Here is a 72,089-nt window from a genome sequence, read left to right as displayed (position 1 = left end):
GGGCAGCCAAATCACAAACGACGCCAGACAAGTAGGAGGCTGCAGGAGCCATCTGGGTGAATAAACTAAGTAATCACTGCGCTCCACCTCTCACGTTGAAAACTAAGGCTTTTACTACTAGAGTAATGATAATATGTGACGGGCAGTAGGTCCAAAGCTCTAGCAGTGACACCCACGTTGCTTTCATGATCTCATCAGGTGGCTGGTTGCAATGGCCGATGCTGGGCCACTGACACCTCTGCACCCGCACACAGATGGTGTATTCATTTTGAGTAGTGTGGAGCGATGCTGCAGCAGGGTAAAAACGTATTCTGCACTTCTGAAGAGCTTAAAACCCACTTGCTTAAACTACCCTCGCTATGCAACCTCTCCGAGCCGCAGAGGTGTCCTTCTGCTACACCAGTTCCCCAAGCATCTACACGTGACGCTCTGTGATTTACGCCTTCACTTTCGCATCCCTTCGGCCTCGGGTGCCCCTGTATCTGTCATGAACTCAGTCTAGTCCCACGATCTCTTCAGTTCTGTGGGTCCCGAGGTGCCAGGTGACATCCTCAGACCAATGTTGCGAGTTCAACATAAACAGGCTATACCACCACCCCACCGTTCACTACCGAGGTTCGGCCCCATACCTCGCTGCTGGTGCTACAGAACGAATGCCGGCAGCGATCACAAGGAGCAGAATTTATGCGATGGGGGAAGGCTCCACAAGACCACAAGTCAGGCAAAAAACGATTGAACGTGAGCCGGGACGGAAAATGCGACAGGAGACGGCACAATGGGCCAGCTCACGCACACTGCACATGCGCACTGGGGTACTGAGCAACGTGTGCCTCAACAGGCTTGCGCAAGGAATAGACGTGCCCCGAAGATGGCGCATGCGCGCCTGATGGTCGCACAGTCGCACGCTGTCTCAGAAGCGATAAGGAAAGAAGCAGTGGCAGACCCAGACTGTGGTTGACTCCACCCCACACAGCGTCTGGGAGTAGCAACCACTATCCACACTGAGTGGCGGGCTAGGTGCCATGCCAGCAGCATTCGGTAACTTCAGGCCATGGATGCAGGGGCGGAACTTCTTGCCTTTCTTAAAACAAGAAAAGAGCCCGGTGAGTGGGGAGGGGAGTGGGGGGGGGTGCGTGTGTGGGTGTAGCTGTGTGTGTGCGCGTGTGTAGCTGTGCGTGTGTATGTATATGTGTGACTGTGTGTCTGTTAGCTGTGCATGTTTACATGTGGGGCTGTGTGTCTGTGTAAGTGCGTCCTGATGTGCCTGCGTGGATGTATGTGTGTGTGTGTGTGCATGCGTGAGTGTGGCTCTGTCTGCGCTCGATTGAGAGAGGCTGTGAATGTGGGACAGGAGATATGCACGGCTCCGGGCTGGGCGTGCGCGCCCACGAGGTCAAATCGCCAAGGAAAAGCGCGTAACCATCCCCTGTCCGCCATTCCCGGCAAACCCACAACAATAGGTATTTCGCATGGAGCAGCGCTATGCGCTGCTAACACCAGCGAGACCTAATAACACCAGCGAGACCTAAAAATTAGTGCCTGTGGGCCCCACCTGCAACTGCCGACTCTAAATAAGCACTCCTTGCGGAGCTGTACCAAGCAGTGAAATCCCAGTATTGAGAACTTGGGGGAAATTGGTGATAGCGATATGACCTGTTCATGTTGTGAATAACTGTTCACCTGTAGTTTACTAGTTAAATCCCAATACAGTAGTATAAGGGGTTTAATATCCAGGGAAAGAGATGTAGGTAAACCTGCATGCGAGAGGCTGCATTAAAAAGTAAAACAGATTGTGCAGTTAATGTGTGTACTGCTGAAATGCTTGTGGCCACAGCGTACAGACGCATACACAAGGAACTTTATGTTGCCCTCTCACAAGAGTCACTCAAACCCGTTAAAGCAGATCGGAAAACATGGCAGCCTGCGAGTAGGGGGTCGCAGGAGAGTCCCCACAGCGTTGATGGTTTACAACGAAAATGAGTGAAGGAACTCTTATTTTCTAAATATATCGTCTAAAGGCGCAGACACGAGGATAGAAATTGAACTGCTGTGCCCCAGTAGTTCAGTTTGCCAACTCTTTTTGTTCGTGGTGTGGAGGCATTCAGAGCAGGCTTGGAGCAAAGCGTCCCTGGAGCTCCGCAGGTGGAGAGGTGTGGCCGCAAGAATTCCCTTTTGGGGGAAAGAGGACGTGGAAGCTGCAGTGGTGGGATTGCTGCCGAGAGCATTTCCAGGAAGGAGGAGTAGCTGGACGAGATCAGGAACCAGCTAGAAGACAGGCAAAGTCCAGTCTTCCGCCTGAAAGGAAAGAAAGGAGAGCTTGGTCAAGTGGACAGCCCCGATTTGGAAACCAGCGGTGAGACTGATAAAGGTAGGAGGAAGGTGGCTAGTGGGAGTGCTTTAGCAGAGGGGATTTCGAAATACGCGCTTCGGAGCTTGGGGAAGGGAAAAAATTGGGTGGCCCTGGAACCTTCAACCCCTTGGGAGTTTGTTTTGAAAGGAGAGAATAGGGTGAAGGAGGAGGAAGAGGATGGGGTGTCTGAGGGTCCAGGCACTACTTTTGAAAAATTAAACAAAATGGTGAAGAGATTATCACCTTTTCAGCCTAAAGTCAAGCAAAATAAAAAGATATTGATAAAAAAGCATACTCCGGAGCTAAAGGTTAAAATTACTCAACCTCTTAAGACTTATTTCAAAGTATTACCTAAAACGCTGATTTTGGGTGATCGTAAAATGGCAGGGACAAATAGTCGCCAAGAGAAAGATATGAAACAGGTGATAACTCCCGACGGATCAGATGTGTTGGACAAGACGGATTGGGGAAAGATATGTCCCCAAATAGGTATCAAATTTTAACTACACTCCCCCTGATGATTGTGCGGGTAAGCAACAAACTCTAGGAAAGTCAAAAGGCCTAGATCCCAACACAAAGGACCCAGAGCAGAACTTAAAGCATTTTGAGAAGGAGAACCCATCAGTCGGATCACTCCTAGTAGCCTTAACCGCTGAAATTTAAAATAGATTTGAAGTGCTGGAAAGGAAGATGAACAATCTCAGTAATAGAACAACAAGGTTAGAAAGCGAGGTTAAAGAGCTTCGGGAAACAGTACAGGCAAATTGCGCTGAAATAGACAAATTAAAATCAGTAGAAAGGGAGCAGCAAGACAGAGTCGAAAGATTGGAAAACTTCCGGAGATGGAACAATTTGAAAATCTTGAAAGTTCCGGAAGGCAGAGAGGGGGACAACATAAAAGCTTACGTAGTCACACTGATCAAGAATGAGCTACAGATGGAAGAGTCAGAAGAAGAGATTGAGAAAGACATATAGCGGCTTCATAGAGATACTTTCAGACTCAATACTAATAGGTCGAAGCCCAGGAAAATCATACTCAATTTTCTAACATATGTGCTAAAAGAGAAAATTCTGTCCAAAGCTTTGGGTATGAAATCAATTGAGGTAGATGGAATTAAATATGAGTTCAGGCCAGGTGTCTCTATTGCTACCTCCAACAGTCAATGGGAGCTGGGGCAAAGGATTGATACACTGAAAAGATTGGGCGCACCAGTCGAGCTGAGATTTCCGGTATTTCTGAAAGTGATGTTAAATAACGAGATGCACATCTTCCACTCAGGTGAAAAGGTAGATGACTTTATCAAGAGCCTGCAACCTCGAGGCTAGTCACTTGTTAATAGGATTGAGGGCATTCCTTCTTTACTATTACTATCACAATTACTACTACATTACTACTGATTGGACATTGAAAAGCTACCCTAATTTTAGGGTGTTTAATAAAAGTAAACAATTGTGTTAAAAACATTTCTTAGAGCATTTCACTCATGTACAAATACACATTAGGTTTACACATTTCCTCTGGGGGACACACCATTATGGCCTTGAGCCATGAAGAGTTAGGGAAGAGTTTTTCGTGGGAGGGGGGCAGTGGGAGAGAAAAAAGAAAAAAAAGATCCTCTAAAACCTCTAAAGCCTCAGTAATGCAGTTGTGGAGCCTAAAGGGGATGGGTAAGAAGTGAGAGAATATAATAAAAATCCTCTCGGGGAATGTTAATGGCCTTAGGGTATGTGGAAGACGGATAAGAATATTACAATATTTAAAGGACTGTACGGCCCAGATTATCATTGGGCAGGAAACGCACTTGACAGAGAAGGAAGGTTTCGAACTATTTCAGGCCAAAAAGTAGATTGCCCAAGCAGTATGCACAACCCAATCAGCCGTAACAAAGGGGGTGGAGATTTTAGTGAAGAGAAGGACACAAATTAGTATAGAAGACTATGTCTCAGATAAAGCTGGAAGATGGCTAGTGGCTAAACTAAAGCTATTAGGTCGTGGTTTTACTTTAGCTGGATATTATGCATGGGATTGAGCAAGCTTTTCACAGTCATTACAGTAAAGTCTACCAAGAAGAGCTGAAACCTACTGAAGAAGAGGTGGGAGTATGGCTAGGGCAAGGCTGCACTAACCCCCTTTCATCAGATAAGAGTAGGCAGCTGAACGGGGAGATTAACGCAAAGGAAGTAGATCTAGCTATAAGAGAGGCTAAGAGGGGGAAGGCTCCCGGACCCGATGGCTTGCCCCATGAAGTATACAAAGCTTTGGCAAATGTACTAATACCTAATATAGTAAACATTTTAACAGCTTGTATTTTGAAGGGGCCAAGATGCGGGTCTCTTGGATGCATGCTACTATCTCGCTAATTTTGAAGCCAGAAAAGTGCCCCAGAAGTTGCGATTCCTATCGGCCAATATCGCTTTTAAATTGCGACAACAAGATCTTCGTAAAAATCTTCGCTGATAGGTTAAATGGGTGAATGACTGAGCTGGTGCATGAAGACCAAAAAGGGTTTATACTCGGTAGATCCCTGAAAGAACTGACCTATACATTGATAGGCTCCATAGACCTGGTGACTGTTTATGAGCTCCCGCTTGCCATGGTGGCACTGGATGCCACTAAGGCATTTGACTGGGTTAACTGGGTCTCCCTACAAGGAGTGGCAAAGTCTCTAAATCTTGGGCTAGATTTCTTTAGGGCTTTGGCGGGTTTCTATGCGGCACCAGAAGCTACAGTCCTGGTCAATGGCTCTTTGACTGATCCTGTCCTTATCATTAGGGGAACGAGACAGTGTTGTCCCTTATCACCGCTCTTATTCAATCTTTATATTGAGCCCCTAGCTAGAAAAATTAGGGAGGATCCGGACATTGTACCTTTTCAATATGATGGCTGGAGTAAGAAGTTGGGCCTATACACTGATGACATCCTCATTTACACAACCAACCTACAAAAGACCTTGAGTCGTATCATGACCTTGACGGCGGACTTTGGGAAGATTTCGGGTTATGGTATTAATAATAATAAGACGGAGACTATGTCTTGGAATTTGGAGGTAGGAGATGCCGCTAGCAGAAGTAAATGAGATATCTAGGAGTCATGATATCACAGGATATTACCAAAACAACTAAAGTAAACTTTGAAAAAGTAAAGAAAGAAGTCAGTGGACTTTTAAAAATCTGGTCTCATCTTCAGCTCACTCTGTTGGGTCGTGTAAATTTAGTGAAAATGATAATCCTTCCAAAACTCACTTTTTTATTTGACGCAATTCCCCTCCCCTTTGAAAAGGAATGGCTTAAAAAAGATGCAAAGCCAGATTAGTAGTTTTATTTGGTCAAGTAAAGGCCCTAGAATGGGAAAATGTTGTTAAAAATACCCACACCATCCAAGATTGGGAGACTATTGGGAGTAATGTTGAGGCAGGAGTCAAGGGGAAAATGTGGCTTTTTGTTTAAATACAAAAACAACAGTTGATGGACAGAATGCAGAACAATGCCATACATTCACCCCAGTACAGAGATCTGGGCCTAAATCCATCGTTTTTTTGCACTCCACACCACCCCAGTTCAGACATGGCCATATGCAAATCAGCCTTGACCCTGTGCCTCATGTGAACAGTCCAGCCCGAACTGCCAAGCCATGTCTTTCCTGGACCGGAATCAAGCATCCTAGGACCGGTTTCTGGCTATCAGCCGTCTTTAGCCAGGATAGCTTGACTCCAGTGGTTGGAGAGCATGTGACTCACGTCTGAGCATACCCATTCCACTCGGGGTGACAAATGCAAAGACAACAATTGATGGACAGAATGCAGAAGAATGTCATACATTCACCCCAGTACAGAGATCTGGGCCTAAATCCATCGTTTTTTTGCACTCCACACCACCCCAGTTCAGACATGGCCATATGCAAATCAGCCTTGACCCTGTGCCTCATGGGAACAGTCCAGCCCCAACTGTCAAACCATGTCTTTCCTGGACCGGAATCAAGCATCCTAGGACCAGTTTCTGGCTATCAGCCGTCTTCAGCCAGGATAGCTTGACTCCAGTGTATGACATTGTTCTGCATTCTGTCCATCACCTGTTGTTAGGTCTCGTCCTATTAATCCCGCAAGGGATAATAGGACGAGAGTATTGAGGGCAAACCAAGCTGTGAAACCACCAGGCGGATTACGTCGAGTGCATGTGCTCGTGCACGCGCTTGCCATTTGCCGCGCCGAGCCGCCTGCCTCCGAGAGCTTCACTTCAAAGGCCAACGCAATGCCGAGAGCCAGCGCTTCCCTCCCACTCGCTCACTCCCCTTCTCCCCCGCCCCCCACCCCATCCGACTTGTCTTCCCTCAAGCTCCTCTTGCTTCCTCCAGCTTGTCCTTATTTTCCCTTCCTCCCCACCAGCTACTCCCACACCCATGTCTATTGCCCTCTCCCTCTCCCACTCCCCCAGCTGTGTTACTCTCGCTTCCGTCGTCCACCTAATTCTTGATGGCTTTCTAGCATTATGGTACCATATGTCATTTTATGGTGCTTTTATTTACACCTAAATACACTCCGATTCTCCTAATAAGCATCTGCGGGATCACAATGTTTTTACGTTTTTGTGTAAATAGTGCGTAAGCTGGTGTGGCAAAGCGATTTTTCTGCCTTTTACAAAATAAGCGCTAGCGTTTGCCCCTTTGTGTCCTACAAGTTGTTTTCCACCACTTGCCCTTCTCCATTCTTTTTCGTGTGCGTCTTCCCTTGAGCTCGTCCTTATTTTCCCTTCCTCCCCACCCGCTACTCCCACACCCGTCTGTTGCCCCCTCCTGCTCCCACTCCCTCTAGTTGTGCTACTCTCGCTTCCGTCGTCCACCTAATTCTTGTTGTGCCTTTCTGCCCCCTGTTAGACTCGTTTTTTGTGCCCTCTGTTATTTTCCCTTGTTTTTCTGCCTTTCTGCCCTCTGTTAGACTTGTTTTTTGTGCCTTTCTGCCCTCTACATCACCACATCATCACTCAGCGCTACCCCAGCATCAATCAGCACCACCACAGTATCACTCAGCACCACCACATTATCACTCGGCACCACCACATTATCACTCAGCACCACCACATTATCACTCAGCACCACTACAGCATCACCCAGCGCCACCCCAGCATCACTCAGCGCCACCCCAGTATCACTCAAGGCCACCACAGCATCACACAGCACCACCACAGCATCACTCAGCGCCACCCCAGCATCACTCAGCGCCACCACAGCATCACTCAGCGCCACCACAGCATCACTCGGCACCACCACAGCACCACTCGGCACCACCACATTATCACTCAGCACCACCACAGCACCACTCAGCACCACCACAGCACCATTCAGCACCACTACAGCATCACTCAGTGCAACCCCAGGTTATAGGTGTCACATTTGCGAAACTATTGGCATTGTAAATGACAAAGCTATTTTCAAAACCAACACATAAATATAAAAAATGTCATTTACAAGACCAATAGCTCAAACTTTCCTAATGCGAGACCTATTGCATTGCAAATGCTTGTTTTGCGTTTATGTTTAAATATGCAGACCCCAAGTACTTTAAAAAAGTCAAGTTAAAGATCTTGAAGGGGCTGGCCGAGACTTGGTATAAGGTTAAAAAAGCTCTGAAAATATCATATTATATCCTACTGGCCTCTATTTGAGATTCTCCTGGTTCACCAGAATGGACAAAAGATATATTAGCAGTACCATTGAAAGAGGCAGGTTTAACAAGATGGGAGCATATAATTCAAGATGGACACTTGGGGCCCAATTCACAGAAATAACTTAAGACAAAATCCTAAACGTACTACTTTTGGTATTCACAGAATGTACTTACTACTTTTGGTATTCACAGAATAGTTTTACAACTATAACTTTACGTCCGCGCTCGGGCCGGGAATTCCGGCCCAGAGGCGGAGCTTCCGGCTCAGAGGCGGAGCTTCCAGACTGGAGGCGGAGCTTTTGGCTCAGAGGTGGGGCTTCCGGCCCAGAGGTGGGGATTTAGCCATGGCCGAAATCTCTACCTCTGGGCCGGAAGTCCTACCGCTGGGCTGGAAACTCCGCCTCTGGGCCGGAAGCTCCGCCTCTGGGACAGAAGCTCTGCCTTCGGACCGGAATTTCCAGCCCGAGTGCAGACGTAAAGTTAGTAGTTGTAAATCCATTCTGTGAATACCAAAAGTAGTAAGTTTAGGATTTTGTCTTAAGTTAGTTCTGTGAATCGGGCCCTTGATAACTTGGGAACTATGTAAACAACAATCAGATCACAAGGTATCCAGGTTCAAATATCTACAAATGCAGAGCTGGTTCCCAGGCAACAGGAGAATCTAATGAACTTGAAGGCAGACTAATGCATAAAACAGTACTTAAGAATGAGCTTGCAGTAATCTACTGGTTGATGGTTGAACTGGAGGATGGAGCCTTCATTTTGGCAACCGAATTGTGGGGAAGATGCTTGCCAGAGTCATCGCTGGAACATCAATGGCAAGCATCTATGGGCCCGATGTAGGTGCCCTAATACCGGTCGGAAACGGACGAATTTGGCCGTTTCCGACCGGTATTAAGTTTTTCAGATGTAGGGCATGCATTTACAGAATCGGTATTTTACCGATTCTGTATTTACCGATTCGGTAATAAAGACTCAGTAAAATACCGAGTCTGTAAATGCAGATGTAGCTGGCACAAGTCAGAGTGCCACAGGGCTTTAAGAATCGATATTTTACCACCCAATCCTATTGGGTGGTAAAATACCGAATACAGGTGTGCATGCACATCTGTGCATGCACACCTGTGCAATGTGACACACAGACATGCCCTTAGAGCATGTCTGTGTGCCACATGGCACACAAGTCCGGAATTGGGGTGCTAGAGGGTGTCAAAGTGACACCCCCTGCACCCTTGCAACAATCGGAATTTACTGAATCGGTAAATACCAATTCGGTAATCCACATTGATTCCTATGGGCTTCAAGGCCCATAGGAATCAATGGGGGATACCGATTCGGTATTTACAGAATCGGTAAATACCTACATTTCCCCCCCTCTAATTTACCACTTCTTAAATACCGAATCGGTATGAAGTGGTAAATTAGATTTACCTACATCGGGCCCTATGTCCATGTTGTTTAAAATAGTTAAACCTGCATACCTGAGAAGAAATCTTCTTGTCTCCATTCACAGAGCTTACTGGACTCCTCAGAGATTATCAAAGTTTGGGAGAAGAGGCGAAGTAGTTTGCCCAAAGTGTGGCAGTATGGGAGAGGACGATGTACACATGTTCGTGGTTTGCCCAGAGATCCAGACATTTTTGAAAGATGTGAATAGGGCCTTGTCTAGCATGTTGAAGATCAACATTAAGGTTAGCGTCTTACTTGTTATCTTTGGATGTGTGGATTCTCTGGTAAAAACTACAAAAAAACAGGGAAGGTTGATTTTTTACTCTATACTGCTGGCAACAAATGGTGGCCGTGGTCCTTCCCAGTTTTGATGATTGGATACGTTCTGTCAAGTATGTCGCCAGGCTGGATATGATGCGGTGTAGAAAGCATGACTTTTGGTTTCCCATGCTGAATTGGTGCGAGCAACAAACAAATGAAGTCCAATGATTAAGCCTTCCCTGCCTCGTCTAGCACTTCTATTCTCTTTTCCTCCTCTCTAAGTAAGGAGAAAGACTGGAGAGATAGAAAGAGAATTTCGAAGAAGAGGGAGTTTTCAAAAAAACGAGGGCGGCAAAGTGTAAAAATCCCAATATTTTCTTCTTCCTTGTTTCCAGCAAATAAGGGCACAATACTCCATTCGAAGGTGCAAGTGGAATGGTGTTTTTAGAGGCAAATGAGGACGAAAGAAGAAAAAAAAAAAGGAACTTTATGTTGCAGTTGCATTAACCTTTCCAACAGTATTACTGGTATTATAGCCTTAGTGCTGCAAGTCAAACATAGTAGCTTTGTACTGTGGGACAGCTCTATGAATGTTTCAATACTAGCATATCGGACAACCTATAAGTTGAGTTTGACGTGCTTTATAAAAATGTTGGGATACTGTGGTGTTCTTCAAATCAAGACAGATCTGTGTCATAAGAGCTCTGTGGGTGTTTCTGTCCTGACATATTTGTGTAGGATGGAATCAGGATTGAGGTGTTTTTTAGGAGCCATCTGCTACATTTCATACTATGACACCAGGGTGCCCCAAAAATTCAGAATGCAGCTGCACTGAGAGAGCCCTAATAAGATCTAAATATTTTACTAGAAATATGTACTCTGGGCCACAATACAGATGTTAAGACTCATCAGGTGTCAGCATTTTGAAACCAGAGCACAGCGCAAAGCCAGATGGATGCATTACAAGAGTTCTGCAGAAGTCTTGCACTGTTGAACTAATCTGTCATGCATGTCAGGATTGAGGTGCATTGCAAGAACTCTCTGATGCTTCCATTGTAGGAAAGTTTCAACTAGCTGTGCATTATATATAATAGGTCGAATCAGTGGAAATGAATGCATGATGCAAGTCAAAGTGTGTTGAGTGTGTCTGGGCATGATTGTTGTGCTTGGGCATACCGAGCGTGTCTGGAAACCGTAATTGGGCATGCTTGAACACCTGAGGCTGTAACTAGGCATATGATTGTTCATCCTGGACATTTGAGAATTAATGTATGCATGTCTGGTTCTAATTAACCATTTAAGTTGTGACTTGTGCATTTGATCATTGTGAAGAATTTTACCTATAAACATTGCTATGTTAATGATTAACCCATAGCACATCTTTGCATCTCCCTGTGTAATGTTTAAGTGACAACTTAAGTACTCCTTTGTCTGTTTTAGTTTCCTTTTTTGTTATTAAATATTTCATTGATGTGGAATGTATTGTACTTTGCGTCCGTTATGTAGCTTCCTATGTTGCCTTCACAGACAAACGGCATATAATGTCATCAGAGTAAAAAATGTGTGAGGTCATTCTGTGATATCATCAGGTTTAAAGGGCATGTGATTTTACTTTGCCTACCCCTGGTATATTGGTGAATTGACATCTATGAAGGAGTTCAGGAAAGACACAACAACACTGGCAAGCAACACCAAGTCAAAGACTGCCTTGCATCAATTGACCGTGCTCTACAAAGTTAAACTATTCCTTTAAAAAAAATTAGTTCAGAATATTCTTGCCACCATTGTTGAGAAAAAATTCTGGCTTTTGATTACTGTTATAGCCGTTGCGAAATTTCTTAGCTGGGCATGGGCACTGCAAAGGAAAAAATCCCTCCTCCAGGAATCATCATTATAAAACAAGTTGGCCAGTGGTTCCTTCTTGTAGATTTCTGCAGGGCCGTTTCTAGGTGTTTTGCCACCCTAGGCGAGAATTGAAAAATGCCGCCCCCTCCCTTCAACTACCATCACTCTCTCTTCTGAAGTTTATGGACTCCTCTCTCGTGTGTCGAGCCCTCCCTTTAGAGCTCCCTACTCTGCACCTCTCACCCCTCCACTGGTTCATAACTCTCCCTGAGTCTATCACCTACTGTTCCAGTGTTCCTCGTTCCCTTGCGTTTCTCCTCTGTCTCTCCCCACTACTCTCTCTGTAGTTCTCTCAATTGTCCCTCTTCTCCAGCACTCCGTGTTGTTCTAACCACGCGCTACCCCTGCCCTGCCCTGGCACTATTCAAAAGGTCCTGTCATTCCTGTTTCACCAGCTTGAATCTGTTCACAGGCCCCACACACCTGATACTTCCTATCATACCACCTTCTCACTCAATGATTCCCGCATCGCCTCTTTCATCTCTGCTCTTGGTGTCTTATCTCCACTGACCGTATAGTACTCAATATTCCCCCTTTTTTAACCCATGCCTCCCCTTCACCTTTCATCACTTCCTGATATCAGTGGTCCTCACCTTTCGCCTTAATTCAACACTTACCCCTTCTCCTGCTTCTCTAATATACTCCTTTCTGCAGAGCTCACTGCTTCTCTCAGCTGTGCCCCCAGTGGCATGGGGAACCCCCCACTCCAGCAGCTTAAGGAGAAGCAGCACTGACCCCATGGAATAGCGAACTGGTCCCCACTTAAAAGTGAATACGTTGTTTGTGGGCCTCTTCTGCCTGCAAGTCGAAATACCAGCTTTAGGGAATATTAAGTAAGAAGGGCGGATGTGTGAAAGGACGGATGTACACATGCAATGACAGATGGATAAATGGAAACAGTATGGTTGAATGGGGCAAGAGGTTAGTGCATGGAAAGGTGAAGGGGGTGGATGGATGAGTAGAAGGGAGGGGGAATGGATGGACCCTCCGAAGGAAGATGAAAAGCTGAAACTAACTCTTTTAAGCAGAGTTGGATCTGCGCGCTTTGCAAGCTCGGTGTGAATACAGGTAAGTTACAAGTGAGGGATCTTTTAATTGTGTGTCTCTTCCTTCAGCACCCCTGCCCTCCATTCACCAGGTCCTGCTCACCCTTCTTTCTTGCCTGCCATCCCCCACTAGCTTCTCTTCTCCCTGCTTCTGTGCGTGCCTTCCCTCCCTTCAGTGTTTCCTGTTCACACCCTGCTTCTTTCAGGTTGCATTGCCCTTCCTTGCTTCCCTAATACACAAGATGTGTCCCTGGTTCTTGCGTGGTCTGCTCTCTTCCACTCAATCCTCTTTAGCAGTTCCTGATTTCTCGTATTTCTCCTCAGCTCAGCTCTCTCACCCCCTTTCTCATCTGCTACTGCCTCGAGCCCTGCTGCCTCTCCCACATGCACCTGCAAACCATTCTCTACTTGCTGCTGTCCCAGTCCTCTCATTTAGATCCCCCCCCCCCTCCTGCCTACTAGTGCCTTAGCAAGGGTGCCAAGGGCCCTACTGTGATCAAGGAAAACAGCCCCAGTGGAGTAAAAAAGGAGCTATATTTGGACCCTTCCGTGTCTCGGTGCAACACTGCACCATTAACAGCTAGGCCTCTGCTGCCCATTTCAGCACCCCTTCCGGCTCCCTCTGTCACTGAGACGCTGTGCTTTCTCTGCATTCTTGGCCTCCAAAGGAAAAGGAGCTCCGTGGCTGGAAGGGCTGGGGTGGTAGACCTGTCGCCTTGTGGACTGCCGGGGCAGAGAAAGACAGGGCTGGTCGGGCGGGTCACAGGAACAGCAGGCCATGGTGGAGCTGTGATCCTGGGGGCGCAGCGGAATAGCTATGCAGGCGCTTCTGGTGGAGGTGGAGGGGGGAGAGGGTTGTGAGTGTGTGAAAGTGTGGGGAGCAGTGTGGGGATCAGTGAGAGAAGAGTGAGCAGCAGATTCTGCGTGAACATTAGGAGGAAGTTGCGACTAGCAGAGAGCAGAGTGAGAAGGTGTGTATACACTGGTACCGCCGGCCACTCCACACACCACCGTGCTAGGGTGCGCTGCGCAGCATGTACAAGCAGGTGCGCTTGCACTCACTGCTTTCAAATAAAAAAAAAAAATTCACCCCTATTGCCGCCCTAGGCGGCTGCCTAGTCTTGCCTAATGGTAGAAACGGCCCTGGATTTCTGATGAAATGTTCTACATGAAAATGTTCTTAAAAGTTATTTTATTGAAATATTGATAGGGTCTTTCGATAATGCTTGTATTCAATTTTGTAAGATTGCATGTTTTAGGGTCTTACCCTTTTAATTACATTTTTATGATGTATTGTGTCTTTTATGATTGGAAAATGATTGAATAAAGACTGACTGAACTGATTACTGTTACTCTTATATGGTGCCATTTTCCTCTTTCTACCAATCTAACGTTGCTAGCAGTTGCTGCTGTGGTTCAGGTGAAGCCCTCAACCGCACCCGAGACTTAAATTACACCGGAAAATATCAAGAGAGAAGTTCAAGTTCAAGTTCGGAATTTGTATAGCGCACTACTCACCCAGAGGGTCTCAAGGCGCCTGAGGGAGGGTGTGTGCATTATTTATCGAATAGCCAGGTTTTTAGCTGTTTTCTGAAGGAGAGGTGGTTCTGTGTAAGGCGGAGGTGAGAGGGGAGAGAATTCCAGGTTTTGGCCGCAAAGTAGGAGAAGGATCTTCCTCCCATGGTGGATCTATGGATGCGCGGAATTGCGGCGAGGGCTTGATTGGATGAACGTAGTTGGCGGGTGGGTGTGTAGAAGGACAGTCGTGTGTTGAGGCATTCGGGTCCTTGTGTGCGTGGGTGAGGAGACGGAACGTTATTCTCTTGTTGACTGGGAGCCAGTGGAGGTCTTTCAGGTGACCAGAAATGTGAGCTTGACGGGGGATGTCCAATATGAGTCTGGCTGGGGCGTTTTGGATGCGTTGGAGGTTTTTCTGTAGTTTGGCTGTGGTACCTGCGTAGAGGGTGTTTCCATAATCCAGTCTGCTAGTGACCAGTGCGTGGGTGACTGTCTTTCTTGTTTCGGAGGGGATCCAACGGAAGATTTTTTTGAGCATGCGAAGGACGTTGAAGCATGAAGATGAGACTGCTTTGACTTGTCTGGTCATCGAGAGGGAGGAGTCTAGGATGAAGCCCAGGTTACGTGCATGATCTGTGGGTATGGGTGCTGTACCCAGGGCCGGTGGCCACCATGAGTTGTCCCAGGCAGAGGGGGATGATCCTAAGATGAGGACTTCCGTTTTGTCCGAGTTTAGTTTTAAACGGCTGTTCTTCATCCATTCGGCTACTTCTTTCATTCCTTCGTGTAGATTGGTTTTGGCGGTGTTTGGGTCTTTGGTGAGGGAGAGGATCAGTTGGGTGTCGTCTGCGTAGGAGATGATGTTGAGGTTGTGTTGTCGCGCGAGGGGACTCATGTAAACGTTGAAGAGGGTGGGGCTGAGTGAAGATCCTTGTGGTACGCCGCAGATGACTTCGGTGGCCTCTGATTTGAATGGGGGGAGGCGGACTCTTTGGGTTCTCCCGGCGAGGAACGAGATGATCCAGTCCAAGGCTTTTCCTTGTATACCGACGTTGCTGAGGCGTTGTATGAGGGTGTTATGACAGACTGTGTCGAAGGCGGCAGAGAGGTCAAGTAGGATGAGGGCAACTGTTTCTCCGTTGTCCAATAGAGTTGGAATGTCGTCTGTTGCTGCAATGAGGGCGGTCTCGGTGCTGTGTTAGGCACGGAAGCCGGACTGTGAGGGGTCGAGGGGATTGTTGGAGCTGACTATTGACGGCTTTCTCGATGACTTTGGCAGGGAAAGGGAGGAGTGAGATGGGGCGGTAGTTCTTAAGTTCAGAGGGGTCTGCTGTGGGTTTCTTCAGAAGGGCGCGGAGTTCGGCATGTTTCCACTTTTCTGGGAAGGTAGCGGAGTTGAAGGAACAGTTGATGACATCGTGGAGATGGGGTGCGATGATGGAGTCTGCTTTGTTGAAAATGTGGTGGGAACATGGGTCTGTTGGCGATCCTGAGTGGATGGAGTTCATCAGGCGGATGGTGTCTTCAGTGGTGATTGGGTTCCATGCGCAAAGGTTGTGAGAGTGCTGTTTTGGTTCGGAGGTGGGTGGAGTGGGCTGTTCTTCGGATTGGTTTTCAAAGCTGTTATGTATGTCGGCGATTTTGTTGTGGAAGAAAGAGGATAAAGAGTCGCAGAGGTCTTGGGAGGGAGTGATGTCGTTTGTGCCGGCGGTGGGGTTAGTAAATTCTTTGACGATGTTGAATAGTTCCTTGCTGTTGTGGACGTTGTTGTCGAGTCGATCCTTGAATGTTGATTTCTTGGTGGATCTGATCAATTGGTGGTGTTTGCCGGTGGCGTCCTTGAATTGGTCATGTTGTCGGTGGTTGGGTTTTTTCTCCAGGATTTCTCGAGAGTACGACATGACTTCTTGAATTTCTTAAGGTCATCGTTGAACCAGGGGGCCTTCTTGCTACCTAGTTTGATCTGTTGTTTTTTTCAGGGGTGCTAATTAGTCAGCGCTGTGGGTGATCCATTGTGTGAGTTTGGTGCAGCTTGGTTTGGGTCCGATGATATGGCAGGAGGGTTTTGGTTAAGCGATGTGAAGTGTTGGTCGGTGGTGATTTTGTTCCAGTTTCTTCGAGGAATAGGTTGTGGGGGGTTGTGGGTCGAGGTCTTTTTGTAGCTGAAGTGAACGCAGCTGTGGTCTGTCCAATGGAGAGCTGTGGTGTGGTCGAAGGAGATGTGTTTGCTGGAGGTGAAGATAGGGTCGAGCGTGTGTCCGGCGAGGTGGCTGGGGGTGTTAACAAGTTGTTTGAGTCCGAGATTGGCCAGGTTGTCCAGAAGGGTGGTGGTGTTGCTGTCGTTTTTCTTTTCCAGGTGGAAGTTGAGGTCTCCCAGTAGAATGTAGTTCTCGGAGGTGAGGGCATGTGGGCTGATGAAGTCAGTGATGTCTTCGTTGAATTGTGTGCGGGTACCTGGTGGTCTGTAGATGAGGGTGCCTCTAAGTGTGGTCCTGGGATCGGTGAGGATCTGGAAGTGAAGATGTTCGGCGGTCGCGAGGTTATCGTCGGAGCTGGTCGTAATTCGGATGGTGTTCTTATGGATGATGGCGATGCCTCCTCCTGTTTGGTTGGTGCGGTCTTTTCGGATGATCTTGTAAACGTCTGGGATGGCTATACCGATGTTGGGCGCTGATGAGGCGTTCATCCAGGTTTCTGTAAGGAAGGCGACGTCCGGAGATGTAGTGTCGAGTAGGTTCCAGAGTTCAATGGAGTGTCTGTGGACCGAGCGGGTGTTCAGCAGGATGCATTTCAGGTGGTTGGAGTCGAAGCTGTGTTTGGAGTTCGTGGAATTGGTGTGGGTCCTGATGCAGGCGAATTTGCAGGAGTGGCAGGCGAAGGGTCCATGGGTGCGTCCTGGGACAGCTTCGCAGCATTGTGGTGTGCGTCCGGGGTTAAGGGCCAAGAGGGTATCGGCGCCATACGTTATCCGGGAGGAGAGGGTTTTGCGAGGACCAGGGGGTCTGGTGCTGGGCGCGGTCCAGGCGCGGACGGGCGTAGACGGGCTTACCTTTGACGCACCTTCGGCGAGCATGGGGCGCGACCGCTGCGCGTGAACGCTGTGCGCAAAAGCATCTGTCATATGTGGAAAGAGGAGGGGGAGGGGCGAGGGAGGGTCAGCTGGGAGGCAGGATGCACTGCAGTCCCATACCACTTAGTGCACACATCTCATATGTGACATCTGAACAAGTCCTGAGATTTTGCTCAACTTTCCGTTTCCGCTTACTAGGTTTAGCAGTTTTATTGTGGGTTCAAAAATCTAAACACAGAAAGTGCTGTTGACTAAAAAGCCATGATGACATCATAGCTTTTGGCAGCAATGAGGCTGTGTTTAGTCTAGCTGTCGCTGTCACAAGTTCACTCTGAAGTGGCTGCACCGGATGTTTTATTTTATTTAGGTTGGAATGCAGGTAAAGGGTAACCCGAACCACGCCAGGCAAAAAAATAAAAACAGGTTAAATGAGGTGTGTTTTTTTTTAATATATCACACAAATTTTGAGACCATTGAGTATAGGCAGCTAGATATCATCTCCCTGTTCATATGGACACCTAAAAGAGAATCCAGTAAGAATCTGAAAATTAGGCGGTCTGATTTAATCTGAGGTACACATCTGAGAACAACTATTTTGCCTTTCTTGACGGCCCGGGGGAAATCACTTTTTAAAGTGCTACTCATAAGAAATTATCCCAGTTTCTCGATCTCATGTTGCAATTCAGCCATTTTATCAGTATCTGTAGTTTATCTCTCCTTTTCTTCACATCAAATGTGACTGGTCTGCGTTTATTAATTCTGTTTGCACGAGGTTAGAGCGATAAAAGCTCCGCTCTTTTTGGGCTCGAGCTTGCTACTCGCCAACGCAAATACATGGCACAAGTCCACCACAGCTATGTCATGAAGAGCCGTTGCTGTAGCTGGGTTTCCAGTACACAAACACACGGACGTTTCACTCCTGACGAAGCACACAGCTCCACCTCGTATAGTTGTGACGCAGAGCCAGCAGCATGACGGAGCCTAGGTCAGCCACTGCCAGGTGAACGCCTACCTCGCCCAGGCCGAACCGTGAAGGAATGTCTAAGAGTGGTGGTGCTCGCACCGTTTTCATACACAAGACGCGTTCACATGAGGTGTTTCCGTTGTGCTTTCGGCCATCTTGAAGTGGGTTATTGGTCAATGATAAACAAAGGTAACAAAACCCTAAGCCTGAAAAAAAGTTATTTTTGTAATCAATAAATACCTATATTTTGCTTAAAAGACATTGTCCCATCCTTACTAAATATGTAAAATAGTTTTTAATTGTTTAGAATATAAATAGTAAAAGTGAATGGAAATAATTGTTGTTTTTTTTGAGCTGTGATAATGTTAATACATTCATGTGATTTCTAGCTTCCTTTCAAGTAGATCTTATCTACTTGCGGCCGACGTGGGGGAGGCTTTCCCTCTTGGCCTTCTACACCCTTCTACGTAGGCTGACTCCGCCTCCTGTAAATACCTGTTACCTGCGCCCAGCCCAGGCTGAGTGCAGCGCAGACAGCTCAGGGACCCACGTAAGAAGCAACAATAACGGAGGGCTTGGATAACCTGGAGGGGCGAAGCTCCAGCCACCATGAGCATCTCATCATCAGATTACAAGTCCAGCGGCAAGCAGATCACAGTCGGAAACACGGTCAGTACTACTCATCTGAATACATAGTCTAGTGATTCCTTGTTTGTGTCCAGCATTTATATGAATATTTATTTTTTACGTTAAAGGGGGCAAGAGGCTCATTAAATATTCAAGTTCGAATGCACTATCACCGAAGTTGCATGGTAACTTTTACTGTAAACCCTATTAGGAAGAGATAAAAGCAGTTTAATCGGAGTTAAACGTCATGTTTCGCCAATTTGTATTGATTATTGTATTTTGGAAACAAAATGACATTCTCATTCATTAGGACCGAGTTTCGTACCTAGTAAAATTAGATAAAGGTACCTCTTACACTTTGGGGTATGTACAGTTTTAATCAACTGGGTGTGAGTTTAACACAATGACACCTGGCGCACTGCCATACTAACTGGATGCGAGTCTCACTCACGCCTTTGAGCACCACCTCGCTAGTTGGGTGTGGAGTCTCGTTCATAGGGTGTGAAGTTTTCATTTTGGAGCTCAGTTTTTCTATTCAAATGCGCTGAACGCTTTTGAATGAGCTATGAATAATGAGAAAGAAGGAGTTGCTGTGCCTAGTGTGAGAATGCATAACGTGAGTGTTTACTATGAGTGAACGAAATTCGGTGTGGGCGGGGATTACCTGTAATTTGCACAACCCAAAAATGTACCTCAACACTACAGAACGACCACTATTTGATGACTCTGAGACTGTGATAAACCACAATTTCATTGGGCAATGTGTCCCCGATTTAAGGCACCTCCCAATACATACGACTATCGGAAAACAGTCAATTTAATAAAAGGGTCCACATAATAACTGAGTTCTAGATCAGTGGAATGGTTAAAAGGTTTTATTACAAATTGAAAAGTAAGACAATACTCAGCACATAGTGTAGAGATAGGGTTTCAGAAGCACTGTGATGACTGCCTCACACGTCTCAAAGGAGTTCTTCTTTTTTTCATGAGGTGGTAAAGATTGCATGTAACAGTTGTGAAAGGCATCTGAAACCATTTTAATAAAACTCTCTTAAAACCCATCGGGCTAGTCTTTTCTGTGATTCTTGAGCAGTAGCTTCAGATATGTCTTGCCTTTAGATCACACATGAATTAAGCGAGTCCTTCATCAATCAATCAACTTTCTTATAAAGTGCGACTGCTCACCTGCAAGAGTCTCAAGGCGGAGGGAATCTGCTCTTCAGTTGACAAGCCAGGTCTTGAGGTCCTTCCTAAATTGCGACAGCAATGGTGATTGCCTTAGGTGCAGAGGCAGGGAGTTCCAGGTCTTCGCAGCGAGTTAGTAGGATCTTCCTCCAACCGTGGTCTTGCAGATCTGTAGGATGGTGGCCAGGGCCAGTTGGGGGGAGCGTAGAAGTCTGGTGGAAGTGTAGAAGGAGAGGTGGTGGTTGAGGTATGCAGGCCGGGCGTTGTAGAGGGCTTTGTAGGGGTGTGTGAGGAGTTTGAAAGTAATTCTTTTGTTGATAGGTGGCCAGTGAATGTCTCTCAGGTGGCCGGTGATGTGACTGCTGCGTGGAGGTTCAGAATGTATCTGGCGGAGGCGTTCTAGATGTTCTGCAGTTTCGTTTGGAGTTTCTGGGCAGGGCCGGCGTAGAGTGCATTTCCATAGTTGAGTCTGCTGCTGATGAGTGCATGGCCTAATGGAGCTGGCTTTAGGTAAAGAATCCATCAAAGGAGAGAGTTCAGCTAGAGGATTGGGTGTACTGGACCCATATAATTTTAGATAGCATGTGGCAAATTCCTGAGTTACTGCTGTCTGCTTCAACCAAGCTCCCCCATATTCAGTTTCTGCCACTCTCTCCACTAGTTTACTCTCATTCTACTTCTTACTTGGTATTTTCTCCTTTCACTCTGATAACGTTTCTTTATGTGCACTGTGAGAGATACAGAGAACATAAAGTTTACTCTTTATTTTGAATCCTCAAGGAGCCAATCGGGAAGTTACAACAAAAGCCTGCTCTATATTGATTTTCAACAGGAGAATAATCAATGATAAAGTCTTTTAAAAGGTCCATGTGGTGAATATTGTCACACGTCATCTCCAAATCCAAGCAGACCTGGTCAAACTAAGGAACATTTTAGAATGAATGATATTTATTTTAAACGTTTTATATAGCGCAAACATGACCCAACAGGGTATTGGAGCACTTTACAAAGAGTCATAAACACATAAGATGGAGAAAAGTGAGGCTAAACAACAAAGTTGTTGTGACAGGTACAGATGGTCCGCTCTGAGCTAATGGAGAAGGAACAGTAAAACGCAAAGATAAAAAATATACAATGGCATAAGTAAGCAATAGAACATGGGTGTTAAATATAGCAAAATGTTAAGGAACGATACAGGATGTAGTAATGCCAAACTGGGCGAGGAGACCCGTACAGAGCCAGACTGACAAGATAATAAACCACGGCTAATTTCTAGTTCAGAAAGTATTTATCAGTAAAACTTTCACTTCTTCTTTTTTTATTTGAAGCATTCACTTAGGTTTCCGGAGGCAGAGCTTTCCAGATTTTCGGGGCAATACTAGAGAAGACCTGAGTATATGTCTTCTTTCTTTGAATTTTTTTTGGTTTTAGCAGCAGAATGTTAGAGCTCCTAGAGTATAGTCAACCGCCAGAATGTTCCAGTTTTTGAGCGAGGTACAGAGGGGTGTTGAAATGAAGGGCTTTATGAATCATGCAGGCAATATTTTGTTGTATCCTGGGCTCGTATGGGAGCCAATTTAGGTATTTAAAATGTAGAGAGATGTGATTGCTTTTTTGGATTCTGTGATTCGCCTTGCAGCCAAGTTCATAGAGGCCATACGTGGAGCGAATTTGTTGCCAGTTAGACTGCAAAGGGTTGCACTGCCATATTCCAAACTTGAGATGACTAAGACTTGAACAGCAGACTTGAAGTCATGAGGCGGGGAGGAAGGGTTTTATTTTTCTTAGGATGCTCAGTTAGTTCGCTCCTTTGGTAGTTGAGCTGACATCCTGCATGTTCAAGTTCTTATCTAGTATTACATCCAGAGATCTTGTTGAGTCTATGATGTGTAGTATGCAGTGGAGAGCCATTAGATGTTTCAGATATTCTTCAATAGTGGGATATTGCTTGGATGGGATGATTAGGAGGAATTCTGTTTTTAGGGAGTTACGTTTGAGATGGTTGGAGGTTAGCCAGTTTTGGGTTTTGTGTAGGGTTTTGTTGAGTGACTTGATATCATCTGGGGATAGATTTCCAGGTACAATTGGGTGTCATCAGCATACATGTGAAAGTGGATGTTAGATGCTTTGAGGATTTCAGTTAGAAGCTCCATAAACAAGTTAGTGTGTGGGTGAAAGCGAGTACCCATGAGGAACCCCGAGTGAGAATGGAGTGGAATTGGAAAGGGACTGATTGACTTAAATTCTTTGTGTTACACTGTGGGAAAACGAGGCAAACCATTTTAACACTCTCCCAGATAGACCCATCCTGCATTCCATTAGGTGAAGGAGATTGTCACTTTTGTGAGTATCAAAAGCTGACTAGAGGTTGAGGAGGATTGGAAGGCAGGAAGCATTGTAAGCACATCATTGACAATGTGAGTAAGGGCTGTTTCGGTGCTGTGACTGATGAAATCCACATTGGAATTGATCAAGTAGCTGGTATTCATCTATGTGGTTACATCGTTGGACATGTTCACATTTCTCAAGGAGCTTCAATAGTTAGAATGTTAGTGATTGGTCGGAAGTTATTCAAGTCCTCTGGATCTGCAGTGTTTTTTTAAGAATGGGCGAAACCTGCCCCGACTTTAGGTAGTCCAGGATCTCACCTTGTAGTAGGAAGGCATTTACTATCTTGGTGCAGAAGGGGACTAAGGACCTCTTCATCTCAGTAAAGAAATTAGAGGGAAGGGGATCACTGAAGTGATTTGAGGGTTTCAGTGTTGAAAGAATGAGTATGAAGATTTCGTCAAAGATTGTGAATTGACTCCTATAGGCACAGTGTTTTGGGGGTGTGAACAATTGCAGGATGAGGCTGTGGAGGAAGGGGTGAGGAGGAGTTGAAAGAGGGTAGGACTGTGATACAGGACTTGGTATAGGATCCAGTTTTCTTCATTTCACTGGATGGCTACTTAAAAGTGGATTTCCCACAGAACCCTCACCTGCCCTACATAATCCTTCTGCCACACAGTTTCTCGGTCTTTATTTAATTTTCTGATATTTAGAGAGCAAGTTCTTCTCCACCTTAAATTATTGAAGAACAGCCCCTATACATCCCTGTTCAGTGCCTAAGAGGGTACTCCTCCTTTCTGAGGGTGCATCTATGATATAGGGTAGGGGACACATTTTGGAGAACTTAGGAAATTGATATGTAGCAAATTGAGTAGCCCACCAAACGAGGTCCTGCATTTTATTCAGGAGCATTGACTAATCCTCATCATAGGTTTATGTGACATGTTTTTGTTTTAGCACTGTTCATTTTTGTCCGCCTCTCCGAAGGTTAGTGGGTGATTTAGGGATCCTCCTTGTTGTCCATGCATTGGTAGTTCTAATCAGTATACCCTTCATTTTTGTTTATTTTGCAAGTTGTATAAGTTACCATGGCTACGTTGTTTGAGCTCATAGCTGAGGACATGTTCTTTTAGACAATGTATATCTGCTGTGTTTTTCTTTTTTTACAACAGCTGAATTTGGTTGATATTTGTCTTGCTCTAATATCCTTTATGCTACAGGCACTTGTGGTAATGTGGTAGAAGGTTCCTAGCAAATGTATGTTCTGGAAATGGAATCTGATGGATTTCAGGGAGGAATGGAATGGTTGGCGTGGGACAGGTGTAGCAGTTTCCAGACTGAGGGAAGAGTGGAGGTCAGTGGATGCTGTGGTGGCATTTTGTGATGAGCATATTTTCTCAGATATCACCTACACTGCGAGTTTGGAAATAAACCACTTACAAATTTGCTGCTGCCGCCTATGGTGCTTTCTTCAGCACTAAAGTTCAAGGAAAGGTTTCAGAATGAGATGTTTAATATTACATACAGTATTAAAGTAGTTTTTATTGGTGAACCGTTTTGTTTTATTAATTGGATTCTATTAATGATATTTTAATATATGAACTGTCTTTTATTATATGTAACTACTAGTGATATGTTCTGGTATTTTTTTATGGTTTGTATAACCAAATAAAGATTCTATAGCATTGAAACGAGTAGCCCAGTCTGTAAACATAAAGATAGGGCAGATAAGTGGGAGGTTTAAGGTTTGAAAAGTGAAGGATTGAATGCAAAATAGACAGTGTGTTATCAGTTTTTCCTGGTGTCTACGTTCTCGAGCATGAGTTGATTTTTGTACTATTGTGCTACAAACAGCACTTTTTTGATCCTGGGTATTGTTGCTTTTCTTGTGTTCTTGGCATGTGTGGTGTCTTTTTTTTTTCTTCATGAATTATGTCTGTTACAGCTTTTTTTTCTGGATTTCTGCCTGCTTTAACCCTCTGTTCTCCTTTTTCCATGTTGGTTGCTTCTTCTTTGCACATGATGGTCGTGTTGGAGTGTCTCTATCTTTCTCCACCCTTTTTAGGTCTCTCCTACGCAGCGCGCATGAGCTGCATAGGAAGGAGACCTTTAGCCATTGATTCTCCTTTTGAGCCAAAAACCTGCACGCGTTGCATTGCCTTCAATGGCAACGCGTGCACGTTTGGCGATTCCCTTCCGGGATCGCGCACCGGCGCCAAATGTCAGCAATTATTGGGCCTTGCTGCTTTCTCCCGCAAGGGAATCCGGCTTAGGCTCCTTCCTCTCTCCCCTCCCCCTGCTGCTGTGGGAGGCGTGCTTGTGCTTGTTCTCCCTTGTTTTTTTTTTTTACTGTTGCCTGTCCACGTGCTTGTTCGAATCTCTCAGTCTTGATGCGAGTACGCCCCTCTCTTTCTCCCATTTTGCCAACTGTCCCAATTTAATTGAGAAAAGCGCTCCTCTTTGTCGATGAGGCACAAAGCCAGACCGCGTTCAAAAGAAGCACGTAGAGCAGAGAGACAAACTGAAGAGGGAAGCGCAGATCCATCTGCGAGAGGAGACCGAGCCTGTCTCCAAATGTGTCTCTGTCACAGGGTAAACCCAGTGTCGGCTCTAACCAGCTGTCTGTGTGTGCCTCTCACAGTCTGTGACTTGCCTTGCTTGCTGTGCATGTGCACCACTCCCACAGCATGCATTTGTTCCCCTCACACAGCCTGCCTCTAGTATATTTCAGAGACTGTCGCTGCACATGCTTCTTTCATATTCTCTCACTCTACGGGCATCTCTCAGACCGTCTCTGTGCCACCCCTTGCAGAGTTTCTCTTTGTGTGTGGCTTTCGCAGTCTGTCGCTGTCTGTGCCCATCACACACTTCTGTTCCATCTTCTACAACAGTCAGAATCTAAATGCTTCGCACAGTCTGTCTCCATTACCCTTTCGCACAGTCTGTCTCTCTGCGTGGGCTTTTCCCACAATCTGTCTCAAGGCATCTTTCTACTTTAGCTTCTCAAAAATTCCGTTAGTGAAAAATTCCTAAAAGCATGGCTTTATGACTCTCTCAGAACAGTCCTGCACCTACCAGGCAGACTGTCTCTTGTGTGTGACCTTCTTGCAGCCTGTCCCTGCGCGTGCTAGCCTTGCAATCTGTTGCGAGAGCTTCACTTTGCAATCAACCCATACGACACCTTTCGCTGTCTGCACCACCTCTCGCATAGTCTATTTGCCTCTCCCACCGCCTGTCTTTCACAGTGTCACTCACACCCTATCCATGTGTGCCTATGTCAGACCGTCTGTGCCTTTCTGTCACAGTCCACTCGCAGCCAGTCCACACATGTTCCCGTTTTACACCCTGTCTATCGCTGTCTCCCTCTCTAATGCTGCCCATGTGTGCCTCCCTCACAGCCTGTATCTCGTTGTATGTCTCGCACATGCTCTCCATGTGTGAACATCTGACAGTCCAAATCAAAAATAACTTAATTCGCATTTGACGCACTGAAGCAGGCATCTTAACTTTGTTTTTTCTGGGAGACGGTATACTCCCTATTAACCAGGTCGCACAATAAACCACACATCCGCTCATCCTTGAATGTATCATCTGGTCTGCCTGGTACAAGAGACTTTTCGCACTGTCCCATCTCCACGTCTGCGACCAAATATTCCTTAATGTGCTTCACTATCGGTCTAATACAAAAAAGCATTGACATAGCCAATAGGTCTCGCCTTTGGGACCTTATAAGTGTTTAGCCATGCAACAGTTGATGTTGTTGCACCAAGGATATTGTGCTGCATAACTAAATACTTATACGGTCCCAAAAGCGAGACCTATTGGCTATGCCAATGCTTGTTAGGTCTGTTGTTAGTCATGAACAGGGCACGAGTCGGGAGTACACTGCGTCCACCCACTTTTTTCACAGGGTGTACGCCGTCCCCCCTGCCAAGAAGTTGGGCCCCACAGAAATATGCTGAACTTGTCCTGATGTAAGACACTGGGACACGTTCAGAAGCGCCTGCACGTTGTATGCTTTCCATTTCCAGCAGCATCGTGCAGGCAGCAAGGGGTGTTTTTTTTAAACCTCCAGTCAGACCGAAGTTAGGGGGCCATCAGGCCTCCTTTTGTTTGACTATCTTGACTGAAGGCGGCCTGGAAGTTGAACCTCACATAATGTAAATGCCACAGAGGGAAACAAAGGCACACCGTTTGCTATTTCCTCACAGGTACTTAAGAGACAGTGGCGGCTTCTCCATGGGGGCGTTTGGGCGCCGCCCCCCTGCTTTCTCGCTGTGCGACAAGGCAGAAACAAATGGTAGTTATTGCCGTAATAACTACCATTTGTTTCTGCCTTCTTGCACGGTGAGAAAGCAGAAGTTCCTGGTTTAAAGTGGGCGGTGTTACTCGAGGGCAGGGGGGAGCAGCTTGCCCACTGTTGTTAATACTGTCTGTTTGGGCAGCCTGAGAAGCTTCCCAAACAGACAGTATTAACAACAGTAGGAAAGCCGCTCCCCCCTGCCCTCGAGTAACACCCACTCTCCCTGTCTCTCTGTATGCTGCAGCATACAGAGAGAAATGACGCGGGTAGGGCAGCCGGCTGAACCAATCACAGCGCTGGCTGCGGTGGAGGGGATGGAGGCTGCCTTCCGCGCCGCCTTCCTGATGACGTGCTGCATGACTTGAAAACCAGGACGGCGGGAGTCGGGACGGAGTCTCCGGACGGTAGTTTACCGGCCGTGACTGGCTAGGCTATTCAGGTGTGGTTCTGAGAAGCAGTGGTTATATGGGGGTGGTTCAAGGGGTGCACAAACATTTACGGTAACAAAGATGGGGGTGATGGACTAGTATTCATGTACAAAGCAGGTATGTGAAACTAGCGGTTTGGTACTGGGCACGGCTGGTTGTAAGAGGAGTGCATTGACACAAACGAGGGGTAAATGTTGGTGGCACAGAATAAAGGAGTTGAAGGGTAAAACGAATGGTTTTGAAAGAAAGTTTGGCTTTTCATGAAAACATAAGGGGCAAAATTAACTCATGAAGGGGTTGATTGGAGGACATGAACTTGGGGATTGTAATATTAACCTTGAGATATGCGCGTGGCTGGCTGCTTCCTCCAGTGACGCACTTTCTCTCCTTGAGAAGAAGTCGGATTGTTAGCATTCATCATGCCCCGGTGTAATCATGTGAGAGACCTTTCTACCACCATTTCCGTGAGGTGTTGCTAGAAGTGAGAATGAGTGAGAGAATGTGATTTAAGAGTGAGCGAGTAAATGTGAGAGGTAGTGAATATGAGTGAGCCAAATGTTGAATAAAATGGGGTGAAAGTCTGGCAGGTATGACGCCCTACCACTTTCAAAAATCACCAGCCGCCACTGTTAAGAGATGCATGCATTTGCCTTTGTTCTGTCCCTGTATATATATAAGTGCAGACGCTGTAAAACTCAGATGGGGTGGTCTGTCCTAGTATTTACACAAATAATTTAAATAACACTTTTCTTTTATTGAGCTACGTCGTGACTACATGTGCTGTGATGGCATGCATCATGATGTCACTTGCATAGTGCCTAGCTTGGTCAGTCCCCCCACTTCTTTTTATAGGACTTGTGAAGTTGTGCCCTGGCCATGACCTTTTAATTTTGCTCAAGTTATGGATACAATATGCTTTAATATAGGGGCATTCAGCCAGCCCTCTTCATTCAGTTGTCTACTTCTGGGTCATGCACATTTCACTTCCTCCCCAACAGCATAAGGCAATGGGTCAGTCCACTCCAGCTATAATCTCTTAGCAGATTTTGTGCAATGACTGTCTGCTGATACTTTTGATCTTCAGCATTTGCGATTGTTGGGGTAATGATTCCAATTACACTTCACTGTGAGGGATGGCATTGCTCTCTCTCACAAGAGCACATCCGCGTACAAGGTAGTTCCCTTATGTACCACGGACTGCTATGGCAATGTGTGCTTATTGTGACAAACTTTTTTTGCTTTCAGCTGTTTTTTTTTTTTTTTTTTTTTTTTTTTTTACATTAAATATTGGTGAAGGTTAGGCAGCTCCCCCAAAACTAAAGTTTGATAGAAACCATGAGGACAAAACAGCCAATGACAGCCAAACGTTGGCAGCCTTCTCCAGAACTATTGACTTTGCCAGTACTTGTTTTGCATGAAAACAAGCTACAAGTAGAAGATCTTTGTGTTTGATCATGTATAATCTGAATATGTTTTCATCTTGGGTGTTTAGTTCAGGTAGGGTCATTTCTGCTTTCTTGGAGTTTTGAGAGACCGGGGTGAGAGGTGTAGGTAGAGAAGGTTCTGAGTCATAACCAAAGAAATATGGCCAATGTAAAACTATTTCAATGTAGTTACAGGTCTGCTGTTCTTTTACTGAAGGGGTTGAAATATTTCTGAAGCTTAATGCATTACAGTGGTTTATGCAAAGTCAAGATAATGACTCACTAAGAGAGTGTCTACTGAATGGCATTATGTCTTGTAGTTCCTGTTTGCATTACTTTGAAGATTTTGTAGTGCTTTATTTAGGCTCTACCAAACTGCAGCAAATACTACAGCTTCTGGCATTTTAAGGTGAGAGTTTATGCACTCTTGTGTTAAGATGAATTTCTGCACGTCCCTTTCACTGTCTAAAAGTCTAGTGGACCAGCAGATTCACACTGTTGGCAAATAATTGCTTGCTTGAATCATTTTGTAAATATTTAGTGAGTACTGTCCGTTTTTTGTTTGAAAGCTTCTAGAGACTTCATAGAGCAGCGTTTCACAATTATTAGTGTTTGCAAATATTTCTTTTGTAGTTGAAAAATTATAATTTTGGAAAACTCATACCTCCAATTCTGCTCTTACAATTGGTTACGACCTAATATTGGTTGCTCTAGGCCCACCAAAGCTATCCTGTGTTTCTCATCGCAACTTTCTGCTGACTTCGCTCGGATTCTTAGGCTCCTGTTTCTGAAATCCTGAAATGTAGCTATTTTATTGTGTAAGACCACGTTAAAAAATACCATATTTCTAAATACTTCCTCCAGTGTTTCTGCAATAAAAAAGATGTGCTTAACAACACGTATACATTTAAAAAGTGCACTCTCCCTGTTCTGTGCTAGGCCTGTCTCCGACTGTGACAGGATCTGACTCCTCCCTGTGACCTGGGGGCAGCACCACACATGCCTTCGTTACTGATAGTGGACTAATGTCCCTAGTTTGGATTTAGAACATAGAGCGGTGGTCGCAGCATTTAGTGGTTAACAGAATCAGTAGTGTGACCAGACCTTTTATCTGGCTTGCTCAGGTTGTCTCACATCTTTAAAGGTCTGCTTCTAACTTTTGCCCAGATTCTTGCGCTGACATCCAGAGTGCATGGTTGTGTGTGTGTGTGTGTGTGTGTGTATGTAGCCAGTGTAGCACATACATGGTGTGCGAATGAGCCAGAGTATGGATTCCAGCGGAATTAATTTTGGATACCCCTGGCCTGGCCTAACACAAGATGGAGGTTGAGGACTGTGCTCCTAGTCTGGAAGTGTACTACTTGCATTCCTGCAGCTGGTCGGAGGAACCCCAGACACTGAAGTGAGGGAAATGGAGACCGGGTTCCTGAGAGGCAGTTTGTTTGGAAGGAGTTTGTTTAGTCTCTCCGAGCTCTGCCATTTGGTGGTCTGTAAGAGTGAGTGGTGAACTGCAGTCTCTGTTGTGAAAGGTGACGAAGTGTCCAGGTGAAACCTGCCCTTTTTTTCTTTCACTGAATGCTCTTTTTAGCTGGTCTGGTATTGGCTAGATGCAGAAACCTCTGTGCCTTTATTGTGGATGTTCCAGGATAGAGACAACCCCAGTGGGGGTGGGACAGGGTGTGGGGCGTGTGGTGTGTGCAATCTCTCGGTACACAAAGGTTGGGTCTGGAGAACAGCTTGGAAAGGAGAATTGAGAGAAGAATCCCCTTAAACCAGTTCTACAGTGGATCCCTTGTCTGGGAGCTGTGTATAAGTGGGATACAAACCACCCCACTTGGTTCCAGTTCCACGTTCTCTAAGACTAAGGAAGGGAGTACTCTGCAGAGTGCTCACAAGACTGTTGTGCCACCACAGCTGGTGTCTACCTTACAGCCAGACTGCCAGAGATGGCTGGACAGCACTAAAATCTGGATTCCCTGCAGGAGGAGCTGTGTCCCTGCCCTTGAATGCCTAGAAGTGTGCCTGCCTGAGACTGAAGGGCCTGCTTGCCCTGGAAAAGGAGCAACTGTTTACAAAAGAGCTAGGTTCAGCCTCTCCCACGTGAATGAGTGAGAAGCGATCTACCTGAGAGCGATATTGGAGGACCCTGGTGCCTGTGGGTCTCCACAGGCTCGAATTCCTGTTCGTGGGAACGCAAATTGGCTTCCAGGAGCTTCAGGCAGGGGAAAGATAATTTTGTAAAAGTTACTTTTCATTAATATTTATTAAAAGTCCAACTTCACCATTGAATTGGATTTTTAAAAACTATTACAAATAGGTGTCCAATTATTTTTCTAACTGATACGTTTCCCGAGACACAGTATTAGTATTGTAATCTGTACTCTAGTTTTCTACATAGGACAGCTAGGCCTACCACAGTGAAAATAACTTTTGAGTGCTGTAACGACTGGTAAATCAGATATGCCAATCATGAGATCACTAATCCATAACAACAATTTACAAAGGGAGCACGTGCACTTTGTCACTGAACAGCCGTGGCAAAGTGCCCAAAGCATTTAGACCAGCAAAACGAGTCCAATACACAGCAAAAACACAGGAGGAAAGGCAAAAAATGCAGGGGAGACCCACACCAATGGTGCCAGGTCTAACACTATTTAATAAGCGGTCATAAGTGTAAAGGGTTTCATGGCACTAATCCACACTTATGGTCTATAAATCCTTTGTCGATGGTATATGCCATGTTTTCTGGTGTGTGATCACCTAACTTCCTCTTTGGTCTCTCTTGGTGAAACCTTGGCATCCAGTTTCTTTGTCTAGAACTTCCTGTTGTCTCTGCTTTGCATAAATTCTACTTATCTCCTCCCAATCCAACTTGACACGCTTGGACACTCCTTTTCTCCCACTTGTTTCCTGCTTCGAACAGATAACCACCCCTGTTCCAACCTGTCTTTTGTGCCTCTTTTGGCGAACCCATCCGAATATGCACCATGGACCACCTGCCCCATCTTGCTACGCCCTTTTCAGGCATGCTGTACAAACACACTGCCCTGCGACCTTGAAGCATATTATACCATCCAGCCCTCAGCACATTTTCTCTTGAGCGGGTTTATTTCTAACTGGAGAGCTAAGAAAGGGGTGCAACACCCACTTGGCTGAAATAGTTTTACCCCTTTCACCATTGTGCAGTGGGCTAGTGGATGCTGCAGGACATATTTCCGAGTAAAGCTTGTTTGAGCCTTCACTGTTTTCAAGTCCTTTTTTAAAATTTATATGTGCCCGCTTGCACTTAGAACATGTACTGTTTACTTTTTAAACCATCATTCTCCATGCAATAGGTCTCGCATTACTGAAAGTTTGAGTTATTGGGGTTTCAAATAATTATGCAACACCAGTAGCTCAAACTTTCAGTAATGCAAGAGCTATTGCATTGCAAATACTTGTTACTACTGAACCCTAGTGAAAGGGGTTTCTTGTTTGCACTAGCGCCCACAGCGCCCTTGCTATACCACTGGCTCAAGGCATACATTGGGTGCATGCGCATCACAGCATACACCAGCAAATCGATGAACACAGATCTGCACAGCCCAAATGTCCTTTCTTATCACCTTTCCCTTTCATTGCAACCACTGCCTGGTAAAGGAACAGGGTTCACAATACCATTTAAAGGTGCTCATTGTGAGGCTCGCATTGATGGTAATGATGGATGAAAACAAAGACAACACACCTCCAACCACACACCCTATATGGTGTAGCATGCTACCCATCAAGGCAAGTGCTTCAGCGCCCACATGGGGTAGTAAGCACTATATAAATATTGCAATACAATACTAGTACACAAAAAGATGTGGTGTTCCGTTATTGAACTGATTGCTATAATTTCCCCTCAGTAACCAGCTGTATATACATGAGACTGAAGTGTTCATGCATATACATTCTCCTGCTGTTTGAATTCTGTTACTTTTCAATGTAGTAGACAACATTCCAGTTGCTTGTCTAGACTTTTGAACTACTAATTTACAATAGAATTTCCTATCCATTCAGACAAGTGATCTGTGGCTCTTTCAAAAATGCACTTTCCCAACAACCTGCTCGGTAATAAAGCCATGCACCATTTGAAAACACAAGAGGGTGGTGGGGTCTCCCCTTTACAGAGATCAAAGAAAATCTCCTCACATGCCAATTGCAGTCTGAAACGGTTTATTGACAAAAGAAAAATTGGTGTTTTGTGATTCACAAAGTTAATCAGCCAGGTGTTCTCCGGCAAAGGTCAATAGCGGTAAACTTGTGGAAAGAAGACCGTACTCACATTTATGTTCTACTCTCCAAAAATTTCTAGTAGTAGCCTCTTTGTAATTGCTTAAAATGAACACAAGTTACCAAGTTGAGCTCATGAGAACTAGAGAGAGCGGTCTTCAAATAGTACCAAAAATGTACACAGTTTTTGGTTGAACAATCTCGTCTCAAACGTTCATACCGTAGGATCCGACATGAGGCTCCATCTCAGAGATAGGCTCTTTGCGTGGCCAATGTTAGCCCTTGCAAAAACTAGTGGCGATTGAACTAATACAGGTTAGTGCATTTTTGGTTTTCACACAGGCTATGAGCAGGTCCTACGTTATAAAAAGAAAACAGCAGAGGGACTAGGAGGTCGTGCGGTGCTAGAGTTCTAACACCGATGATGCTACTCAAGTTTTGGCAAAATACATCCCCCCGCGCCCCCCCCCCCCCCACCACCCCCCGATTTATATGCATTAACCAAAACAAATGTTCTTCTTAAAAACGGTATTTCAAAAAGAGTTACCCCTGACACCATAAATTACACAATTATCTTTCTTACAGAAGTCCCTTTTATTGACTGTGTATTCAAATCTATTTTTTCTACTTTTTTTGTATATATATTTTTGTATCACACACCAACTTTTCCATTTTTACCTTATATACAATACATTAACAATATTTACATCATATTACTCATACTGTACATATATCTACATCCATTTGTTGTCAATATTTTGATATGAAATCAACTCTTGTATATACAAACACAAAATCTTACTTAACTGAGATTTGCAAGATCGCACATTTTCTCGATCATAACTTACTTCATGTATATACAAACAAATAGTCCTACTTAATTAGTGTTGTCAAGATCACCCGCTTTCTTGATCAGATCCACATGTCTAATTCGTGGTCCTTAAACAATGCAGTCAACAACTGTATCTTATGCTTTTAGTTCATAGTACATGTTCTGGGGAATATATCTTTTTTCCACCGGATGTTCGTAACTTGTTGTAACGTTAAATTATAATTATATGACCAATATAATATCGCCGACGCGTTTCGACCTTGTCGATGTGGGACCTTCACTCTTGATTTTATTAAGGTCTTCTTCAGGGCTGTTTTTAGTGAATTGTAGGACAAATTTTCATCTATAATAAGGATAGATTATCTCTGTTAGTGGCCAGAATATATATCAAGTAGTATTACATTGCATGTATTAATGTCATTACCCTTTAGCCTCATTTGTATACATACCCGCCTTCTTGTTGATGGTGGGTATGTTTGTCTATTCTCACCTGTGTAGCAAAAGGTATTTATTTATTATTTCATAATTGCTTATTTCTTGACTTTCAGCACTTAGTTTATCTGACGTGCAATCATACATTACATACCCTCAGTGTAGCGTAGTTTACTGTGAGGGGAACCTGGTTTGTATTTCTTCTATGTGACTTTACCGTGGATGGATTGTCCCGTTTTTTTCTTTTCTGTTGAGTAAAGCAGTGGATAATGTAAGTAAGCGTGTTTGAAATATCCTGCCGATACTCTGCTTATTACGTAAACGATCTCTTATGCTCTCTAGACAAAGTATCTGCGTTGACTATTTTGTAGAGTAGATCATTATTGTTGTCTTTTTGAGGCGTTTTTGTTACAGCTTCTACAGCGGGCGCTTTGCTTTTAACTGGCTTTTAGGTCTTTTGCCTGATTTTTTTTTTTAACGTATATGTAGCTTCGTACCTTTTTCTTTGCGTCCAAACTGCTTTTTCTTATATCGTCTCACGGGACTGATCGCCTTCGTGTCTTCGGCGTCCTCGTCGCCGTTATACTTCCGAGTTTGGAGTTTACGTTCTTTGTGTTTCGGATGGCGTGGTATCCCTGCGACGATGTCGCGTACATTTTTGGGTTGCTCGTAAACAGAGACCACAATTAGGAGTTTTCAAATGAAGAATAAACATCTGAAAAGCAGGTCTTCACATCCAACGACCTACAGTCAAATAGGATAACTAAGATGACCCTAAGGAGATAAACGTTGCAAATGAAAATGAAACACAAACCTAACATACTCATATATGAAAATATAATGCTATTTAACATTTAAAAGACGATCCAACAGTATGAGTCTGCATATACATATGCCAACATTGAAAATGAATGATACAAAAACAGACGGACAGAAAATACAACTTTGAACTACAATCCCCAGCAACCCAAAAATTTACGCGACATCGTCGCAGGGATATCACGCCATCCGAAACACAAAGAACGTAAACTCCAAACTCGGAAGTATACCGGCAATGAGGACGAGGACGCCGAAGACACGAAGGCGATCAGTCCCATGAGACGATATAAGAAAAAGCAGTTTGGACGCAAAGAAAAGGTACGAAGCTACATTTACGTTAAAAAATCGGGCAAAAGACCTGAAAGCCAGTTAAAAGCGAAGCGCCCGCTGTAGAAGCTGTAACAAAAACGCCTCAAAAAGACAACAATAATGATCTACTCTACAAAATAGTCAACGCAGATACTTTGTCTAGAGAGCATAAGAGATCGTTTACGTAATAAGCAGAGTATCGGCAGGATATTTCAAACACGCTTACTTACGTTATCCACTGCTTTACTCAACAGAAAAGAAAAAAACGGGACAATCCATCCACGGCAAAGTCACATAGAAGAAATACAAACCAGGTTCCTCTCACAGTAAACTACGCTACACTGAGGGTATGTAATGTATAATTGCACGTCAGATAAACTAAGTGCTGAAAGTCAACAAAAAAGCAATTATGAAATAATAAATAAATACCTTTTGCTACACAGGTGAGAATAGACAAACATACCCACCATCAACAAGAAGGCGGGTATGTATACAAATGAGACTAAAGGGCAATGACATTAATACATGCAATGTAATACTACTTGATATATATTCTGGCCACTAAAATAGATAATCTATCGTTTTTATAGATGAACATTTGTCCTACAATACACTAAAAACAGCCCTGAAGAAGACCTTAATAAAATCAAGAGTGAAGGTCCCACATCGACAAGGTCGAAACGCGTCGGCGATATTATATTGGTCATATAATTATAATTGAACGTTACAACAAGTTACGAACATCCGGTGGAAAAAAGATATATTCCCCGATACATGTACTATGAACTAAAAGCATAAGATACAGTTGTTGACTGCATTGTTTAAGGACCACGAATTAGACATGTGGATATGATCAAGAAAGCGGGTGATCTTGACAACACTAATTAAGTAGGACTATTTGTTTGTATATACATGAAGTAAGTTATGATCTTGCAAATCTCAGTTAAGTAAGATTTTGTGTTTGTATATACAAGAGTTGATTTCATATCAAAATATTGACAACAAATGGATGTAGATATATGTACAGTATGAGTAATATGATGTAAATATTGTAAATGTATTGTATATAAGGTAAAAAAAGAAAAGTTGATGTGTGGTACAAAAATAAATATATATGCAAAAAAAGGAGAAAAAATAGATTTGAATACAGTCAATAAAAAGGACTTCTGTAAGAAAGATAATTGTGTAATTTATGGTGTCAGGGGTAACTTTTTGAAATACTTGCATATCTGATTCAAGCCCCTGTTCTCCTTAAAGAATCATCCCCTTTATATAGAACAAACTTCTTAAAAACGGTGTCATTCTTGTTTGTTCCCACTTTTCCTCCAGTAAAAAAAAGTGCACCATAGGTGTGAACTGAAATGGGTTAGGTGGGTTGGTGAAAATGCAGATTAATCGGTGTGGTTTGTTATAACAGTCCAGAAATATTACACAACCTATGTCTCTTAATTGTTTCAGCCTTTGATGCGGTTTTTGGTGCCAAAGTGCAACATTTCAAGTAACACACCTGGAGAAATCCGAGAGTGTGCTGGAGGACCAGCAAAATAAATACATCCTCAACCTCTCTCTTCTCCCGTCTTGGAACCTGCCCTTCTGTCCATGTGATGTTTAAGCACTGCCTGTCTGCTGGCGGAGCTAGTATAATAGCGGATGTTCATGTATTCTTGAAGCAACAATGCTTGTATTTAGAATTGTCCTTGTCCCAAAGATATGCAACTTATTAAGCTTTCAGATTTGCTGTGTAGAAGAAAATAAACCTTTTGTGTTTTTGTCTCTTTCCTAGACCTCAGCCATTGTGCAGCTAAATGTCGGGGGAGAAATCTTCACCACCACCATCAGCACACTGAAGAAATGCCAGGGCTCTAAACTCTATGATCTGTTCAGCGGACAGCCCAAGTTGAGAGTGGATTCAGAGGGAAGATTCTTCATAGACCGAGATGGCACATATTTTAGGTATATCCTCGAATTCCTTCGCAGCAACGTGGTTCCCACCCAGTTCGTGCAAGATGTTTATAGGGAGGCCTTGTTTTATGAGATTGATCCATTGGTGAAGCAGCTTGAGGACTCTCCGTTGATCTTTGGCGAACAGGTTGGCAGGAAGCAGTTCTTGGCTCGGGTACCCAACTATCGTGAGAACATTGAAGTGATGATCCGTATCGCCAGGGCTGAGGCAGTGGCCTCGCGACACTCCAACGTGATTGTGTGCATTGTCAGGACTGAGGAGGACGCCAACAAATGTCACGATGCCCTGAATACCCTTGACACAGACAAAGATTCTGTGGTGAAGTTTGGACCCTGGAAGGCATCCCCGTCCGTTTTAGACCTATTGGACTGTATTAAAATTGACATTGAGGCAAAGGGCTACAAAACGTTGTACCAACCTCATGTTGCTGACAAAGGCTTCCGTTTTAAATCCTATGACTTCTTTTACAAGTTTCTGTTTACATGGTGGTAACGGGCAAACAATGGACTATAAGAAGCAGCAGAAAAGCTAATTTCAAAAACATTTCCCACAGAAGAGGCACACTATATAGCAAATTTTACTGTGCATGTTTGCATTGTCAATGGAGGAAAACCTGTGACCAGCCAGTTAACGTATCACAAGGACTTTGTTCCATCACATACTTTGCAGACCAAGCAATAAGCAACAGTGGTTGTGCCTGTTGAACTAACTGAGTCCATAAGTTGTCTTTTTTTTAAATCCAAAATATCCTTTTAAAAGGCATACAGGACTTCCATAAGTTTAAGGTTCTGCTAAACTGTTGTGACTTGCAAAAGAAGGATATAGAAATTGTGCAATTCAAATATTGCAAATGATTTAGGAAATTCTATGCTGAAGGATGGAGGCTGTATTGACACGAGTAGCGTAGCCCAAAAATTAGAGCGTTATGAAATCCTAAACAAAGGTTATTCCTGTCAGGGGTTTCAAACGTTTTGTAATGGAATTATAAGTACAAGTCACCAGGACAAAGTGATCACAATGTGAGTGCTTTAACTGCCTTGTAATCAGTATTGCTTAGAAGTTTAACACAAAACCTTGTGTGTGTACATACTTTATATCCCTATGGATGTGGTATGTAGAGAAGTGCCTTGTCCACCACTATTTATACTCGGTAGCTATGAAATTAGAATTTTGCATCAATTGGACCCACTCGCAGTTCTGCAAAGCGAGTTTGGGCCAAACCTTTTACTATCAGTTGGCAAACTAGGCCACAAATAAAAATAAGCACAAGTAGGCCGAACCCTATTTTTGGTATTTTAAGCCGCACACTGGTTAAAGTTTTTAAAGTATGACCTTCTTTCAAAGATTAGATAGTCATCTATGCCCATTTACCAGGAGGATACAGGACATGCAGTTGTCCAAATGATGGACAAGATAAACTGCCAAAGATCCTTTTCTTTAAACCGGGAGAAAAGCCCCAAACATTTCTGGACTACCTACTCCTGTTACGTGGTCATGTTTTGTGAAGAAAATGACTACTAATCTCCAATGCTGGCAACTAACCTGCAAAGGAGTGCAAAAATGGACATAGGATCGTTTTTAATATCTGAGCTGCTGCTTTCTCTCTGTCATGAAAATGTGGATGTGTCATGTGTGCTCTCTACCTCTCTAGGTGCCAAAACGTAATTAGAAAAAAAATGCAGACTGTGTTGTCGTCTTTGCTAGTTGATTTCGTACTCCTACATTGTTAGGTTACCTGGAATCAAGCATTGCCTCAAACGATGACATGCATGGTTGATATTCTGTTGTAAGCGAGGGTAGAAATGGAGTTTACATTTGTTGTATGTAGTAGTAAGTGAAGCATTCTTTAAAAATAAGCCAGAGCTTTCTGTAGCAAGAAACTGTGTACATGAAAAATATTGAACTGGAAACGGAGGCACACCTTAAAAACAAATAATTGAGGAAGAGGTTTTGTTTACTCGTAGGTTCAGCTGCAGAAAAATGTACTTCTGGGAGGAAGAAATCTTTCAAAGTTTAAACGGTCTATTGATTGAAAATGTTTTTGTGTGTTAAATTAGAGAAGTCAATCTATCTATTGGTTTCTTGTTTGAGGCACACATTTGAGAAATATAATTATGTACCTTCTTAATTGTGAAAAAGGAAAGAAATTGTCCAACGCAATGCCAGCCTTTGTAGAGTGTGAGAAGTGCCTGCTCTGTCATTTGCTGCTTTATGCATTGTTGGCAAAGTATTATACCTCCTACGTGCGTTGTTTTCCCAATTGGTAATGTGTACATTTGGATGCCTTACTGTTTATTTGACCTTATCATCTGCAACCAAGGGCGTATGGCCAATGCCAAGAGGCATTGAGCCTCATTAAATACACCACACTGGCCAAAAATGTACGGCCTCCGAGTGTGAATCACAATGTATTAAGCAAGTTTTGGCCAAACTGTCATGGCAGTCCAGTGATATTACAGTACCTAATATTCAGACTACCTTTTGTTGAGAAGGAGCGATGGCTGCCAGTTTAGGCTGCTTTAGCCACAGGAGTTGGAACAATTCAATGGTGGTTAGACTGGAGGCAGCTTTCTTTCGGAATGGGTGCAACTTTTAAAATTAGCCATAAATCTGTCTCTATGTGCTCTTATAGAGCAGAGCTGGTAAGCACCGGTGAAACCAGAGGAAGAAAGACCTGGACTGCCCCATTAAATGGCATGCAGCCATGTCACACCTCACTCTTAATGTTTGTCCAGCATGTGAGTTTTTTTGGTCCAGAGTACATTTGTGACTGTTTCATATGTGTAGCACTACATTTCACCTGTTTACAGCATTGGACTTAGGCCATCTGTTAGTGGACCAAATGCATGACCCAACGATAAAAATATGGTATACCAAATAAAAGTAACACAAAGCATCTCCACCATTTACAGCAGGGTGTCTCAAACCCCTGAGAGGAGATGCCAGAGAGGCTGATAGAAGAAAACTGTGATGGGTTTGCCAATTGAGTCTAATTCTTCCTGTCAGAAATTATAATTCAATTAGTGATGTGGAAAAAGGAGGAAGCAGGCAAACATAGTTGTTACTCTTTGGTTGCAAAGAATGTGCACAGCCAGCTTGAGCGAGTTGCAGCTCATCTCTGAATTTAGCTGTATATGACGCCTTCGCTGGTAAGGAAGATCAGAAGGTTCAGGGGTCATCTAAATTTAATTTAACCAATTTGCCCTGAAAGTGTTATAGAAATAGTTTAGTACAGTACTAAACTATTTCTATAACACTTAGTACATCTACTTAATGATAAGAGGTTGATGTCTTGATGATCAATGCTGAATGAACATTGTATGGAAAACCCCATCATATGACCAGGACAAACCTCAGAGTTGGTCGGGGAGAAGAGCAGGATTCAATGTCGTATTGTAATCTGTTTGTATGGTTTACAAGTAGTGGTGGCCATGTATGGTCCAGTAAGGGTGCTCCATGCCCAATTAAAAATAAATATCCACATCAAATAAATGTGCATACTAATCCATCTAACTAGGAGTCACTTGCATAGTTGATGGTTATTCAATGAATCTGGCCTCAATTTGACCCCCCTATATCTGCAATAGATAGAAAGAATCCTGTTGGCAGCCGACATTTTGACTGTATGAACAGTGTCATTTAAAAAAGTGTCTTCTCCAAAGGATAATGTTTGTATTAATCTTAATATTAAAAGCAACTTGATGAAGTTCACTAATTAGCATGAAGATAGGCTACTTACATGTACTTACTTTGTGTTTGTACAGCTGACATGCCAAACAAGGACTGTGTCCGATATATGAAGTATACTGTTTTTGTATTAAAAAGTTGCCTTCCAACCTTGGCCAAACCTTATGGTGCTTAAAAAGTATTTGGAGCTTTTGTACAGGTTTTTGTTCAGGGAAGTGAAGCAAATAAAATAAGTAGTTTTGAACGCTCTCCACTGTTTTGGTGCTTTATATGTGATAGGTTATGTCAGATAATGCTCATGTTGTGTTACATTCCTTCCAGGCCCCGGTTCAGACCACCGATCGAATACACATAAATCAAGAGCCAACAGGCACAACTCCCTACTTTATTTTTTTTAAACATACATTTATTAGCATTTATAGTATACAATACATGAGTGAAGACACGTCCGTATATATGAAACGTCAAGAGGAGCATGGCAAGTAAGGGGAATTCAAGAATGATACAGTGTTTAAACTCCTAGAGTCAATGGAAGCATCTCCCCATGAGGGACAAGGATAAGAAATAACATAGCAGTCCCATAGTGGAAGTGAGGCCGAGCAGTGTGGACCAACACAGATGTAATACGCAAAACGAATTGCTCCATTCCCTTCCCCCGCATTGTCCCATCCAGAACATGGCCAGCACCTCTAATTATACAATGCCTCAAAAATTATGACTGTCTATTCCAGAGCACAGTTTCACACATACTAGTACTCCAGAGCAAGATAAAGGAGATTTGTAGAGGACAACTCGTAAACTAGAAGAAAAAAATAAACGTTTCGGGGATCAATTCAAATTAGCTAATACAGAGAAGGCAGAGTATCACACAGGGAGTGGTCAGATGGTCACACAGTGGACAACTGATGGTGGTTGTGGGGTGGGGGGGGCAGTGGGAACAATAGGCATGAGTCCAGAGGGAAGGCAAGTAGGCGCACACCCAACAGCTCTACAACCAAAAGAGGGTTGCATCCCAACCGGGGGCCACAGCTGTCTATCTCTCCTAGTGTATGCTCCTTCCCTCATCCGTGTCCTCTGAGTGGTTACAGTCTCTGTAGGTCTTGTCTGCCCCTTGGGGCCCTCCTCCGCGTCTACCTCCGGGAGTTCTCACAACTCTAACACCGCTGTCCACAAACCCTGCTATCTGATGCCTCCACACACATCAGGCGTCCTGCCTAAGTAGGGCCCTCTCCTCAGCCCTGGTCCACACAGTAACCTCCTTCACCCTGGTCCTACCCGCCGGCCTCACCATGGACTTCCAGGCCATGCCATCCTTCTCCTAAACAGGGCCAAGTCCAGGAACCTATAACCCACCATCCGTGCCTAAGGCCTAGGAAACCACCCCAATAAACAGACCTTCAACATGCAGGCAAGGGTGCGGGCCAGTGTGGTACTTAGTCTACGTATCACTGTCTCCCAAAATGGTTGTAAATGGGACCAGCTCCGGGTCATCTGGCTGAACTCTGCATCCAAAAGTCTAAATCTAGGTCAGCCACGCGGTTCCCCGCTGTAGATGACCTAGAGTCTGGGGCGGGGGGGGGGGGGGGGGGGGGGGGGGTGACAAGTAAGGAAGAGTGACCAAAAGTCAATCAGAAATAACAAAAGGAGCAACAGCATAAAGTAGATACACAACCCCACTCGGGTGTGTATAAAAAGCCCTCACTCACCTACCTGGTAGGTGACATGCTTCATCATCGGGCCCCACTGGAGAGGCGGAGTGCCTCCCCAGTGTGCCTCATGGCCAGAACTACTGCGGAGCAGGTATTTTGTGGATAGACGTGAAAGTGAGTGATTAAAGGTGATAGTGCTATTAAAAATGTCTACAGTGTATCAAAAAAAGGATTTAATGTTTGATCACTTGGAGATATTAAACATGTTGACTGACTACTAATATAGTGGAAATAACCAATCAATATATTTGGCCGAATTTCCCACACCTTAACTTTTAATATGTCCAAGTGATCAAACATTAAATCCTTTTTTTACACATGTATTTTTCACAACTACAAGCACATGTTTTTCCTGCAGCGAGTCCAAGAAGCATTCCAGCATATTAACGGAATCACATCTTGATTTAAATGGAGTGTTTTAGGGCTTGCAGACCTGCGTTGCAGCCCACATGCGTTGCTCGCTCTGTGAGGCTTCTTGTAATCGGGATATTTTAGAAGTGGAGTTGAAGCCCCGTCCATCAATTTGATTGGCTGGTGTCACCGTTTATGCTAAACGCTGGCTCGTGATTCAGAATGAGGCTTATTTGTTACCGCCCTGTCTCCTTCTCGGACGACCCATCCGGACTGGTTCTTTTACTTGCGGCGTTATACAGTCTCCTTTAACTAATGGGTCAGCACTATTTTTTTTTTTAATCATTTGCGTAATGGCGACCGTTCGTTTATATTTGTATTGCGCTTTCACTTAAAGTGAAATCGCGATGCAAATATAAACAAGCGGCTGTTCGCCTAATGGCGACAGCTTGTTTTTAGCTAGAGTTGCAATTGCTCCTCATTGCAATGTCTTAGCAACCACACGGGCGCCAGGCGTAGTATTTTAGCAGGTGCCCAGTTAATTTCTGACCTTGCAAATGCTCGTTTCACATTTCAGGCGTTCATTTGACATTTCCCACATTTCAAGCGTTTATTTCTCTCAGCGCAGCTCCCATTTCACAGTCGCCTCACAGGTCACAAACGCCCCCCCCCCCCCCCCCCCCCCCCCCCCCAACATTGCAGGCATTCATTTAGCTGTGCGCTCACTTGCGTAATTTAAATACCAAACTCACAAAACCGTAGCCGAACGGTGATCCAATGGCTTGTGTGCGGGTGCATAGCCAGGTGTGCCAGAAGAATCATAAGCATTTACTAAATGTGTGTGGATTTACATACAAATTAGAAATTCATCAGTTAAAAGAACGTATAATCAGAGCCCAGCTCTCGGTAGGACCCGGTGCTGCCTGACTCTCGGAGGCAGACTGAGGCCTTTGTTTTTGTGTAGCGTGTGTGATAATAGAATGCTTTCCTCTCCAGTCCTGTGTACAAACTGCAGCCATAGCAACACATATGGCACCGCACATGATGTTTGTGTCACAGTGCCTGCTTCGTGCTTTTTTGGGAGACCTTGAATTAAATGCATATTTTTATCCGTTAACAAAATAAACTTTTGGACGGAATCATGCCGTTTGCATGGCTGGGGGAGAGCAGTTTCTATCATCACCAATTGGGGGCTCACAGCCAGTTGCCGCCCGTGCAGATAATCCATCAGCTGGTGAGTTACAGCCTGTCCTGGATCTGACCTGTTCCTGTCCGTACGATGCGCCGTGATGTGGATTCATGAGTCCTGCATCTGCCGGGATCTATGAGGCATATTAAAGACCGCCCCCCCGTAGCTCAATATGGCGCACTCGTTAGGTGCATGATGTTGGACTGATGATGTAATGTCCAAGTTACTGAAAGAGGTAAAGCTAGCTTTTTTCCACTAGCCGGGCATGAATGACTCACAGCGAACGGCTTCAGGTGAATTTATTTCACTTGGTCGGAGACTGATCAAAGCTATTGATTGTGCAGTAGGTGCAGTTGCACCAGGTCCGAATCTGTTAAAACATAACAAGTAGCTTGGGGTAGTCCGTTGCCTTGTTGCTTTAGGTATCATGGCACCCTTGCTATGTCTCTGGTTCGGAGGTCTAGGAGTAGGTGATGCCTGATATCTCTAATGTAGGCTCCTTCGATGAGTTTGACAGCTCATCAGAATTTACATGTTTGACAAGGACAGAGCTGAAAGTTTGATGAAGGGGATTCAGAGGAAGCAAGGATCACTGATCCGAAGGGAAGTCTAGCTCAGGTGAGTATGAGTATGACTTGGGGTAGGATTGTTGGAGACAGATGATCCTACATCAGGCCCTATCATAATCCCGCTTCCTGTCCTATGACTCAGTTTTCATCAAGCATTTGCTTGTTTTAAAAACCAAAACCTAAATAAAAGGCATTGTCATTTATAATACCATTAGCTCAAACTCTCATAAATGCGAGACCTATTGCATTGCAAATGCTTGTTCTAAGTAGCACGTGATTCCTGCACCCTTTAATTCCTGCTCAAGACTACTTGCTCTTGTCAGCCACTTTCTCCAGCATAAAATCGGATCGCTGTTCAAATATTTTTAGGCAACGACCCCATATTTCTGTAAATGGGATAAGGCGAGATGTCCTTTGCATGTCACAGACCCTCGGGTTCTAAGGAAAGAAAGGGCTGCGCTGGAGAGAGTTATGACAGTAAATTAGCTCCAGAAAGCAGACCTAGTTTCATTTCCTGCGAACCAAGTTGTTGCTCTGAAAATTATTCTTGGCAAAAACAGATGTTTATGTCGCTGGGGCTCAGGTGGAGTACAGTAGCCCCCACCCCCAATTCACCTCGCTGTAATTTGGGGAGAAAAAACTGCTGTGCTCGTGTTTGTTACCGTACTACAGAAGCCTTTTTCCAACATCTGGTCCCTGCAGTGCCACTTTAGGTCAGAGCAGCTGATTGGTGTCCGTCCTGACTGCAATTAAGAGCCAACATGCACTACAGCACATGTGCTAATTATTCTGGAAAAAAAAGGAACTGCCAACCAGTCAGTTGACAACCACTGCACTGATTTGCTTTCAGCCAGCCCTGCCCCTTTCCCTTTATGTGAATGGCTTTCTGCTAGCCTCGCCCCGGCCATTTCATAAGCATCCCATTTCAAACCCTAACACAGCTGCTTTGTGCAGCCACTCTCATCAATCTCCTCGCTTGTGCTTCGGGGACGAGGAATTCCTCGTCCAGGCAGCACATGTGGAGGAGGACTCGACATCACAAAAACAAATGTAAATTTTCAATTGTTTCATAGAGTAGCACCTGCTTCATTCTCTCCATTTTGTCTCCTCCTCAGTGCTGGCAGGGCAACGCCCCCTTCACCCCTTCATGCCAGCCGCAACATGCCACATAACCCTGTGTGCGATGTCCCTAAGACTGCATATAATATTTGTAAGTCACCACTACAGCAGGCCTGACGGCCCTAAGGCAGGGTGCTGAAAATTGCATGTGAGGGCATACCTGCCTAAGAAGATATGCCCTTTTGCTGGTCAGTCCTATTACTACCAGTACAAGTGACCAGGAAAACCATTTTAAAACATGCTGAACACTGGTGAAAATTAGTTCCCCAGCTACATGATGGCTTCACTGATGTTAAGGATGTTTTGTATCAAACCTCTTTAAAGGTAAACCCACACTGATGCCAGTGTTAAAAGACAAAACATGCTGCACCCTAAACACCTACCAGCCTCTGGTGTTCAACCCGAGATGCTGTTCTGATGCAGCCATCGGCGACCCCAGAACACTGCCTATCCCTGCTGACGAGGGTTGATAACCCGAAACACGTGTCCAGGGATGGCGAAGACAGCGAAGATAGCAAGATCGAAAGATGATGCATCGCAAACACTCTACTACAATGACCAGAGTCCTTAGGGGCAACTTCCGCCGGTGTGTGAGTAGTGTGCGACCCCCACCCCTCTTTGTAACTTAAAGCTCCCTTGAGCAGCGGGCTGACGAGCCTGGGATCCCGCACCTACGCGCCGGAGTGGTACTATACCTGGCAGATATTGGCAGCCATCGGTGACCCCAGAACACTGCCTATCCCTGCTGACGAGGGTTGATAACCCGAAACACGTGTCCAGGGATGGCGAAGACAGCGAAGATAGCAAGATCGAAAGATGATGCATCGCGAACACTCTACTACAATGACCAGAGTCCTTAGGGGCAACTTCCGCCGGTGTGTGAGTAGTGTGCGACCCCACCCCTCTTGGTAGTATGGCCTGCAGCTCCTCCCTGTCTCTCTGGTGATCGCGATCCTTTGGAGGCCTGACTGGCCCGGCAGGTACATTGAGCCACGGTGGTAGTCAGGATCCAGCTGGGGCGTGGGCGCCTTGGATGCGGCAGGGGCTGCGGTGCGCCTCTGGCACCTGAGGGGTACGGCCTATAGTCTTGTCTTGCTGGGCCACGGCGGTGAAGGCCATCTGGCGCAGACAGGTTTGCTACATGTGATTCGCCCACTGACCCCCATTGCTTGCCTCACTGCCGAGGCTACGGTGGTCTCGGCTGTTGAAGCCGTGGCCACTTAAAGGCCCGAGATTTAGACTGCGCAACTGTGGCTGGGGGCTGTGGAGAGAGGAGGTCCCAACAGGACATATATTGAGCCGGGGCAAGACACCCGGTGATGGGCTGCTGCTGAGCCCTGGTGAGGACCTGCTGTTGGTGAGGTGGAGCTGATCCCCCCCCGCAGATACTGCTGAATGCATCACACTGGTGAGGCACCGCTTAGGGTGGTTGGGGTGTGCTTCTGCCCGCTGAGGCGGCCGGGCTAGGCCCTGTTGCGGCCTGTGGGTGGGGAGTCCCCATTCCCCCAGCCTCTACCAAGTGCGACTTGGGCCGCATCTGCCTCTTCTAAAACATCTGACTTTTTCTTTACTAAGATTTCAGACATCTAATATTCGCATTGTAGCCACCAACACCATTGTGGGGGTGCCTTATTAACATACTCTCCTCCCCAACGAGGCCTCATCCACGGAGGGATCTCCCAGTCTTCTTCCTTTTCCCCGTATGAAGGCTGAGGTGATTGACCGGTTGTTAGAACGGGTGAAATCCGGTTCCCCTTTGGATCCTTGTCCTCTCAAAGTGTTAAAAACTGGCCATGACATCATCATTCCCCATCTAACTGATGTTCTTAATCTTGCTATCTCAGAGGGAAAATACCATACCCTGTGGAAAACGGCCGTAGTGAAGCCGCTTTTGAAGAAGCCCTATTTGGATCCGCATGAATTGAACAGGCCGATCTCCTTACTTCCAGTTCCAGCTAAGATTCTGGAATCCTACCTAAACTCTCATCTCAGCACCTATCTTAAAGATCAGCATCTTCTCGAAGGCTCCCAACATGGGTTCAGAAGCCATCATAGTACAGAAACAGCATTGACGGCTGTTTTCAATAACATCCGGACTCAAGTGGACTCAGGGCACACTGCCCTGCTTGTCCTACTTGACCTCACTGCGGCATTTGATACTCTGTCTCCTCGTAGGCTGATTGATTGCCTTAGAGAGCTAGGTATCGGTGGCTCGGCCTTGGAGCTTCCTGCTTCCTTCCTCAGTGAGCGGGCTCAGATGGTGAAGCTTGGTCAATTCTTTTCAGCCCCTAAACCTTTGCTTTGCAGTGTTCCTTAGGGCTCCTCTCCGAGCCCAACCCTTTTTAATATCTATGTCGCCCCTCTTGCAAAGGTGGTGAGATCTTATGGGCTAGAGGTGCTGTCCTATGCTGACGCCGCCCAAATAATGGTGTCTATTTTACATAGTGTGAAGGATACGGCCCTTAACTTTAGGAACTGTATGCAGGCAGTCTCCTCCTGGATGGGGAAAAGTGTTCTGAGATAAAATGGAGAAAAGACGGAGGTCCTGATTTTTGGAAATAAACAGGAGACTTGGTCCAGTGACTGGTGGCCAGACGCGCTTGGCGTCTGTCCCCACCCGATTTACCATGGGAAAAACCTTGGGGTCATTCTGGACAACTCACTGTCCCTAAGATTGCACTTTGGTAGGACAGTCTCTATCTGTATCGGAATCATTAGGATCCTGAGAAAAATCTACACATTTTCTATCTTTTGAGGCACGTAAGCAGGCCGTTATTGCCCTGGTAACGTCCAGATTTGGGCACTGGAACTGGAAGAAATACTATTTTTGATTTTTAAAAAAATCATAAAAGGGTGGACTTACCACCATGCAAGCGCCGTTTACATCGTAAAAGCAACGCGAAATTAACTTTGAGTCAAGTTAAAAATTAATAACATAAAATATGCAAAATTACCGGGGAGAGGTCTAAAAGAAAAAGAATGAAAGGAATGGTGTGAGTTCGTTCTGAGTGCACGTTATTTTTGACTTGATAAAAGGGAAAGAAGTAAAAGGTATGGGAGAATAATGGTAGTTCAAACAAGGGGCACGTTATTTTTAGCTCGTAATACAAAAAGACGACCATTTGGAGAGGAGGGGAAGAGAGTAGAAAAGTCTGTGGCTGGCCAAAGCCTGGCCTATTGTCCAGAGACCTCTTTAGTTGCTGCCTTTTTTTTCCAGCTCTATGGCGGCGAGATTCAAAAATGTTATAGTTTTACATGAGAGTTCTATCCAAGATCCACTTAGGCATCTTATCACCGCCGCCCTGCAAGTTCTCACCTGGGCTTCTCTTAGAAGTGATTGAAGAGCGTTTTTCTTAGATTATGAAGTGCCGGCCATATACATATAAGGTGCAGTAAAGACTCTGCGCCGCTGCCACAGAGGCGGCAGTCTGGAGTTGCCCACAACCGTAGCCATTTAGGAGTGAGGTCTTTGGACGAGAAGCTGCCCAGCCTTAAAAGGCTTAATTTCCTTTTGTAGTGGTCACTGAAGCATTCTTTCAAATATTCCTGAGGTTTTAGGTGGGTAAATGACGGCAAAACGATCCAGGCATGGCTTTTGCCAGCCACTGCTGCTTTATCCATGAGTAATGATGCTTGTTTGACTGCTTTTGTGGTTATCATCTTGAAAGCGGAATAAGACCTGCGCAAAAGCCAAGATTCTTCCAGTTTTAATGCCTCCAACGCTTGCCTCATGGTCTTGTATGTTGAGTCTGGTAGCCCGGCCTGTTTTTCAACTTCAGTCCAGCAAAGGTGGGCCAGGGATTCGTCTACTGCGTCCCTCATGCGCCAATAATATTTGGTGAGTGCTCCTTGTCTTGCCGGGAGCTGGTTAGTAAGACCGAACTCCAAACGAATTTGAGCTTGCGAAATATGACACGGAATTGAGAAAAGATTTTTGAACAGCCTGGATTGGGCGAGATTTAACACTACGGCGTCCCGGGTTGCCAGTAATTCAGAGCCATATGTTAGTGATGGCAGAAATTTAGCGTCTGAAATCTTTAGAATGTGGCCGGTGGAATGTCCGTCTAGTTGCTTTTGAACAGTTTTAAAAGCAAATTGAAGCTGCTTAGCTTTGGATTTCCCCTGTTCCAGGTGCTGTTTGAACTTTAATCAGTGGTCCAATAAGATTCCCAGGTATTTATATTGGTCTACCTGGATTAGAGGGGTAGAATTTATCTTCCAGACGAAATTTTGTTTTTTCTTTCTGGATCCGCAGAAGCATAGGATGTTAGTTTTTTTTAGATTTATAATCAATTGTGCGTTCGAGAGGTACTGCGACAGTTTGGAGATCAAGCGTTGTAGGCCGATGGGGGGGTGTTAAGAGGAGCACAATGTCGTCTGCATATTGAATCAAAAAACAAAGAACGCCAATGCTGCCCTTGAATGATTCTCACTATCTTAGCATCTCACAATTGAATTAAACACAAAGTGAGGAGATCTATGTCTCATGAATGAATCTTCAATTTTATTGATTATATTTCTTCATTTAGAGGTTTTTTTAGTTTTTTTCTGAATCTCTTTTTTTCAGTTTGAAAAAACATATAACATACAAAATATGAAACACATTATATACATTTAAAACACTCCCCAACCAACACTCTCACATACTCAGTTGTGAATCACAATCGATCACAGTCAACCACTCTCACACACTCTCTATAATACAAAAATACAAACAGTTCAATATAAATCTCCGATAGTGCCATAGACATTTTTTTCCAGCCTATTTGTAAAATTTTATAAGTAATTAACCAATTCTTTCAAATTCTTATGGCATCATACAATACAGGGTCTACGCGTTTCAAACTCCTCCTATTTTTCGAGTTCTCATCAGGACCACACTGTAAAAATGAAAATGGGGGGAGATCTAGGTTAGATTCTAATTTACGACCATATCTCAAAGCTTACAAGTGGCTCAACACCCGTCTTCTGCCTCTTACCTTTATAACAGTGTATCTCAATCACTAAATCGCGTTCGTCTTGGTACCCGGCGTGTAACCACCTAAACAACAGTAACATAACAGAGCTCAGCCGAGCTATTCAAGGGGGTTCTATTTTCCACTACATTGTTACACACTCACATCATCTCACTCACCGGTGTATCTTGTTTGGTGTACCACCTCTCTGTAAATGAACAGAGAATTTCTGTTAGGCACAAAAAGCTTGTTTGTATTAATAGCTTAGTGCCGCGACCAAAAACACTCTTACCTCAATTAGTTCTGGTGTTGGCGGAGGATAGTGTAGAATAAATTGCTGTACCTCCTGTAATAATAAAGGATCCTATTACTACTGTCTGTTTCACGTTATTACAAATGTCCGGACTTGGTATCTCGCTTTTCACATTACCTTATAGGTTAAGGAGTCATTCATGGGAACCGGAGTATATCATTTCGTGGTGTCCTAAAATGGCAAAAATAGAGTATCCCAGGTCATTTTCTATCCACTCTGAAGTAAACCCAAAAGGTGTCTTTTCGCATTAAAACCATAGGGAGTTTTACCGTTATTCAAGACTTCGTTTTTCCGTGCTCCGGCTCCTGGGGGTCCGTGCGTTCTCCTGTGCTTGCGCAGTTTGATCTGTCTCCTCGATGTTTTTATCCTACTTCCGGGTTGCGCCATCTTGGAGTGGGGTTGTTTGTTCATTTCTACACCAGAGACCTGCTCAATTTGGATGAGCTTTGTGTTATTTTTTGGATGAAAAAATTACAGAACTCTTATATTAGACAAGAGGTAGTGTGTATCATAAGATTAGTTATGCGTAATGTGTGGTGGAGTCGCCATCTTTGAATGGGTATCAAGGGGATGGTAATCTCTCTTTGTTAACCTGACCTCTTTCTGCTCACTTACTTCGGAATTTTGTCTCAACGAAAGTTTATATATCTCAGAAATTTCATTTAATCCTTCCGTTGCCGAGTTGAATTTGACAATCATCATTGCCTCGTAGCGTGATAACTTGGCTTCAAGGTCTCCTCCTCTCCTGTCTTGTTCGACCTTTGTAATCACAGTCCAGTGGAGATCCGTTTCCACATGGTTTTTTGCCATCCAATGTTGTACCAAAGGTGCATTCGGTACCTTACGTTTTATTCTTGATTTGTGTTGTTGGATCCGGGTTTTTATCTCTTGATTGGGTTTTCCTACATAGAGTAAATCACATGGACATATTATTCCATAAATGACGTAACGTGATTTACAATTTGTGAATGTTTTATGTCTCCACGTGGTTGTCTTATGTTTGAAAATGACACCTTCTTCCGTAGTTGCACAACCATTACACTGGCCGCATTTACGATGGCCTTGGATTGGTGGTAGGCCAATCATGATTCGCAAAGTAACGTCTTCTTTAGCAGGGATAGATGCTCTTATCAATTTATTTGCGATGCTAGCTTCTTTACGAAATGCAAATAAGGGGACTTTGGAAAGTTCCTCATTCAGGTTTTTTATCAGGTGCCAATTGTTCTTAATTGCTTTTTTTAACATGTTAGAATTAGGGCAATATGTACTAACTAGTACCATTCGGTCCATTTCTTGTTTGGTCTTTTTTTCTAGGAGACATTCTCGTGGTGTCCACCACGCTCTATTCATGCACCTTTTTAATAGTTTTTTTGGGTATCCAAGTTCCATCAAGTTAGATATTAATTTGGTGGCATGTTTAGTGAACTCACTCGGATCCGTAGAAATTGCCCGTATGGGAGATTTTCCTTTAAGCTACGTGGATGGTTGCTTGAAAAATGTAAAGATCTGTTACGATCAGTGTCTTTCCTGTATAAGGTCGTGATCAGGCCTCCCTCTTCTGATGGATATATTTCCACATCTAAAAATGGCATTTTACTTTTAGAATAATTCAAAGTGAATTTGATTTCTTGTGTTTTGTTGTTCAACCAATTGTGGAAATTTGTAAGCTCTTGTTCTGGGCCCGTCCATACAAAGAAGACATAGTCTATGAAACGATTCCAATTATTTATCCATTGAGCAAAAGGATTCTGATTGTAGATAAATTTCTCTTCGTAGGCAGACATGTATAGAATAGCCAACTCCGCAGCGAAGGGGCAGCCCATAGCTACACCTCCTATTTGAAAATAGAAGTCTCCTTCGAAGTTGAAATAATTTCTTTTTAATGCAAATTCAGCCATTAGGATGATGAATTCTGTTGGAATTTTCTGTGGTTTTTCTCTACTCTCAAGTATTTGTCTCAAAATTTCCAATCCTTCCTCTTGCGGGATTTGAGTGTATAATGATGTTATGTCCATCGTTACCATGTAGTGGTTGTTCCTGTCAAATTCAATCTCACTCAGTTTATTAATGAAATCCGTGGTGTCCCTGATGTATGATTTGACACTCGGTAAGAACAGTTTCAGGAAAAAATCCACAAACTTGGAAATTGGCTCCATTAGTGACTCACAACCTGAGACGATTGGACGTCCAGGTGGGGTTTTTTCATTTTTATGCACCTTGGGCAAGATGTAAAATAAAGGGATTCTTGGATGTTTGATCTTTAAATATTCGGTCTCCTTTTTACCCAGAAAGCCTAGTTGTGATGCATCGTCAATCGTTGAGTGTAGTAGATTTTTCAAATCAGATGTGGGGTCTTTATTTATCTTTCTATAACAGTTGGTATCGCTTAATTGTTTTTTAACCTCCTGTGTGTATAACTGACGATCCCAAACCACAATCGATCCACCCTTATCTGCTTGCTTGATAATTACAGATGTATCCTTCTTCAAATTAGCTAGAGCATTGGATTCAGGTTTTGTGATATTGTATTTTATCCATTTTTTCTTTTTTCCATTTCAGTGATTGTAGACAGAATCGTTCTCTCAAAAGTTATGACTTCTTTGGGTATTTTGTAGTTGGGCGGGCAAAATGTGGATTTATTTCTTAGTCCAGTGGTTCCGTCCCTTGCACTATAGGGTTGTCTGAGAAAAAAGTCTTCAATCTGATTTTCCGAAAGAACTGCATATTGAAGGCTTATTATAGGTGAGTGGGCCAATTTTGGTTGTTCTCCCTGGATGGTACGTAGGTCACTTTCTAGGTCCACGGTATAGATGTTAAAGAGGCTGGGGGCCAGTACGCAGCCTTGCTTTAAACCGTTGGTTGTATGGAATTTCCTTGTCAGGCGTCGACTATCTCCTTTTTTCACTTGGACCCAAGTGTCTGTGTAAAGCTCGATAATTGCTCCCAACAATTTTGGCGGCACGCCCCAGGCTTTCATTTTGGCCCAAAGATTGGATCTGGGCACTTTGTCAAAGGCCGCTTTTAGGTCCAGAAAACAAGTGTACAGCGGGGTGGAGTTGTAGATAGCTTTGTTAACAAGGAGGGTTAACGCGGATAAGTTGGTCCAGGTGCCCAGTCCTGGCCGAAAGCCTGTTTGTGTCCGGGGAATTATCCCTGTACTGCTCACCCAAGATTCCAGTTCTACCAACAGGTTGGAAGCATAGATCTTGGCCTCCACATCTATTAAGGCTATTAGCCTATAGTTGTTAGGGTCTGAGCGGGACCCGGATTTATGGATTGGATGTAGAATCCTACCTCTCCATGATTCGGGAATATTCCCGGTCTTTAGAATCTGACCAAATAGAGGTGTGAGTTGGCTGGCCCAAAACATTGGGTCTTTCCTAAATAAGGCGTTGGGAAGCCCGTTTGGTCCGGGCGCTCCATCTGCTCTCAATGATTTTATGGTGTTTAAGACCTGCTTTAATGAGAACAATTCCATGTCTCCTGTATTCTTTGATGTCGGTGAATTCCCAAAGATTTTTGAAACTGGCTTTGTACTCAGACTGGACCGGGGATGATCCTCAGGACGCTCGGCGTTATTATACGTAAGTAAATTGTACGAGGAATTATATAATAAGTCGATGTGACTACTCCAGAGCTGGTCCGTCATATCTGAGTTAAACTGGCAAATTTTGACGTTTAGCATAAAGTATATTTTTGCCCAAAAATCTTTTGAATTCTGCAATTTGCTTGCATGGAATATGGAGCACGCTAGTTTTTCCCTGTGCATTTACTTGGCCAGGTTGATCTCTCTTTTTAGTTCTTTTTTTAGAGATTCGATTGTATTCAGCGTGGGTAGTGACTGAGAACTGAGGGTCTTTTTTGCGTTCGGCCCTGAGGAATGCGTTTATTTGCCTTTTTAGTTGGCGCAGTTTCGGTGTGTACCATTCCCCACCTCTTTTCCTTATGGGTTTGCGTCCTCTGTTGTTGGATTGATGTATCTTGTTGATCTCCATTACGAAGTTTTCCCAAGTTTTGACTTTGTCTCTCTATGTTTCAGATTGTTGGAGCAATGCATGGCATGACGCCATTAGGATAAGGAGATTTCCTTCGTTCGAGTTTAGCCGTTTTAGGTTAAAAAAAATTGTGTCGAGGACAGAGGCACGGCCTTCTCTGACTTTATAGGTTGAATGGTCAGGATGAGGGTCTGTGGGAAATGGTCGCTATCTCCGCGTTCCTGAATCTGGAAATCGCTGATATGATGGAATAGGTCTGGGTCAGCCAGGGTATAATCTAAGGTAGAACCTGAATTCTTGGAGACCCTCGTTAGGGCAGCTGGTCTGTTCAGATGGCCTCTCCCATTTAGGGTGTACATATGAAGAGCTTCCAGTTCTGAGGAGCATTTCCTTCCCAATGCACTTTGTCTGCATTGATTGCCCTGCCGTGGCTCGATGTGAATGGGGAGGGTTCCCTCCTGTCAACGAGTTAGGTTCAGATTAAAATTTCCTGTTATAATCATGTTTTCACTTGGGTAGGTTGATTTCAGTGACTTGATTGCTGTGACTAGTTGTTTTATCCTTTTCCCTTTGTGTTTTCCGCCGGGGTGCATGTAGAGATTCACGATCAGGAGACCCAAGTTAGGGGAAATTTCCACTTTGATGCATTGCATCCATGTGGAGTCTAAGTCGATGCAAATTGGTGACCAAGTGAAATCTGTTGATGTGAAGATGCATAGACCCCTTTGGCCCTGCCGGAGCGTCCATCCTTCTGGGCTGGAACAAAGAATTCTTTGTATCCCACTAAAGGCAAGTTTTTAGTCTGCCATGTTTCTTGAAACAGTAGTATTTTGAATTGGGTTATAAACTTGATAAAGTCGTCTTCCTCCAGCTTCGCATTTAAACCATTGATGTTCCATGAGCAGATCATGCAGCCCTGCTTTTCCCCCCGTTGTTGGTCTGCTGTCAATACAAGCTGCGTTCCTGTGGGATTGTCCCAGAGTAGCGTGTTGGGGCCTTTCGGGCATATCTGCCTCTTGGTGAGCGAAAGTGATTGTAATTTGTCTCAGTCGCTGCGCTTCCACTTCGGTACTGCTTCTTAAGTCTGGCCCTTTAGCATTTTTTAAAAGGCTTATTTTTGGGTTTTGTTTCCGCAACGGGCTGGGATATTGTGCGGGCTCCACTTTTTTTAGTTCAATGCCCCATGCGGCAAAAACCTCCCTATGAGACAGGATTAGATCTGTGATGGTATGGTTGGTCCAAGTTGTGATCGTCGAGTCGGAGCCTAATTGAAGAGGGTTTGGTTTGAACTCTATTGATTCAAGGTCGCTCGATTTTAAGTGTCGCAGGCCTGGGAGTTCTTCTAGAAGTCTTAAAATAGCCCCTCTCTTCAGGATGTCATAGGACCCTCTTGAACAATATTGTGGAATGAACTCGATTTTGTTGCTTGACGAGGACCGCTTTAAAATTTATAATCGTCTGCTCTCTTCATTAGGTGGAGGGGCCGTTCCTGCCTGGTCCACCTCTAGCTCTAATGTGTGTGAGTTTCCCATCTGTACGCTGTTGGTGAAATCTTGTCCGTTAGGGACTGGAACATGAGATTCTCCGCCCTGTGTGTCTCGTAGATTGACTCCCTTGATCTTTGCGGCATTGACTAAGTTGACTTGACTATTAATGTCTGGGACTTGGCTAGCTGAGTTGTTCTCTCTTGTTTCCTTCCTTTGATTGATGTTTATAATTATTCCAGGCTCTTGAAGTGGTACCTTACAATCTGGTTTTTGTCCCGCAGGTTTAAAGATGCTGAACACTTTTAATGCGTTCTGATTTGTCATAGTATGACTTATTGCTCCTTTTGAAATTGAGGGTGCCTTAGTGGGTAAGTAAACCCTCGGCGTAGACCCTTGCTCTGACGTTGTTCTAGTTTGAAGTGAGACGCTCGCGGGGTGGTGTTTGACTTCCTTGATCTCGGAGTTATTGATGGATTTTTCCGAAGAGGTTTGTGGAACCCTTCGGTTATGTGCTTTTGCATTTCTGGCTTTCCTTAGTCGCTTCCGTTCTCTCTTTGTAAGCGTTGGAGCCTGTTTGATGTGATTGGCGATTGGCGCGACGTTGGGAATTGGCCCCTGAATTAACTCGGCTACCTCTATGCGGTTAACCAGGTTGTGATCGTCTAGGCTTGCTGGCGACCTGTTTTCTTTTGCTGGGGGAGAGTGTAGATGGTCTTGAAATTCCGGGCTCTCCTCGCCCCTACTAGCATTGGTCCGCCTTGTCAGCCTGCCGGGACCCTCTTTAGAATGCTGATTGCCGGTTGATTCACTTGTTGTTGTGGTTCTTTCCGTGGGAGAGTCTTTTGACGAATCATTTACAGCCCCCAGTATTTGGGTCATCAGACTGGGTACTGTGGCCAATTTGTCTATTATGTTGGAGCAGTGACAAGTGTAGAAAGTATGATCCTTATTTAATTGAACCGTAATAATCATGGTATTTAAATCTTGAAGGTTTGCTTCAATCCCCTGGACGTGAAACGCCAGGAGGTTGAGCAGGTCGACTTGAGTGTCCAATTTGTCCGCATGATAGGACATGGCGGCTCCTATGGTTTCCATTGTCTTTAATAATTGCGGCCAAATGGAAACCGTTTGACTGTTCTCTGGCGATTCCCCCTGAGAGTGTCTGTAGATGGGGATGGGTGATATAGCAGAGTAGACGAAGGGGTGTGATTGGATGAAATGCTCGCGCAGTTGGTCGCTCCCTTGCCTTTTGTCGGTGCTCTCTTCCTTCCCAGGACCTTGATTGTGTTGAGCTGTTAACTTGCATGTGCTTCGTTTGAGTTTTGCAATCTCAGTTGCTGTTAGATTTAGTTCCTGTAGCTTCAATGTCTGACTATCTTTGATAGCATCGGTGTCTTCGGTAACTCGTCCGGTGGAAAGAGAGCTGTGCTTTTTTTCCAAGCCCGGCGTGAGCTGACTGGACGTTGGACTATAAGAGTTTGCCTGTGGCGTTGGGCACGGTTTTTCAACACCGGATTGCACCTGAAACTGCGGAAGGGATTCCTCAATTGTAGTCGTGGACATATTCTGAATTAGATGTACACTCTGCATACTCGGCTCTTGAAAAACCGAGTCATCAGTTGCGCCCGGGGCCCAGTGTACTAGGGCAGCCACCACAAACGACCACAATGTTGGTTGTTTGTGGTGGCTGAAAGGGTGGTTCCCCCCTAGCTTGCTCTGAGTCTTTAGCTATTTGTTGGGCCTTTAAAACGTTTGACCAGAGAGGGCCGGACACCTTACACCCGGAATTCCTTCTTGGCTTTGTGGTATGGGCTTTGCAGGATTCACTGTAACACCTCGGCCGGTGTGGTGGTGATACGGACCGTGGGGCTTCCTTATTTGTACCCTCCATGTGAGCGTTGTATTGTAAGCTGTTACGTTTGGAACTGGAGTCTTGTAGTGGGGGTACCTTCCCGCTCCCACTCCCAGTGGAAAGTCTTTGACAAACTTTGTGATCAATGCCCTTTTGCTTGCTTTTAAATGCGGGGCCTGTTCACTATGTGCCGGGAGTGGTGTCACATCTCTCGAATTATTTCCCTCATTCTTCACTACAGGGCTGCTGGTTGTGCTATCCTTGTAGATCCTATTGGCTCCCTTGTCCAAGCTTAGTGAACCAGGATTGTCAGATTGATATGACGTGCCTTTGGGGGGTTTTTGCGGGGTCTGCAGAATCAGTTGCAGGGGCTGTTGTGCTAAAGCCTTGATCTTCCTGGGTTAACTTTGTGGGACTCTTACCCCTGCCCATGGCTGTCCCTTCGGCTTCCTCCTCCACCTCTTCCACCACCTCGTTGGTCATACATGGGGGGCCCCCCTTGACCTTCTTTGTCTTCCCCTGTGACGTGGATGCTGTGGCGTCCTCGCCTCGTAGTTTCCCCGACCTCATGCTACTTCGAGGTGGGCGGAGCAGATTGACCCTTTGGTTGATAATGAGGTAGCACAGTGTGCAGGCTGCGTTGATAAATCAATGTTCGCCTTCTTTGTAGCTTTTATCTCTATTAGCTGTTGGCTTTTTAACTCTGTTAACTTTTGTAGTAAGTAGTAGTGAGTTGTGGCGAATAGCGTTGTTGGTTTATTGCTGGTTTATCAGATTTGATGTCTGATTTGCTACTGTTTTGATTTTGCCACTGATGATAAGAGTGGCAGAGAATGGCAAATGGCAGAAAATGGCTGCAAACTACAAGTGGCGAGTGGCAATCGACCAGCAGCGAGCAAGCAAGCAGAGCACACGGGGCGGCGCAGGCTAGGAGGACCTAGTCAACCCGCCTCCCTGGGTCTTACTTTGCGGCGGCCTTTAACGGCTGCCGCGCTTGCTTTCGTCTTCCCCTCCAGCCACCGCCTCTTACCTTGCAGGCACCTGTTCACCTATTCTCCAGGGTGCAGTTAGCGGCTCTCCTCCGCTGGCTGGCTGAATGCGGGCAACAGTTTCTACGGGAAAGTTTGTCTGGTGTTTGCCGGGGGGGGGCCCGACTCAAGAAGCTGCTGAAACTGCTCCCGTGGCTCCTGGGCAACTTGCTACGGCTCCCGCCTCTCTCGGCCGGCGTTTCTACAGGGGACACCTGGAAGCTGCTCCCGGAAACCGCCGATGCTCACCGTAGCTGTCAGGGGCCTCTTTGTGAGGTAACACGCCCTACTCCACAGGCACCCCAGCCGCTCCTCTCCTCTCCTCGTTCGAGCAGGCTGGTCCGTCTGTGGTCCGTGGTGCGCGGTGCAAGTGTGAGTGCGAGCGCTGTGTGCTTTTTTGTTTTTTACTGTTTGACCGCCTGTCCGCTTGTCTGCTTCCCGTCCTCCCGGCCTCCCGTCCTCCCGTCCTCCCGTCCTCCCGTCCTCCCGTCCTCCCGTCCTCCCGTCCTCCCGTCCTCCCGTCCTCCCGTCCTCCCGTCCTCCCGTCCTCTCGGTCTCTCGGTTTTCGGGATTGAGGTTTGAGACGAGGGAAGAAAGCAGGGCAAGCAGAGCTCCTCCGGTGTAAGGGACCCAGCATTATCACACCGCCGCTGCTTCCTCGGCTTCTGCTCGGCTTCTGCTCTGCTCTGTCGACGCGCACGCGATCGCCACCTTCCGGACTTCAGTCAGAAAGTAGCACGTCCAGATTTGGGCATTAACAAGGGCCTAGTGCGACGTCTGCAGATGGTGCAGAACGCTGCAGCCAGGCTGTTGATGAATTTACCAAAATATCATTCAGTCTCAGCCTCCATTAGGCTGTTGCACTGGCTGCCTATGGACCGTAGGATAATTTTTAAGACCCTGTGCTTGACTCACGATGCCTATCACGGTTCTAGTCCTAAGGCGATAAAGGCTATTGTACACCGCTATGTTCCTAGCAGGCCGCTTCGTTCCACAGATAACAACCTGCTTCTAGTTCCGAGATTTAAGAAGGCTAAATGGGGAGGAAAAGCTCTTCCTCTGTTGCTGCTAAACTGTTGAATGGCCTCCCGGAAGAGCTTTCGAGTCAGGAGTCTCATTCTCTCTTCCGTAAAGCCTTAAAGACCTAGCTATTTTAACAGCTCGTGGTTTGAGCATGTTTTCCTTATCTGCACCCTTATGCTCTTCTTATAGCGCCTTGACGCCCTTGGGCTAAGTTTCGCGCTCTACAAGACCAATATTAATTCATTCATTCATTCTTCTCCTCCCCTCTCTGCACACATGAAGGCACCTGGGGACCTCTCCCAACCCCCCCCGGGTTGGAGTCCTGCATCTAGATTGTGACACCCACGAGGGCCCTGCCTTTATCCACGCAGGATCTGTAGTGTTGCCAGTCGGATGCGACGATGTAGAGCCTTGAAGCTCCAGACAGAGGAAGTCCCCTCATAATGACACATGAGAAACCAACCGGGGCTCCCTCTAAACAAAGCAAAATGGACTGCTACACCGGTACCTGAACTCTGGTTGCAGACTCTTGGGGACCGGCTGTGCATCACCTGACAACACAACATTGCTGGCAGCCATCACTCAATCCAGAGCCAGCTGGACACTAAGATAGGTGCTGTTGGCTCAGACATGACGCTGCTGCGCCAAGACCTGCAAAAGGCAGTTGAGAGGCTTACTGAGGTTGAGACCAGGGTATCCAGCATAGAAGATGCCATGAGCACCCACCAGAAGAAAGTAGACACCCTTAAGACCCTCACCAGAGGCTTCGCAATGTGATTGGAAAATTCTGAAGGGCCAGCCCAAAGGAACAACCTGCGATTTGTGGTAATTCCCAAGGGCTGCGAAGGCAAAGATCTAAGAAAGTTTCTCGCCAAATGGATAGCAGAATGGATTCCGGCTGCATCCCCATCCCCATGCTTCATTATTGAGCAGGCCCACCATGCTCTGGTGAAGAAGCACCCTCCTGGTGCCAAGCCGTGGCCTGTTATCACCAGAATTCTCCATTTCCATGCTCAGATCACTATCCTCAGACAGGCCAGTCCATATATCCTTCCTGGAAGCAAAGTCTCCCTTAAGGAGTCTCAAGATCTCTTAAGCACTATTGTTTCCAGACCGCTTATAAGTGATATACAACTCTTGTGCACTCTTCTTAGACACCCCTGAGTATGTCTTTGCCTGGATGGATGAAGAGATACATGTGAAGCTACACACACTGCCACGGGCTTGACTCAGACCCTTCTTCCAGTGATCTACTCCAATGACAGTCCAAGCCCAAGGGAAAACGGAGACACAGATAGAGGTCGTTGTGGCGCTCCAGAGCTTGTAGGGAGGACCGGTCTGAGGCTACCCCAGTCTGATATAACTATACGCTTTGAAGGGTTTTTTTACTCTTCGAAGCCTGTATCTTTCTAATTTCCTTTACCACTTTTTATTTTTTTATTGTTAAATTTCAAATATTTCAAAATGTACCCTGTACCGGGAAGAGGGGTGGTCAGGGGGCGGGGGGGGGGCGGGAAACCATGCTGGTAAATAAGAGGAAGGGTTAAAAACTCAAAGATTTGTTTAAAAAAAAAAAATTGAAGGGGCAGGTCTTTGTTGCCCCGACTTTGGCGGACTACATTGCTGTATACCCACCTACTTGTATGAAGGCAACATAAATGGACTATGCACCTGGAGAGATACCCTTCGACCTCTAGTAGAGACCCTAGGCTAATGGGATGGTTTCTGGGGATCCATCGGATGGAACTAGTCTTCGACCCGTTGAGGTTGGGACTATTTTCCATCCTGATAGATACTTCAATGTTTGTGAGGTATTGGGTTGGGAGGGATTGTTCAGTTGTTGCTTGTGCTATGTCATTTATGTGCAACTTAGGTGCTCCTCATGTGATGACCACACACAGACCATGTCCCTTGGATACTCGTCACCCGCTCAGATGACAGGTGTAAATGTCAGTATTCCACGGGGTAGGCTCCAAATCACTAGCTGGAATGTTCAGGACGTCCTGGACAAGGTGAACCAAGGGTAATGCAGAAGGCTAAACGTGTCGGGACAGACATTCTGCTATTACAAGAAACACACCTCATATGTTCTAAAACACCATGTCTGTCTCGATTTGGCTACACACAAACCTTTCACTCTGGGTTTGCCAGAGGCTCCAGAAGCATGGCCATTCTGATCCACAGTAGAGTCCCCTTCCAATATCCACACTCATGGGTTGATAGGTTAAATCCATGGAGAACTGGGCAACATATATGAACCTCACTCAAGCTCTAGTGGAACGATTGATGACTATCTGGGTCGACATACCCGATGGGTTGACCTGACTGTGGGGGTGATTGAAATGATGTTCAAGACAGATGGTGCACCACCGGAGGGTCGGTGGGGGTTGTGCAAGTTGCGACTGAGGCCTCTGGTCAAAGGGATGTGATGGGTGGACGTTTGGAGGACGCTCCATCTGAAAAGAGCTTTACATACTACTCCCACGTCCATGAATCGTTCTCTCGCCTGGACTACATGTTTGTACCCTCTAGCTATATTCATAGAGTCTCTGACTCTGCTATACTGCCCACAGGTTTCTTGGACCACTCACCGGTGTCACTTTGACTCAGATTGAGCCCCGACCATCTTCTCCTCCACTGGCACCTTTCATCCTGGCATTTGCTGGACTAGCAATACTGGACGCACATGCACCAGGCCTTGACCGGATACTTTGCCCTGAACACAAGGACTGTTGCCTTGGCTGTGATTCTATGGGAAGCCATGAAATCCACTCTTCGTGGAGTCCATGTTTCACTCTGTACCGTGAGGCGTAAACAACATTGCGAGAAACTCTTGCAGATGGAGGTACGCTTTATGTCCCTAGAACTGCAGGGACGGGGGGAGGGAGGAGGCTCAGTTTGTCGTCAGCTGGCCCTGCCCAACAGCTGTTTCATGGGAACTTATAGAAGAATCACAGAGTCCCTGGTTGGCTTCCCGCAGTCAAATATATCGATGGGGAGAAAAATCCTGCAAATTACTAAATCAGCTGTGCCAGCATGCGCTGCAGCCAGTTCATATTCCAAACGTCCGTAATCCCAACGGTGATATACTCACCGATACCTTGGCGATTGCGAGTAGTTTTGCCAAGTACTACACTGCGCTATACACCAAATGTGATGCACTGCCAGACGCCCTAATACAGATATTTCTGGATGACTTACCCCCGAAGGCCCTTTCAGATACGGCCCGGTCACTGCTTGATATCCCCTCCCTCAAAGTTGAAGAATTAGCAACCGCCCTCACCAATCTACGCCCAGGTAAAAGCTCCAGGTCTCAATGTGAATTCTTTAAGGCATTGATGCTGCAACTGAGCGCCCACAATCTAGAGGTGACCCAATCAGCCTTGGAAAAGAAGCCGCTCCCCCTGCACTGCGGATGTGCTGAAGTGGTGGCCTTCCTCAAACTAGGCCGACCCCCAGACTGCCAACCCTCATACTATTGAACATAGAAGACAAACTACTCGCCAACTCCCTAGCCACCCGGTTCATGCCCCATATAACTGACCTGGTCCATCCGGACCAAGTTGGCTTCATGCCCCGCCATGCTACTCGCCATAATATCCTCCCTGCTCAGAATGCCTTAGCTGCTGTAGATCGCCTGGGCAGCCCAGCTGCCCTTTAACTAGCAGATATTGATAAGGCCTTTGACTCTGTCAGTTGGACTTATTTGATTGCATTCCTGTGACGCCTCAGTATCGGTCCTAGATTTTTATCATACGTAAATCTGCTATGTATGGATTTACTGCTTCGGTGCAATTGGCTGGCTCGGTTTCTCCCCAGGTTCCTATCCAACGTGGTACCCATTAGGGTTTCCCCTGTCTCCATATTTATTCGCCCCAGCTATGGAGCCATTTGCCACTTAGGTCAGAATAGACACTTCGTTACAGGGCTTTGAATGGTCGCAGGAGGTCTCAGACTTCATCACAGATGCCAATAACATCTTATTTTTCCTTACCACCCTCATAGAACAGGCCTAGGCTCCTTTGTATCATGCAGGCGTTTGGGGAGACATCCAGTTTATATATGAATGCCCGCAAATCCATTCTGTGGCAGATACAGGGGGCACATGACTCTAGTACACGGTTGGCCGATCTGACATTTGCCACAGAGGGGCTGTGATATCTTGTCCGCCTCTCAACATAATTCTCGGGAGCATAACATATCTTCCTTGACGGAATAAGTAAAAGCAGAGGTGAAATCCTGGTCACACTTGCCCTTGTTATTATGTGGACGATCCACCATCTTTAAGATGGTATCCTTTTCCTGTCTCTTATACCAATTGCAGAACCACCCATATCCGATTCCCGCTGCCCCATTTCAGCAACTGAACGCAATATTGGGTCAATTCTTTTGGGTGGCCCTTCGAACCTGCATTCAGTCTACTTTCTGTGGTGGCATTGCAGCAGCAGCCATTTCGTCCTGCCATGCTTAATGAATGGTGGTACAGTGACAGGGACGATCCTGCATATGCAGTGGAGAGATGGGTAATGGGCAACACTGATCTTCACACATATCTTTATGGGTGGCCGGAGTGCTGGACCTTACTGCTTGTGACAGTAGTGGTGTTTCAGGTGTGGAGACAATCGCTGCAGTGTATGGGGTGGTGGGGTTGCCTAACATGAGAGAACCTGCTGTGGCATTATGATCTCCTTCCTCAAATGGCCAATCTATCTGGGTTCCGAGGATGGGATAAAATTGGCATATCCTCATTAGGGGTGGTGATGCATGGTCTTAAATCCTACCAGGAGCTCCAAAGAAAATTTGCCATGCCACACAACCAATTTTACAAATATCTAGAATTTCACCATGCCTTGTCCCCCTACCTTAAAAACCTGGAGGCTCTTCCGGAGTTCAATCCACTGGAAGCCAAACTACTCATGGGAGACATGGGAGGTCACAAAATTATTAAGATTTATCAGTTCCTAATTACCAATAGCCCCACTACAATAGATGTCATCTGAGCTACCTGGCATGGGGACTTGAGTCCGATAGAGGATGACGAATGGACGAGGCCCTGAAATCCCCACGAGGCGCGGTTATCTCTTCACGCCTGCGCTTTATTCAATTTAAATATCTACACCGTGCATACTTTACCCGCTGCAGGCTCTGGCGAGCTGGCCTGGTGGCCTACCATACATGCCTATGATGCAACAACAGCAAGGTCACCTTTCTTCACACAATGTAGTTATGCCATGCGCTTACAAAGTTCTGGCAGGGGGTTATGACATGCATGTCCGAGGTTTTGGCCTGAGATCTCTCTATGTCCCCAAAGTTCATTTTCCTACACGCTACCGACAAAATTGGGGGCAATAGGCACAAATAGCACCTGTTGTTCTTGGACCTTACCCTGGCGAAACGAGATTTTGCCTGGCTATGAAAAGCTACCTCACCTCCCCTCCCCTACTGGGTGTATGGAAACTGGGCATGAACTACTGCATGAGCCTAGAACCACTGATATTAAAAGCTAGGGGATGCCCACAGAAAGAGCCCAAGATTTGGCAGTGGTAGGCTGTGAAACGTGGCCATCCCGTGGAGCCTCTAACCTCTGTGGCATTGCAATTAGAGAATGAACCAGGATAGGGGTCCTGGCTTATTAAGCAGCTGTATGATTTATAGGTGCCGGAACATTTAGATGCGGGACAGCAGTTGCCGGGGAACATAGTAGGGCCATTACACATTTAGTTAAATTGTTGTATTGACATAGATATTAATTCCATACATGTATGCATTGACCTGTGTAAGTGGATTGGGCCCAGTGGGCCGTATATGGCTAAAAATACAAATAAAATATGTTTTGAAAAAAAAAAGTAATGAAGAAACGGAAAAGATATTTATTCACCAGAGATGGTGAATAAAAATTAGAAGATGAATATCCACCAAGATAAGTGAATCAAAACAGATACACAAAGTAATAAACAAAGAAAAAAATGGGATAAAAATACAAAACATATGTTTAGAGAGTTCCATGTACTGTTTTTACATCAATAACAGAGGTCATTTGTTAAAGGCACATTTCTGGAAACAAAAGTTAAATGAATATCATTTAAGATTACACCGCAAAATCCCTTAAAATGGTCACAGTTAAAGCGAAACAACCACGTTTTCTTTTTCTTTTTTAACAACAAATTTTTATTCATTTTCCAAGGTACCAAATGGGCGAAGTCCAGCAGAGATAGTTCAAGTAATGTGTGTGGAATACAGTATTGAGGTACATTATACAAAAACTATATGACCTGTGGAACAGCAGACCAGAAATACAACAAACAACACCAAACACACCTAGAGAGCTTTACATGGAAATAACACGTTTTAAACCATAAAATTAAAGCTTAATCATGACGGGTAGACATCAGTTCAACCCAATGTTGTTTAATGCAGCTTAGTTGAGTGAATCCGAAGAAACAACACCACTATACATATTTACATAAATCGCTATGTTATAAGGTGATTTATATTAACTTAAGTAAAAAATGTTTTTAAAAAAATAACACCCTGTGCATTATCCTGAATCAAAATTGCGAAAAAAGGTGAACTAATCAAGTTCATACTCAGTGTGGATGAAATAAACACAACTTTTTGAGGATACAGTGATAACCGATGTATTCCTCTTTATTTTCACCAATCTGTTGATAAATGAGAAAGACGCTGTGTTGTAAATAATCATTTATCCCTACGCTTAATTAAATCTCACTAGTGATTAGATTACCTGATCTATACACGTAGAATATATATTCACACTAAGAGTCCAGTGTGTGCCCAAAGTAATGATCAATCATGTCAACTGGAAAGATATGACAAGGACTTTCTAAACATATTCTACGCAAGGTATAGAGGAAACGGCGGTTCTTTCACAATGATAAAAATGCTTAACGTCAAAAGAAATATGGCGTGCATGATAGAGTGCTGCATAGAGTAAGGAATGGACAAGTATTTAAATAAAAAAGACAAATCTTTTTTTTGTGTCATAATGGTACGTGTACATTTCTTTTATATGAGAGTAGCAGCTCACAAGTAGTCTAGTAATCAGCTTCGGGTAAAATCAAATTGTTCTCAGTATTTGTACACGTACCATTTGAGACAGATAAACTGAGGAATACAGCTGACTATATTTTGTATTGAAACAAAGAGACTGAAAAAGGATATTTTTTTACTAGGATCACTCAACCGTTTGAATCTTGACAATCGAGATTACGATCCTTTTTAGTACTGTTGTCAGGATATCCATACAGAGCCTTTAAATTATTGGAAAGAGCATCTGTTCTGCTAAAGGTCCTGAGGAAGGTGGTCCCATCCCACCGAAACGTGTCGACCTTGCGTGATAGATCACATAACAACTTGTGACTCCTCAGACACAGAATAAAGAATGAATGTGGAGTGTATGAGATTGTTTGTATGATGTTTATGTGTGAGAGAGTTAGAACTGTTTCTCTGTATGGTATTTGTGTTTTTATTGTTCATAGATGAATTCTATGTCCTTTTGTAAAATGATTGTGATGAACTTGAAGAAACACTGCAAAAAAAGTATAATTTTGTAAAAAAGAATATAAAAGGAAATAAAAGTTATAAATGTGAAGAAAAATACATATGCAGTCACCGTGTGTTGAAGGCTTTTTTTGAAAGTACAAATGTTGTCAATTGTCAAGGAATTTAGGTCATGAGGGAATCATTTTCTGTGTTCACTTTTGTCTGTGCCAAAATAGGTAGCCTGCTATGGCAGTCTTGCATGTGCTTGGTGAGGGGTCCCTTAGGGTGGCATAATTTGTGCTGTATCCCCTAGGGGCCCTCTTTAGTACCCCAGGCCTTAGTTAACAGGGTACCAATTACTAGGGACTTACAGAGGGTGCTTAAGGTTTTGCCAATTGGGGCGACAATTGTACAGTTTTGGAAAAGAGCTCTGGCACTGGGGACGTGATTAGGAGGAACCCAGTGCACTTTCAGTCGAAATCACATCATTTACCAGGCAAAAGTGGGGGGTGACCATGTCAAAAGGGGTACTTGCAAATATAACCCCCTTCCCAAATGAAAGTGGATGAAACTAACCTTTTCCAAGAGAGTCTTCATCTTCTAAGTGGAAGACCCTAGAACTTCCATTTGCATTGGCATGGTCAGTCCCAGGTCTATGTTCCTCTGTAAAGCCCATTCCCTGTAGGGATATGGACCAACTCAACAATTTGGGGGTTTCACCTTTCGTTTGCATTAGCCATCTGAGAGGCTTGTGGTTAGTCTGAACAAGGAAGTGAGAGCGAACCAAGTATGTCCTCAGCTTTTCAGGGACCAAACCACAGCAAAGGCGTCGACCTTGCGTGATAGATCACATAACAACTTGTGACTCCTCAGACACAGAATAAAGAATGAATATGGAGTGTATGAGATTGTATGTATGATGTATTTGTGAGAGAGAGTTAGAACTGTTTCTCTGTATGGTATTTGTGTTTTTATTGTTCAAAGATGAAGTCTATGTCCTTTTGTAAAATGATTGTGATGAACTTGAAGAAACACTGCAAAAAAAGTATAATTTTGTAAAAAAGAATATAAAAAGAAATACAAGTTATAAATGTGAAGAAAAATACATATGCAGTCACCGTGTGTTGAAGGCTTTCTTTAAAAGTACAAATGTTGTCAATTGTCAAGTAATTTAGGTCATGAGGGAATCATTTTCTGTGTTGTAATTGTGTTCCTCTCTTTTCCCTGGCCTTAAAAGTATCTTAAGAGTGGGTCCCGTATTTATGTAGATACAGACAAAAGTGAAAACAGGACATATCACACATCATCAGCAGTGCTTGCAAATTAATTAAATAAGAAGTGCGGCCGCTAAAGTGAAAGCGGACCTCGCTGCAAATTAATTAAATAAGCAAGTGCAGCCGCTAAAGTTAATGCAGGCTGTGCTGCACGCAAATTAATTAAGTAAAGAAGCGCAGCCACTAAAGTGAAAGTGGACAGCAATGCAAATAAAAAAAAACATTAAACAAAATAGTGATCACAACCACGAAACATGCAGATGAGAGATTTGTATTTTATGTAGGTAGGTAAGTAAGTTACTGCTTTGAACAGAGATCCTTTTGTTAATTGCAGTTCATAAATTATAATCCTTCTAATATAGCACAGTGAGCTGTGAAGGACACGTGACTCCAACACCTTATAACCCTCAGTGACTCATGTAACACATCTTGTATATTGATTTACACACTTACATGATTTATTATCAATGGCAATGGTGTTTCCTTTTCTTTATCTGATGCAAATTGAGAGGATGTATTTTAAAGCGAACTGTGCCACAACCCTGGAGAGGTGTAGGGCGTTAGGTGCTGTATAAAACGAGAGCCATGGATACAGAATGCACGAGCACTGACAAAATCAGACTTTTGGGGCAGAGAAAATGGAATGTGTGTGCGCGAATCTGGAGAACTTTCTTCAGCTCTCTATGAGGAAAAATATGAGTGAAAAGTTCCATAAACATCAGAATTGTAACAAAAAACAGGAAGCACATCTTTATTATTAAAACCATTTTAAGCAAATGATGTTCTTCTGCAATGAAGAATTCACATGATGTGAGAAGTTGACCTGGCATATGATGTCCACTATTCTAGTGGGCACCTTGCACCAGTCCAAACGACTCTTATTGATGGTAGGTTTAAAGTCAACCTTTATAGAAAGCTATCGTAGTGGTAGCTGTGGAGAGCAGCCTTCAGGCTAAGACTTAGCGGTGAGTTAAACAACTTGTTTTACTAGATATCATCTCTTGAATGATCAAATGAAAGCACACCACAAAAGGTATATATAAAATATATACGTATTTATTCTAAACGCAACCCCTCTGGACTCCTTATGGTATAAGAACCACATGAGGGTTAGAAAGCAGGCCTAGGGCCTGTAGAACCACTGGGGCAACTAGGAACCACCCAAGGTAGGGACGCAGGAGACCCAGGGGGGACGCGTGTAGTGTCTAAACACAGCTGCGAATCACCATTGACTTTCTAAGGAGAACGAACAAGTTACAATTTTAGAGATTAAGGGCACTTAGAGGTGAACTAGGATGGAACCCTTTTAGACTAGAACACTTCGAGAGTCAAGACCCATGGGAGCACCGGAATACTCGTGTTACCCCACCCAGGGAAGCTGGGTGCATAGGTGTCTTTTGGTGTCTGGTTTCGTCATTGATTCCAATGGAAAGCTGCGAAGAAATGCTGCAGGCGACCAGAGGAAAAGTGTCCGGGTGGATTCAAGGGTGGATCGGAGATGTGAAAAACCTGAAAGCAGAGGCAACAGATTCTGGGTCACTAGCCAGTGACCAGGATGGCGACAGGAAGATGCCAGCCGATGTTGGGGGTTTTCAGGTGAAAGAGGTGAAGCTTGACTCTTCAGCCACGAGGTCCAGAAGGCATCGACGATGGCCAGGAGCTGGATTCGAGCTGCCCCACAAAGGATGTCGAGTGCTGCAGATCCATAATCCGGATTGAATCCAACAAGCCTTGGCAACAGCAACCCACGCAATATGTCGAGATTGGCTTCGGGTCAGACCAGCAATGCCTGAGAGACTCCTCCTTTGGAGAGGAGTGAAAGCACATCTGGAGCAACCAGGAAAGCCCAAGAAATCAAAGATTGTCCTTCGTGGGGACCCACTAGCCAACGGACTAGAGATCGAGAAGGAGCCTTGAGCGGAAATGCACAAAGTGGGCCCACGGAACACTCGTGGAGTGTAGGCCTCTGAGCTTCAGTGCAAAAGGTGCTCGGGCAGGGGCTTAAAATACCCCAATGCACAACTTCGGGAAACTTCGGGAAGTATGTGCAGTTGCAAAAATGCAGGATGTCCAGGAGTTCCGGTCCAACATCTCTTGTATCAGCTACAGGTCTCATCTCTGCTGGGAACTCGTGTCAGCCTCAGAGATGTCTGAAAGTCCATGTCCTGTGTTGCAGATTCTTTGGGATCCGGCGGGAGCCTAAAAAATACAGACTGGCAATGATGCTTCTTGGTGCCTGTTAGAACAGGGAGGTCACTCCTTGACCACAAGGGAGATTCTTCCGTCTTCCAGTCGATATGGAATGTCGAAGGTCCAGGATATATGTTATAGAGTTTCGTACAGGGTAATCTAAAGTCCTAAGGAGTGGGTTCCTATTCTTAAAGTAAGTTTAGGGGTTGGACTAACTCTAGGGTCCCACCTATGGGAGGACCTGGGGAGGGGGTGATTACCTCCCTTCCCCTTTGTCCAGTTTCACGCCAGAGCTGGGGCTGAGGGCCCCAGCAACCGGTTTGAACTGGGAAATGCATGGAGCACCTTGTGTGCCCCAGGCAGTGTCTGAAAAGCATTCACTGAATGCAACCCACCCGGCCCCAATACACTAAAGCCTGTCTAGGGAGGTGCTAGCATCTCCCTGGACAGGAAACCTTTTGCCAGGCCTCCCCTGTCGGAGTTTCGTCCTGCAGCAGGAGGGCAGACTTGTGTCTGTGGCAGCAGCATCCATTTTGTGATGCTGAGGCTCTTTTAAACTTTAACCAGGTATACCAGTGTGTACATGTCTGCTCCCTCTAGAAGGGTGGAATGCTACCCCTGTCATCAGAACTGGCGGGGGTAGTATTCCAAAGTGTTTGACACCTTACACGACATGGTTTGATAAAGCCAACCCAAAGTTAGCATTAACCGCGAG

The 72,089-nt window shown here is 44.9% G+C and overlaps 1 protein-coding gene across 1 annotated transcript; it reads left to right on the top strand.

Moving 5' to 3' along the window:
* Nucleotides 1-18,723: 18,723 nt before the first annotated feature.
* On the top strand, nt 18,724-41,063 carry LOC147663654 (BTB/POZ domain-containing protein KCTD14-like). Its single transcript, XM_086950290.1, has 2 exons — nt 18,724-18,892; nt 36,951-41,063. Exons 1-2 carry the CDS (start codon nt 18,833-18,835, stop codon nt 37,620-37,622), a joined length of 732 nt encoding a protein of 243 aa, XP_086806416.1. The 5' UTR covers nt 18,724-18,832; the 3' UTR covers nt 37,623-41,063.
* The last annotated feature ends 31,026 nt before the right edge of the window (nt 41,064-72,089 follow it).

Source organism: Lissotriton vulgaris, unplaced genomic scaffold (genome assembly GCF_964263255.1).
Source record: "Lissotriton vulgaris unplaced genomic scaffold, aLisVul1.2 SCAFFOLD_292, whole genome shotgun sequence".
In the NCBI taxonomy this organism is placed as follows: domain Eukaryota; kingdom Metazoa; phylum Chordata; class Amphibia; order Caudata; family Salamandridae; genus Lissotriton; species Lissotriton vulgaris.
The sequence above is the reverse complement of the archived record's forward strand: the minus strand, read 5'-3'. Positions and strand labels throughout refer to the sequence as shown.

What these genes read in the sequence shown, in the direction of transcription:
- LOC147663654 (XM_086950290.1), top strand. Translation starts at nt 18,833, where the DNA reads ATGAGCATCTCATCATCAGATTACAAGTCCAGCGGCAAGCAGATCACA. An exon ending in AGATCACAGTCGGAAACACG is followed by an intron (nt 18,893 to 36,950) that starts GTCAGTACTACT and finishes TCTCTTTCCTAG; the next exon opens with ACCTCAGCCATTGTGCAGCT.